This window comes from Cherax quadricarinatus, unplaced genomic scaffold (genome assembly GCF_038502225.1).
Source record: "Cherax quadricarinatus isolate ZL_2023a unplaced genomic scaffold, ASM3850222v1 Contig1393, whole genome shotgun sequence".
In the NCBI taxonomy this organism is placed as follows: domain Eukaryota; kingdom Metazoa; phylum Arthropoda; class Malacostraca; order Decapoda; family Parastacidae; genus Cherax; species Cherax quadricarinatus.
In genome coordinates, this window is record NW_027196419.1 from 273 (window position 1) to 72,361 (window position 72,089).

Below are 72,089 nucleotides of genomic sequence, written 5' to 3' on the forward strand. Positions count from 1 at the left end.
CAACAACATTGGAGAGTTACTTTCATGTCATTTGTCTATCACTTAATTTGCTTGCTACACTGTCGCTGGTTGGCGCTATAGCCTTTATCGATACCTGCTGCTTTAGTATCATAGAATCACTGAAGAAGGCACATTCTCCCCTCTCTTATTCCTTTATTTTGGTACGAGTTTCTTCTTGAATTCTATCGTGTTTCTTTCCTTCTTTACCAAAGGGCTGGCACTATGAGCTTTCTTTGGGCCCTTGGTGGCTTAGCAGTTGCAAGCACAAAAAAAATAGATTATGAAATGCATCGTATGAACCCATGGGGTGGTCACTCGCCCACAAGTCGTGCCACACTGACTCTGAATGTTGTGTGGGAGCCTTTGCATATGCCCAGCCACATTGATGCGTCCTGTATGACAGACGAATCGTGAGGCAAATCACGAACCGCGAGGCTTTATTTTGACGAAAAAAAAGTTGCCGAAAGTTGAAATTCACGAAGCATGAGGCTCCACTCTGTATGTACCGTATTTTCAAATTCAATTCAAAGTTTATTTTCTAAAAGGATTACAATGCTGAGTTTACAGAATTTGGGTATTGTGTAGTTTACATGTAGTAAAATAATTACAGAGTGTACCACTAGAACACCTAGCATGGCTAGGCATTTCGGGCAGACTTAGTTTAAATCTTAAATTTAAAATATTACCAAGTATGAGGTAAGTTGGTATTATGGCTAAGTGACTAAATACTAGTTTGTGAGTTTAGCAATGTGAATGCTTTTGTTTTGCCACAATACATAGTTTCAGTATTGGAGTATCACAGGCCAACTTATGACTAGTTAGGATTCATTATTTTAAGATTGAGATTGAGATTTCTTTTTATGGTCAAATGGGTGAGTGTAAGTGTGAACCACCAGGTGGTATTCGTGTAATTAGTTGACAGGGTGTATCAGGGAGATAAGATGTTTTCTAATGGTAGTTTTGAATGTGTCTGCAGTTCTAGAGTTTTCAGGTAGGGTGTTCCAGATTTTAGGGCCTTTGACATACATTGAATTTTTGTAAAGGTTTAGTCGGACACAGGGAATGTTGTAGAGATGTTTGTGTCTGGTGTTATGCCTGTGGGTTCTGTCACAACTATCAAGAAAGCATTTTAGGTCAAGGTTAATATTGGAATTTAAGGCCCTGTAGATGTAGATTGCACAGTAGTAAGTGTGGATCTACTGAACAGGGAGTAAGTTTAGATCTATGAAGAGTGGGGGGGGGGGGGTGTTGCCAGGGATGGGATTTAGTGATTATTCTTACTGCGGCTTTTTGTTGGGTTATTATTGGCTTTAGGCGTGTTGCTGCAGTTGATCCCCAAGCACAAATAGCATAGGTGAGGTATGGATAAATAAGCGAGTGGTATAGTGTGAGAAGGGCATTTTGCGGCACATAGTATCGTATCTTGGAGAGGATCCCAACCGTTTTGGTTATGTGTTGGATATGGGTGCTGAAATTCAGGTTGTTGTCGAGGTATAGGCCTAGGAATTTGCCCTCATTATGTCTGGCAATTAGAGTGTTGTTGATCTTAATTTGCGCAACTCCTGCTCTGCTACCAAACAATGTAGTAGGTTTTGTCAGTGTTAAGCGTAAGTTTATTGGCTGTCATCCAAGTCGATATTTTGATCAGCTCCTTGTTAACAATGGTATTGAGGGTGGCAAGATTAGGGTGAGAGATGACATAAGTCGTGTCGTCAGCAAAGAGAATGGGGTTCAGGTGTTGGGATACGTTTGGAAGAGCAGGGGACCAAGGACACTTCCCTGCGGAACTCCAGTATCAAGTGGCCATGTTGTTGATGCTGTGTCTTAAATGGTGACATACTGATACCTATTAGTAAGGTAAGATTTGAAATATGCAAGCACATGGCCCCTTATACCATAATGGTCAAGTTTGTGGAGTAGGATGCCGTGGTCTACTGTGTCAAAAGTCTTTGAAAAATCACCCTGCACCTTATATGCTCAAGGTAGGCTTGGGGTTACTGGCGTTTTCTAAATGGATGTGCCGTTCATTATAGTAATAAGGTTGCAATACTAGTGTACCTCATATGCTGAAAAATACAGTACATTAGAGAGAGGAAGTGCTGTTACTCAGCCAAGTGGAAACACTGAAATTTAAGATTAGATGGGTCTGTAGGCCAATTTCAATACTTCTCCATGTAGTTTTTATAACAGTGTTATATCCAGTGACACTTTACTTTTGAAGCAGACAAGTGTATTGTTGCCATTTCTTGACATTCTTGTGAAATGGCAATAATAGTTGCATAACACCAGCATGTAAATTAACAAAATTCTCTTTATTTATACCAATCTCTTGTAAATGAAATTTGATATCCACCTTAACTATGAGAACTTTTCAAATTCATTCAAATACATGAATTTGTACACCTCTTTAGAATGATCTTGTGAATTTTTTTTGTTGTTACAAGTTGTTACCTACATCATGCAGTACTATAGATTTATGTTAATAGAGCAGTTCTTTATGTCCTAATAAATGTCAGACAAAAATAGCTTTTCTTTAACCCTCTCACAAATTGCAACTCCTAAATTAATATCTTTTACTCTCATGTAGAGCATTGAAGTCAGAGTTGCTTAAATAGAGCTGCATAATTGTAGCATCCTCAGATATACTGTCAGTGGTAAAAATTTGGCCTTGACATAAGAGTATAGGTCTGTGTGGCAAGTGTGCACAGTATATTAAAAAAAAAACTGTCCATACTGTGCATGATAGGAACAGCTAACTTCTAACCTTGTGCTTGCTTTAAAAATGCAACTTCAATTGTTTTCTAGGGTGATTTTCATGTTTTTATTGGCTGTTTCTTAGTTGATAAACCGGAAGACATACTAGTGAAATAGAGATGATTTTGGTCAGTTTTTGATGAAATGACTTGAAATACTGTTTGTGTAAAATTAGCCAAATTACTTACTTCTGGATGTTCTATAAGGTAGTTCTGATAGCTGAATGGACAGCAGCTTGTGCTCAATCTACAGAATTGAAAGTTATTTATTATTTTTATTATCACACCGGCCGATTCCCACCAAGGCAGGGTGGCCCGAAAAAGAAAAACTTTCACCATCATTCACTCCATCACTGTCTTGCCAGAAGGGTGCTTTACACTACAGTTTTTAAACTGCAACATTAACACCCCTCCTTCAGAGTGCAGGCACTGTACTTCCCATCTCCAGGACTCAAGTCCGGCCTGCCGGTTTCCCTGAATCCCTTCATAAATGTTACTTTGCTCACACTCCAACAGCACGTCAAATATTAAAAACCATTTGTCTCCATTCACTCCTATCAAACACGCTCACGCATGCCTGCTGGAAGTCCAAGCCCCTCGCACACAAAACCTCCTTTACCCCCTCCCTCCAACCCTTCCTAGGCCGACCCCTACCCCGCCTTCCTTCCACTACAGACTGATACACTCTTGAAGTCATTCTGTTTCGCTCCATTCTCTCTACATGTCCGAACCACCTCAACAACCCTTCCTCAGCCCTCTGGACAACAGTTTTGGTAATCCCGCACCTCCTCCTAACTTCCAAACTACGAATTCTCTGCATTATATTCACACCACACATTGCCCTCAGACATGACATCTCCACTGCCTCCAGCCTTCTCCTCGCTGCAACATTCATCACCCACGCTTCACACCCATATAAGAGCGTTGGTAAAACTATACTCTCATACATTCCCCTCTTTGCCTCCAAGGACAAAGTTCTTTGTCTCCACAGACTCCTAAGTGCACCATTCACTCTTTTTCCCTCATCAATTCTATGATTCACCTCATCTTTCATAGACCCATCCGCTGACACGTCCACTCCCAAATATCGGAATACGTTCACCTCCTCCATACTCTCTCCCTCCAATCTGATATTCAATCTTTCATCACCTAATCTTTTTGTTATCCTCATAACCTTACTCTTTCCTGTATTCACCTTTAATTTTCTTCTTTTGCACACCCTACCAAATTCATCCACCAATCTCTGCAACTTCTCTTCAGAATCTCCCAAGAGCACAGTGTCATCAGCAAAGAGCAGCTGTGACAACTCCCACTTTGTGTGTGATTCTTTATCTTTTAACTCCACGCCTCTTGCCAAGACCCTCGCATTTACTTCTCTTACAACCCCATCTATAAATATATTAAACAACCAAGGTGACATCACACATCCTTGTCTAAGGCCTACTTTTACTGGGAAAAAATTTCCCTCTTTCCTACATACTCTAACTTGAGCCTCACTATCCTCGTAAAAACTCTTCACTGCTTTCAGTAACCTACCTCCTACACCATACACTTGCAACATCTGCCACATTGCCCCCCTATCCACCCTGTCATACGCCTTTTCCAAATCCATAAATGCCACAAAGACCTCTTTAGCCTTATCTAAATACTGTTCACTTATATGTTTCACTGTAAACACCTGGTCCACACACCCCCTACCTTTCCTAAAGCCTCCTTGTTCATCTGCTATCCTATTCTCCGTCTTACTCTTAATTCTTTCAATTATAACTCTACCATACACTTTACCAGGTACACTCAACAGACTTATCCCCCTATAATTTTTGCACTCTCTTTTATCCCCTTTGCCTTTATACAAAGGAACTATGCATGCTCTCTGCCAATCCCTAGGTACCTTACCCTCTTCCATACATTTATTAAATTGAAAGTATACTAGTCAAATAGCCAGAGTCAGTTTGAGTAATGGAATTGGCCTACAACATGGGTGAAATTGCAGTTGTGTAATGTGCTCCCCGACCTCCAAATTCATGCAAATTTCACAAAGCTGAAGTGCAGGTATCACTTCATGCAACTGTAATTTCACACACTTACAAACTGCCCATTTAACTATCAAAACTACCTGTAACTTCCCCAGAAGTTGACCCAAAACTAAGCTAACCACAGTAGAATCTGTACACCATTAGAGATGAGCCTTGATTATTTGATGTTTGAGTAAATTTAACTGTAAAACTAATCATGAATAAATGATGTTTCAAGTAACAATGCTTTTTTTTTTTTATTATTATTACTTGGTTAAGCCTTGTTCCCTTATGAATGTTTATTGTGACATTTTTGCAAATATCTGAATCTGAATTCCCAAGACCCTGTAAAACCCTTAAAGATTTACTGTTTCCCCATAAATATAATAACTCACACAATTAACGTTACAACTTTTCCTTCTTCAGGATTGAGACGAGTATCAGCGACAACTGTTGTTCATCTCCTGCAAGTTTAATGCTTCTCCAATGAAGATGTACAGTTGACCACTGTAGTTTAATTCCTGAAAACATTATTAAAAAAAAAATTAAATGTATGAAAAGTGATGTGACAGGCAGTACCACCACCTTCCAACATCAGTAAATTATTATAATCATAACCAAGCATTAAACACTGCCCAATATCAGTAAAAATACTATATTACCAGTTATGGGAAAAAGTTACATACTAAATTATATATCATCTGAGTGATGCTGGGCATTCATGTTTAAGCTAAGGGGAAGACAAGCCCAGGTTCATGGATCTAGAGTCCTTCACTATATACACATTTTATCCCACTTCTTCAATTTAACCCTCTTTCAATAATAATAATGGTACCATACACTTTACATGATACTGGATAACCAACAGGCTTATTCCCTTTTTTTTTTTTTTTATGCATGCTCTGCCAATCCTTAGGTACTTTCCACTTTCATGCTTGTATTGAATATGCTTAGCCATTCCAAAATTATATCCTCCACATGCTTTTAGCATCTCCTCTATCTCATGTCCTGGCCACTTCATTCCACACACATTTCCCTCACACTTGCCTCTGGCTCTTCCTTACTCCTACAAGCACAATACCCAAAAAACTTATCAATCCTATAGAGCATCTGAATATACAAGAGGCCCTGAAATAATTAACCATTACACACACATATTTGCATTGTGTCTCATGAACATACAAGATTATATGTTAATCATACAAACTTCTTCATACTTTCAAGTTAGTCAGGCCTGAATATATTTATCTTGTGGATTTCTTAAACATTCATAATCCTGAAATAATTCCTTCATAGCTTAAAAGGACTGGGCCACAGGGAAGCATTATGCACCTCCCTTTACCAAGTGCATTTTACGATATAGAGTGTTCATATTTGTTTGGCAGAGCCTTGTCAAGAACTATAGATATAATGTATACAATTTAATATTTTTTCCTCTGTTAGCTTTTACCCAAATACATTCATACTTTGTGTATGATCATTATATATACAGAGCTCATATATATTTGAAGATTGGTCAGGAACCAGAGGATATGTAGCTGAAAGCCATGAGTGAAAAGCACATTCTCCCAGCAGTGTCTGGCCACACACTGAGTTGTGATGGGTCAGACGAGTTGATTGGCTACACACACCACCCTTCAACACTCACTCCACCATTACTGAATTTAACCCTTCCACTGTTGTGACTTCCAGAATTAAGTGCTGACAGTGTTGCCATTTAAAAATAATAAAATCTGCAATGGCAGAGAATCTTTTTCTGATGGTAATGACACCAAAAATGTGAAATCTGATATAAAATTTATGGAATTAAGCAGGCACAGATTTGGTGGTCTGCACACATTTCATTCCTCAATTCAATCAAATTCTTAGCTATTTTGCTAGTATACTTCCCATTAATTTAAATGTTGTCTGAAATGCACTGCATAACCAGAGGCTTTCTGTTTAGTCTTTTAAACATATTTATTGCTTTATGAATTGTATACTGAACTGTATGAAAATAAAGATTTTTAATTTTTAATTCTGAATAACCAAACCTATGAGCATTAAAGAAAGTATATCAAAAAACATTACCAACATCTCAAGATGACCACCGGAAGCAAATTTCAGTCAGACTCAGTGACTAGGCATCAGTGAAAAAAGTATTGAAGCTGTCTGAAACACTGACTGACAGAGAATTTAACAATAGGCAAGACTAACTCATGTCCAAATATTTCTGCAAAAATTTGAAGCATCTACAAAAAGTACTGCTCTCAAAAGACAAACATCACAACTAAGAGGCTAAACAGGCCATGGCTGACTAGCATAGCTATGAAAAAATATAGACTAGGCTTAACATCCACAGAAATTAAAAAAAATAAATCAAAATAACTCTTACAATTCTAACAGATTTAATAAAGGGATATAAAAGTGACCTGCAAACTCTTTTACTGAATTCTAGTTAAGTGACTAAAACAAAAAAAAATACTAAATAAACCTAATGAGCCTCCCGTTGCAATCATAGCAACAATTTCTTCTCTACTATGGGATCAACCAGAGCCAGAAAAAAAAAAAATCCCTAACTCCCAAGCCCAAGTTTTTGAGATTTTCTTACAAATAATTACCCAAGCTCCCTATGTCTATCACCAACTATTCCCTCAGAAGTAAGCTTAATAAAAATAATCACTAAACAAATTAAGGTGAATAATACATAAATAAACATACATGGGGAATATTGGGTTAGAGTCATCATTCCTCTAAAAAAAAGTCAAGCAACAGTTTTAAATTTTGTCAAAAAAAGACATTTTTGACACCTAACATTGTAGATGTTGCTTGTTGATCTAATGTTATATACTCAAGTAAAAACTTCCTAAATAAACTTAATATGGCCTGAGGGATGCTGGTGTTTGATGCAGTATACAGTCTATTCCTCTCAGAAAAATGAGATGGTTAATGCAATCTAATTAGTATTAATATGTTATGGTGTGCCATAGCTCGATTGTTAGTGCACTCAGCTCACACACTGAGGCCCGAGGGTCGATCCCCTGTATAGGTGGAAACATTAGGTACCTGGGTGTTAGTTGACTGGTGTGGGTTGCATCCTGGTGACAAAACTGACCTAATTTGTCTGAAATGCTCTGCATAACTAGGGGTTTTCTATACGGTCAGCTAAGCCTGTATACCTTATACGTAATGTACATGTACTTGTAGAAATAATGATTATTATTTTATTATACAATCTTATTAGTATCAAATATACTAAAAATGTAACAAGAATGAGTTTTACTCTAACCTTAAAGTTTTTGTTTCCATTACTTGTTGATGTAAAAGTATTTGGAGATGGTTATGTCTGTGCAGCAGAAGGATGACCTTCACCTCCTTATCTCCTAACCTCTTCACCTTCTTTGGTGGGTTCTGTCCTGCCCATGAACTAGTAGCTTTCCTGCCATACTCCTTTGCTTTTCTTTTGTTCTTAATTATAGTGGAACCCCGGTTTTCGTCCTTAATCTGCTCCAGAAGGTCAGTCGAAATCTGAAATGGACAGAAACCAAAGTACAGTGGTACCCAAAGTTCCGGCCATAATTCGTTCCAGAAGGCTCTTTGAATGCCATTACCAAACAAATTTGTTCTGATAAGGAATAATGTAAATTAAATTAGTCCGTTTCAGACCCCCAAAAATACACTTACAAAAGCACTTACACTAATACACTTACATACTTAGAGTTGGGAGTTGTACAAAACTCGGGGTACCACTGTAATATTTCCCACAAGAAATAATGTAAGTCCAATAACATAATCTGTTCCAGACACCCAAAAATATTAACAAAAAATAAATTTTATAGAGAATAACTATAGCTTTACATACAGAAAACAATGAGAAATAAATATAAAGCACTAATTTTAATGGATAAATGAACATTTAAATCAGTTTCACCTTTACTAAAGACTCTTGTTGGCATATGTAAGATGGCGAGGAGCAGAGAGGGAGGAGAGTATTATTTGGAAGGGGAAACCTCCTCCATAATGACTTCAGGTATCAAAGCCCTATCCGGGGTTACCTCCCTTCTTTGTCTTTTACTGGCACTATGACCAGCTTGAGAGTCACTGGACCCCTGTCACACAAAAAATCTGTCCAGAGAGCTCTGTTTTTGGTATCTCTAAGATCTGCCTAAAATGGGACAAGGCATTGTCAATGAACATGTTGCAGACTCAGCCTGCAACAGTTTTGTTAGGGTGATAATTCTCCACAAAACTTTGCACTTCACTCCACTTTGCACATATGTTCTTAATCACTGAAGAAGGCACATTCTTCCCTCTCTCCCCCTCCTCCTCCTCTGAAGCAATTTCTTCAGCTGCGATCTGTTGCTGTTCCAGTTGAAGGTCTTGCAGCTCTTCAGTGATTAGCTCTTCCCTGTGGTCCTCCACCAACTCTTCCACATCCTGGCCACTCACATCCAACCCCACGGACTTCCCCAAGGACACAATACATTCCACAATAGGGGTAGGGTCGTCAGGGTCAGCCTCAAACCCTTCAAAACCCTTCTCGAGGACACATTCTGGCCACAATTTTCTCCAAGCAGAGTTCATCGTCCTTGAAGTCACTTCCTGCCAAGCCTTATCTATAAGGCTTATGCAATTGAGGATACTGAAGTGATCCCTCCAGATCTCTCTTAGGGTCAGTTCAGTGTCCAAGGTCACTTCAAAGCACTTTTGAAATATTGCTTTCGTGTAGAGTTTTTCGAAGTTTGACATGACCTGCTGGTCCACGGGCTGGATGAGAGGAATCGTATTAGGGGCCAAGAACTTCACTATGATGAAACTAAACTCCTCAAACAATTGGTTTTCCAAGTCTGGAGGATGAGCAGGAGCACTGTCCATTACCAGGAGGCACTCGAGTGGCAATTTTTTTTCTAGGAGGTATTCACACTTCATTGACCTGCTCAATGAAAATTAGCCTCGTGACCCATTCCTTATTTTTAGCCTTCCACATCACACACAGTTTACTCTTAATGACATTGTTTTTCTTGAACACTTGGGGATTTTCAGAGTGATACACTAGTAAAGGCTTCACTTTGAAATCCCCACTAGCATTACCACAGAACAAAAGAGTTAGCCTATCCTTCATAGGCTTATGTCCTGGCAGTGCCTTTTCCTCCTGCGTGATGTAGGTCCTCTTTGGCATTTTCTTCCAAAAGAGGCCTGTTTCATCACAACTGAACACTTGTTGGGGGAGGAAGCCTTCAGCCTCTATGTACTCCTTGAATTCATCAATGAATTCTTCAGCCATATGTTTGTCTGAACTTGCAGTCTCGCCATGCCTTACCACACCGTGTATGCCACTTTGCTTCTTGAATCAGTCGAACCAGCTTTTGCTGGCCTTAAATTCCCTAACAGCACCACTCATTCCAGGCATTTTCTTTATGAGATCTGCATGCAACTGCCTTGCCTTTTTGCAAGTTATCCCCTCCACAACACTATCTCCCACTAACTGTTTTTCTTTGATCCACACCAACAACAACTTCTCCACATCTTCGATTGTTTGTGATCTCTGTTTCTTTTTGCAACATCAGCTTCCTTGATTTCTACCTTCTTCGCCAGGATGGAACTGATTGTTGATTTGGACTTGCCATACATCCTGGTGAGCTCGGCCACACGTACGCCACTTTCTACAAGCTCTTTTTTGAATTCTATCATGTTTCTCACCTTCTTTACAAAAGGGCTGGCACTAGAAACTTTCTTTGGCCCCATGGTGGCTTATTTCGCAGTCGCACTCAATAAACAAGCACAAAAAACAATCGATTATTACGAAATGTTTCAGATGAATGCACAGAGTATTGCTCACCCGACAAGTGACAGAGGCAGACTGAGTCACATACGTGTGAGCAGCGCATCCCAGGCAGGTGGACGCTTCTGATACGAACGATTTCCGAGCAGAGGTATGAAACCCGGGGTAAAATTTTTCCGCAAAAAATGGTCGAAATCCAAATTGTACGATATCCCCACCAGACGAAATCCGGGGTTCCGCTGTACTACCACTATCTTGACTACTATCACATTTAACCATTAGTTTTTCCCTGGAGGGAAGTTCTGGAATTGTTAGGTCCACCTCATGAAGATACTGGTCACTATTTATGATAGTTACATGTACAGTGTTCTCCATCACCTATGACAGAACTGCCCTGCAAGAATGGGGTTCCTTTGAAAGGAAACTCACCAGAAAGCTGTTCTCACTTGCATAGTCAAACCACTTTGCCTGACCAACTATGATGTGAAGGTTAAGTGGATCACATGCAGGCTGCTAACCACCAAGAGCCTAACAATAAAATGGTATAAAATACCGACAGGTTGTTATGTAAGACACATATGCAACATATTGTTCCAGACTATGGAACAATACTCTTCTCCAGACTGAGGGACTGACCACCTCAAAACTTCAAGGGTGATGGACTGATTACATCGTCTTCAAGTCTCTTCTGCTTCTATCAACTTTGCTGTACTCGAAATAAAGATACCTAACTGTTGCATATGTGTCTTACCTAACAACCAAGAGCCTAGTTGACCAAGTGGTCCATTGTGACTTGACAATGGTCCACATCAATGTCAATCACATATCAACATCATAAATTGCCCATTTTTATAAGTATGCAATATTTGTCAATTAATCTAGTCACGAGGCAATAAAGTTTATTTTTCTATATACTAATCAGTATAGATAAAATTATCATATGTTTGAAAAACAGATGCAAGTAACTCATAAGACATGTATTAGGGCTAGGTTTCAAGTATCAAGAACTGAGTCAAGCAAGCTGTAGCCATTTATGCCTCCTTAGTTACTCATGTCCATGTTTCTACCATGTTTCTTACACTATGCAAAAATGCAATGCACATAAGGGCCTGAAGATCTGGAACTCTTTGCCCGATACAGCAAGAGGTCCCCTACCCACAAATCAATTTAGGACTATACTCAAAAATCATCTCATCTCTCAATAACAACCATATCCACACTATGCTAAACTCTAACCAAATTTAAAGCAACTCTCCCAAATATTTTATTATCCCTTAACTATTAAGCCATTATTACAAACTTAAAAATGTATGTTTGTATCATTAACCCTTTGACTGTCGCGGCCGTATATATACGTCTTACGAGGTACCGTGTTTGATGTATATACAGTGAACCCCCGCTTAACGATCACCTCCCAATGTGACCAATTATGTAAGTGTATTTATGTAAGTACGTTTGTACGTGTATGTTTGGGGGTCTGAAATGGACTAATCTACTTCACAATATTCCTTATGGGAACAAATTCGATCAGTACTGGCACCTGAACATGCTTCTGGAATGAAAAAGTATCGTTAACCGGGGGTCCACTGTATACTCATAAATTCTAGCGGCTTCAAATCAAGCAGGAGAAAGCAAGGAAGGTTCCTTGATGTTGGTGAGGGGCTCTTGATTTAGGGAATTGGATCTGTGCTCCAGTTCCCCGAATTAAGCCTGAATGCCTTCCACATCCCCCCCCCCAGGCGCTGTATAATCCTCCGGGTTTAGCGCTTCCCCCTTGATTATAATAATAATGGTAGGGCCACATGTGAGAGAATGGGTCTCTATGATTAGTGTGCACCATATAAAAAAAATCCTGGAGCACGCAGTGCATAATGAGAAAAAAAAAACTCCGACCGTTTTTTAATTAAAATGCCGACTTTGTGGTCTATTTTCGTATAGTATTTATGGTTGTATTCTCGTTTTCTTGGTCTCATTTGATAGAATGGAAAACATATTATAGAAATAGAGGTGATTTTGATTGATTTTACTATAAAAAGAACCTAGAAATGGAGCTCAAAGTAGGGAAAATGTTTGATTTTTGCCAATGTTCAAGAGTAAACAAATGATGCAATTGTCCAATAAATGTCCAACTACCCATTCTAATGTGCAGTCATGAATGGGTTGATGGTATTTATACAATTATTACAGTATTGCAGTAGTCTGCATAATAGTAAGTCTTCTATTTTTTGTTTCAATAAAAATTCAAAATAGAAAGCAAGAGTAATATCAGAGGGGCCTGGAGACATGACTGATGAGCAAAGAAAATGTTATTTTAGAGCCAGGAATGTCTGCATTGTTCATTCTGGACCTTATTTTGAAATTGTCATATTTTTTAGTTTTTGTGAAATTGGCCAAATTGCAAATTTCTGACCACATTATTAGGCAGTTGAAATCAGTAAATGGGCAGTTTCTTATACTCAATCGATAGAAAAAATGGAGTTCTAAAGAAATAGCTATGAGTTTGGGCGACTGGAACAATGGAATTAGCCGAAAATAGGGCTCAAAGTGGGCGAAATCGCCGATTTGAAAACAGCGCCGAGGTCGCTAACTTCGCGAGAGCATAATTCCGTCAGTTTTCCATCAAATTTCGTTTTTTTGGTGTCATTACAATCGGGAAAAGATTCTCTATCATTTCATAAGAAAAAATAATTTTTTTTTTTTAAATTTTGCGACACCAGGAGACACCTCAGGATTGGGGGTTGCGACAGTCAAAGGGTTAATTGTACTACAGTACCTCATATTAATAACAGAGTAAACAAACTTAATTACAAACTTAATAATGTATGTTTATATCATAAACTGTACTACCTCATATTAATAACAGAGTAGAATATAATTATAAATATTTATATTCTACCACTCTTCACCTGTCTAGACTTAAGTAGTCTATGAATATTAGGTAAAGTCTGCCTGAAATGCCTCGTCATGACAGTGGCTTTCTTTATACCAATCAAATTATGAAATGTAAACACACATTGTAACCTTAGCAAAGAAATAAAATTTTATTTTTATTATTTTTATATTAACTGTAATTTTACCAATAATCACCTGGTACATACAAGAATAAATGTCACTATTGTGGCTGCCTGTTTTGGAGTTTTAGGACAAAACAGCTAGTAGTTTTGCTGTTTGATGCACTACCATTCCCAAATATATGAAAGTTTAGTATTCAAAGTTATTCTATTCTATGAATTCCCTCAAGGAAGGTATCTTAATACGGGAACGGAGCTCCTGATCCAATAAATCACCAAAGCTCTTAATTGAACAAATTGCACCCATCCTCACTTTCCCTGGATCCACCCTCACTGCACCCCATTTCCCCTTAAGTGCTGTATCACCCCTATTAATAATACGCTCCAAGGAATTAATAAAATCCTCAGGTCACCTGTGTAAATCTTAGCTCAATCTGACCTATAGGTCAAGAGTTATGATCTAGGACTAGGTCATTTTGAGTTCACAGGATATTAAGAGTTTCTTCAAAACATAACTTACAAGAACAAAAGTATCATATTACCAAAAATAGCCATAATTCTAATAATAATCATATTTTAAAAATAATGTTTGAGAGTAATGTGAATATTGTGCAATGAATTAGGAGCGTATAAATAAGAAGACGGTGTGGGCTTACCAGAAGTATAAATCAGAGGGCTGAATTTAGAAAAGATGGAGCAGAATAAAATGAGTAAGAGGGTGCATAAATCTGTGGTAGAATGAAGGAGGGCAGAATGAAGATTTTCAGTGCTAGGCTTGAGCACCCAGCAGGCATGCAAGAGTGACAGAGTGAAGACTGATTTTTTTTAACCCTTTCAAGGTCCGTCCCGTAGATCTACGGCTTTATGGTGAGTGTCCAAACCGTAGATCTACGCCATGAGCTCAGCTCACTCTGATAAACTGTGAGTGGTACATTTGGGCCTAGATATGAGAGAATACATCTTTGTGGTATGTGTGCACCACATAAAACAGATCCTGCAGCACACTATGTATAATGAGAGAAAAAAACTGAAATCATGATTTTTCGATTAAAACAGCAACTTTGCAGTGTTTTTTCGTATGTTTTTTATAGTTGTATTTGCGATTTCTTGGTCTCATTTGATAGAATGGAAGACATATTACAGAAAAAGAGATGATTTTGAATGGTTTTAGCACTGGAAATGGCTTGAAACTGAGCTCAAAGTAGCGGAAATGTTAAATTTTTGCCGATATTCAAGAGTGAACAAACGACCTCACACGTCTAATACACGTCAGCTGGTGGGTCTAATATACATTCACAAATATGGTGATGATATTTATACAATTACAGTATTGCATAACAGTAAATCTTCTATTTTTTGGTGTGAATAAAAATTCATTATGTGAATAAAAAATCAAAATGGAATTTATTTGTAAAGTCTCAAAACATAACTAATGAACAGAGGAAATGGTAGTTTAGTGCCAGGAATGCCTACATTGTTTATTCTGGACCCTATTTTGAAATTGGAATATTTTGAACTTTGTGTTAAATTGGCCAAATTAACAATTTCCGATCACTTTATTTTGTAGTTGAAACAGTTGACTTGGCGATTTCTTGTGCTCAATCGATAGAATAGAAGTAATACTAGTCAGTTAAAAATAGGAGAGGAGAGTTATTAAATGGAGAGTTAGAGGTATTGGGAAGATGGAAGGAATATTTTGAGGAATTGTTAAATGTTGATGAAGATAGGGAAGCTGTGATTTCGTGTATAGGGCAAGGAGGAATAACATCTTGTAGGAGTGAGGAAGAGCCAGTTGTGAGTGTGGGGGAAGTTCGTGAGGCAGTAGGTAAAATGAAAGGGGGTAAGGCAGCCGGGATTGATGGGATAAAGATAGAAATGTTAAAAGCAGGTGGGGATATAGTTTTGGAGTGGTTGGTGCAATTATTTAATAAATGTATGGAAGAGGGTAAGGTACCTAGGGATTGGCAGAGAGCATGCATAGTTCCTTTGTATAAAGGCAAAGGGGATAAAAGAGAGTGCAAAAATTATAGGGGGATAAGTCTGTTGAGTGTACCTGGTAAAGTGTATGGTAGAGTTATAATTGAAAGAATTAAGAGTAAGACGGAGAATAGGATAGCAGATGAACAAGGAGGCTTTAGGAAAGGTAGGGGGTGTGTGGACCAGGTGTTTACAGTGAAACATATAAGTGAACAGTATTTAGATAAGGCTAAAGAGGTCTTTGTGGCATTTATGGATTTGGAAAAGGCGTATGACAGGGTGGATAGGGGGGCAATGTGGCAGATGTTGCAAGTGTATGGTGTAGGAGGTAGGTTACTGAAAGCAGTGAAGAGTTTTTACGAGGATAGTGAGGCTCAAGTTAGAGTATGTAGGAAAGAGGGAAATTTTTTCCCAGTAAAAGTAGGCCTTAGACAAGGATGTGTGATGTCACCGTGGTTGTTTAATATATTTATAGATGGGGTTGTAAGAGAAGTAAATGCGAGGGTCTTGGCAAGAGGCGTGGAGTTAAAAGATAAAGAATCACACACAAAGTGGGAGTTGTCACAGCTGCTCTTTGCTGATGACACTGTGCTCTTGGGAGATTCTGAAGAGAAGTTGCAGAGATTGGTGGATGAATTTGGTAGGGTGTGCAAAAGAAGAAAATTAAAGGTGAATACAGGAAAGAGTAAGGTTATGAGGATAACAAAAAGATTAGGTGATGAAAGATTGAATATCAGATTGGAGGGAGAGAGTATGGAGGAGGTGAACGTATTCAGATATTTGGGAGTGGACGTGTCAGCGGATGGGTCTATGAAAGATGAGGTGAATCATAGAATTGATGAGGGAAAAAGAGTGAGTGGTGCACTTAGGAGTCTGTGGAGACAAAGAACTTTGTCCTTGGAGGCAAAGAGGGGAATGTATGAGAGTATAGTTTTACCAACGCTCTTATATGGGTGTGAAGCGTGGGTGATGAATGTTGCAGCGAGGAGAAGGCTGGAGGCAGTGGAGATGTCATGTCTGAGGGCAATGTGTGGTGTGAATATAATGCAGAGAATTCGTAGTTTGGAAGTTAGGAGGAGGTGCGGGATTACCAAAACTGTTGTCCAGAGGGCTGAGGAAGGGTTGTTGAGGTGGTTCGGACATGTAGAGAGAATGGAGCGAAACAGAATGACTTCAAGAGTGTATCAGTCTGTAGTGGAAGGAAGGCGGGGTAGGGGTCGGCCTAGGAAGGGTTGGAGGGAGGGGGTAAAGGAGGTTTTGTGTGCGAGGGGCTTGGACTTCCAGCAGGCATGCGTGAGCGTGTTTGATAGGAGTGAATGGAGACAAATGGTTTTTAATACTTGACGTGCTGTTGGAGTGTGAGCAAAGTAACATTTATGAAGGGATTCAGGGAAACCGGCAGGCCGGACTTGAGTCCTGGAGATGGGAAGTACAGTGCCTGCACTCTGAAGGAGGGGTGTTAATGTTGCAGTTTAAAAACTGTAGTGTAAAGCACCCTTCTGGCAAGACAGTGATGGAGTGAATGATGGTGAAAGTTTTTCTTTTTCGGGCCACCCTGCCTTGGTGGGAATCGGCCGGTGTGATAATAAAAAAAAAATAAATAAACTAGTGAAATAGCTAAGAATTTGGTTGATTGGAATAATGTAATTGGCCTAAAATGGGAGTCAAAGTCGGCAAAATCGCCGATTCGTAAATATCGCTGACACATCAAAATTCGCGAGAGCATAATTTCATCAATTTTCCACCAAATTTCTTACTTTTTGTTTTATTACCTTCACAAAAAGATTCTCTACGATTTCATAAGAAAAAATAACAAATTTTTTTTTTGAAAATTCTTGGACACTGGTGCGTGACTCCAGATTTGGGCCTTGGACCCTGAAAGGGTTAAGGGCCTGATGTGCACTTGGAGTGTGAACATATTAACATTTATGAAGGGATTCAGGAAAATCAGTCAGCTTGATTTGAGTCCTACAGTGCTTGCACTCTGAAGGCTGAGTGGGGATGTTATAATTCAGAGATTCATTTTAATTATGTCTGCACACATCCAGCAACAAGAGCTATCGAAAGTGTAATGGTGAATGTCCTTCCCTCTTGAGGACACTTTACCCTGGTGGTAAACACTTCTAGCATGACAGCTGTTGAATAAGTGATGGTGAAAGGATTTCATTTGTTCCTGGGTCACCCTACCTTGGTGGGAGTCTGTCAATGAGGTAAAAAAAAGAAAAATTCTCTTACCTTAAACTGATCTCGTCAATCCAAGTCCTTAGCTTGCACGACATTGTTGACCTAAATTGGGCCTCAAACATCCACAAGTGACCCGTATGAGAACGCCTTGGCTGTTGGGTAAAGTTACACTTTATATATATGTATATTCTGTATAGACTGATAAGTACAAAAATATACAGCTGACAGTCAGTTAACACAATTACACTCCTGAAAATGGAGTGTAATAAAAAATCATGTAAAATGAACTGAAGAATACATATATGGGGGAAAATAGTTAGTCTTTAAACATGCCCCCCCCCCCAATTGCTTTTAGGTCTCAAAATTTTAAAAAAACAATTGTAATAACATAATTGTAAGTCAATTTAGTAATGTGTTATAGCTAATACAATACTTATAGCCACAAAGGTTACATAAATAAAAAAAAAATTAACACGCCAGCCGCCCCCCACTGTGGTAGGGTGACCTGAAAAAGAAACACTTTCTCCATCACTAACTTGTAAGTGGCATGCTGATACTACAGGTCAGATGCCCTTTCAAACTGCAATATCTCCACCCCTCCTCTGGAGTGCAGGCATTGTACTTCCCACCTCTAGTACTCAAAGTCTGGCTAGCTGGTTTTCCTGAATCTCTTCATCAATGTTACCTTGATCATGCTCCAACAGCACATCAAGTCATGAAAGCCATTTGCCTCCATTCACTCCTATTTAACCCCTTGACTGTCGCAACCCCCAATCCTGAGGTGTCTCCTGGTGTCGCAAAATTTTAAAAAAAAAAACAAAAAAAAAAAAGTATTTTTTCTTATGAAATGATAGAGAATCTTTTCCCGATTGTAATGACACCAAAAAAACGAAATTTGATGGAAAACTGACGGAATTACGCTCTCGCAAAGTTAGCGACCTCAGCGATATTTACAAATTGGCGATTTCGCCCACTTTGAGCCCTATTTTCGGCTAATTCCATTGTTCCAGTCGACCAAACTCATCGCTATTTCTTTAGAATTCCATTTTTTCTATCGATTGAGTACAAGAAACTGCCCATTTACCGATTTTAACTACCCAATAACGTGGTCAGAAATTTGCAATTTGGCCAATTTCACAAAAATTAAAAAATATGACAATTTCAAAATATGGTCCAGAATGAACAATGCAGACATTCCTGGCTCTAAAATAATATTTTCTTTGTTCGTCAGTCATGTCTCCAGGCCCCTCTGATATTACTCTTGCTTTTTATTTTCAATTTTTATTCCAACAAAAAATAGAAGACTTACTATTATGCAGACTACTGCAATACTGTAATAATTGTATAAATAACATCAACCCATTCATGGCTGCATATTAGAATGGCTAGTTGGACATTTATTGGACAATGACATCATTTGTTTACTTTTGAACATTGGCAAAAATCAAACATTTCCCCTAATTTGAGCTCCATTTCCAGGTTCTTTTTATAGTAAAATCAATCAAAATCACCTCTATTTCTAGAATATGTTTTCCATTCTATCAAATGAAACCAAGAAAACGAGAATACAACCATAAATACTATACGAAAATAGACCACAAATTCAGCATTTTAATTAAAAAAAATGGTCAGAGTTTTTTTTTTCTCATTATTCACTGCGTGCTCCAGGATTTTTTTATATGGTGCACACTGACCACACAGACCCATTCTCTCACATGTGGGCCTACCAGCTTTCCCCTGCTTGATTTGAAGCCGCTAGAATTTATGAGTATATATACGTCAAACACGGTACCTCGTATGACATATATATACGGCTGCGACAGTCAAAGGGTTAACATGTTCACACAAGACTGTTGGATGTATACAAAACCTTTCACATCCCTCTCCCTTCAATTTTTCCTAGAATAATCCCTACCTCACGACCTTCCACTACAGATTTATACACCCTCCAAGTCATCCTACTTTGCTCCATCCACACTAAACGTCCAAATCACCTCAATAACCACCCCCTATCCCTCTGGATAATACTTTTAGTAACCCCACACCTTCTAAACTCCAAACTATGCATTTTCTGCATAATATTTACAGCACATATTGCCCTCAGACACATCTCCACTGCTTCCATCCTCCTCCTTGCTGCAACATTTAAAACTCATGCTTCACACCTATATAAGAGTGCTGGTACCACTATACTCATACATTAACCTTTTTGCCTCCATGGATAATGTTCTTACCTTAAATTCTGGTTGCTGGTGTATGTCAGTTATTTTAAAAGGAGTGGAGAGGTGAAAAAAGAGTGAAAAAAGTCTGCAACTTTATCAATAATATGGAATGTTAACTATTTTTCTTCAACTTCTCCTTCCTCACCTTTGTCTGTTATCTGTTTCCTTTGAATCTGGGCAGTGATCTCTGCCAACAACTCCTCTGGACTTCTTTCTTCCTAATCATCCAATATTTCATTCACATCATCTTTCTGCATATCATCAAAACCTCACCTAGCAATCTCCTTGCCAGAGGAACTATTTCCTGGGCCTGGTTCTCAACTGAGGGAGTTTTGGAGCAGCAAATACACATGGGCTTACACTTAAAATCACTAGATGCATTAGCATGAAGTAGCAAGCTGAAGCGATTCCTTACTGCTTTAAATCCCTGTGCACTTTCCTCTTGCTGGCTGATGTATGTTTGTGCTGTCATCTTCCAATAAGGACTTCTTATCCCAGCATTAAACACTTGCTGTGGCTTATAATCACCCTGAGAAATAACTTCCTGTAATTCAGCAGGGTAAATTCCCTGCAGTCATGTGGTCAGCATGACCAATGTCACCAGAAATTTTAATATGTAACCATCTGCACCGTTTGAACTTGTGGAACTAGCCTGTCCTAAGCAAGTATTCTTGTTCAGACCTTCCTTCTTCAACACACACTGTTTTATAGTACTCTAAGGCTTATTCCCTTTAAGATAAAATTAAGCAGTGCACCTTTCTCAGTTATTTGCTCAATCCACTCACTCAGTAACTCTTCTTCTTATTTAGCTGTTGTGACCTGTGTCACTTTTCGGGAGGTCACAACCTGGATTACTAATAGCACAAGCTCATAGCCTCGCCTCATTCTTGGTGATTGTGCAAACTAATGCCTCATTTACACCATATGCTTGCATGGTCTCCACCACACCTTCACCACTTTTAAGTTTATCTAGGATCCCAGTTTTTTTCGTAACACCAAGACTTTCACACTTGAGTTCCTTACAGTGTACCCCTGAATTTTGTGAGTCTCAAGTTTCGTGAATTTCAAGTATTGGCAACTTTTTTCGTCAAAACTTAGCCTCAAGTTTCATGATTTGCCTCAAAATTCGGCTGTCGTACAGGACATGTCTGAGCGGCCTCCCAGCGGCCCCCCACACACAAAGGCTCCCACACAGCATTCAGAGTCAGAGTGGCAGTGTTTCTGGGTGAGTGACCATCACCCCATGCATTCATATGATACATTTCATAATAATTCATTCTTTTTTGTGCTTTCAATTGCTAAATAAGCCACCATGGGCCCAAAGAAAGCTTCTAGTGCCAGCCCTATGGTAAAGAAAAAGTTTGTAGAAAAATATGAAAGTGGTGGTAGAGGGTGGTAGTGCTTGTGATGGTGGTAGAGGGTGGTAGTGCTTGTGGTGGTGGTAGAGGGTGGTAGTGCTTGTGGTGGTGGTAGAGGGTGGTAGTGCTTGTGGTGGTGGTAGAGGGTGGTAGTGCTTGTGGTGGTGGTAGAGGGTGGTAGTGCTTGTGGTGGTGGTAGAGGGTGGTAGTGCTTGTGGTGGTGGTAGAGGGTGGTAGTGCTTGTGGTGGTGGTAGAGGGTGGTAGTGATGGTGGTAGAGGGTGGTAGAGATGGTGGTAGAGGGTGGTAGCAGTTGTGATAGTGGCAGAGGGTGGTAGTGATGGTGGTAAAGGGTATTAGTGGTAGTGATGGTGGTAGTGGTTGTGATGGTGGTAGAGGGTGGTAGTGATGGTAGAGGGTGGTAGTGATGGTAGAGGGTGGTAGTGATGGTAGAGGGTGGTAGTGATTGTGGTAGAAGGTAGAGCTACAAGAGCTCTCTGGACAGTATTTTTGTGTGAAAGGGTCTAGCAACTCTCAAGCTGGTCCTAGTGCCATTAAAAAACAACAAAAGTCTTCAACAAAGGTAAGTGTGATGTTGTTATTGTTTTATGCTTGATTTCTCATTCTTTTCTGTATGCAAATCTATATTTAATCTAAAAAAAATAATTTTTGTTAATACTTTTGGGTGTCTGGAACGGATTAATTGGATTTACATTATTTCTTATGGAGAAAATGGTTTCGAAATTCGTGAATTTTGACTTTCGGCAGACACTCTGGAACAGATTAATCACGAAATTTGAGGGTCCACTGTATTTGCATTTCCAAGATCACTCACATTTCTTTTTGGTGCCATAGTTTCTATTCAGAGATGATAAAGGGTGGTGAAAAAATAAAAAATTGATTCGCTAACACAGCCAGAGTATGGTACTGTACTGAATACAAACAAATGGAACACTGAGGCATGGGATTTTGTATGCATTACACAGGCCTCCCCCATAAGACAATGGACTTACTGGTAGGTTTATTGAGGGACAGAAAGAAAAGAACCCATTGTGTACCACATTTTCTCCTGCACATACTCTGTTATGTAAATTGGTTAATATGGTGTGTTCACCAAAAATATGCCGCAACATTAATACAAGAAAGTTAACAGATTGTGTGTTAGCCAGCAGTCTACTGTATATACAGCAGAGTGCAAAATCAAAAGTGTTAAAAAGATTGCCAACTCAAATATACAAGACAGTAAAGTAAATGAAGGAAATGCATAAATACGTACAGATTAATTAGCCCACCTTCTGTAGCACTTCATTTCTTGCACTGCAGACCTATTCCATGGGCTGTCATCCCCTTTTTCTCACTCGGCCTCTTTGGCTCCATGGCTACTGGCATCCAGCTAACGCGATGTACATAAACGGTGTACGTCTCCTCCCTCATTATGACCTTTTCTTTTAAAAAAAGATTACGTCAAAAAATAGATTGCAAAATGAAAAATATATATAAATTGGAAACTGAAGAAAAATACAGTTGACTCCCATTTAATGACCTAGATAGGGATTGGAGGAAAAACTTATTATATGAAAAGTAAGTTTAATGAATTACATTTTCCCACTGAAGCCCGTGTTATAACTTACGATAAACAAGTCACATTGTTTTTCTTCATGAGGAATGCTTACCAAAAAAATATGAGCTTGCCACATATACATATACCACAGGACAATACAGTACATACAGTATTTTGAAAAATTCTCAGATAATTGGCCCTTTTAAGTTGGTGGTAGAAATACCCCTCACATGTCATAATTATCTTATTACAGGAGGGCCCTACTTTACAGTATTTCCCTAATGCAGCAGTTTTCAGTTATACTCATTTTTCATTCAGTCAGACTTCTTACAATATATTCACCATTCACTATAAACTAAGGACAAAAATATTTTAAAGTAATGGGCACTGTATATGCATTTTTTAGGCTTAGCTCTATTGCTCACTTAACCCTTTGAGGGTCGACAGGCCCTCTCCGAAACTCGTTCTCAGGGTCGGCCAAATTTAAAAAAAAAAAAAAATTATTTTCTCTTATGAAAAGATAGAGAATCTTTTCCCGATCATAAAGACACCAAAAGTTTGAAATTTGATAGAAAACTTACGGAATTATGCTCTCGCAAAGTTAGCGGTCTCGGCGATGTTTACGCATCGGCGATTTTGCCCACTTTGAGCCCCATTTTCGGCCAATTTCACTGTACTAGTCGACAAAAAACATGAATATTTCGCTAGAACTCCATTTTTTCTATCGAATGGGTGCAAGAAACCACCCATTTATGAAATTCAACTATCCAGTACAGTGGTCAGAATTTAGCAATTTTGCCAATTTCACACAAATTTCAAAAGATGCCAATTTCCGAATAGGGTCCAGAATAAACAAGAAAGACATTCCTGGCACTAAAATGACATTTTCTCTAGTCATTAGTCACGTCTCAAGGCCCCTCTTATATTCTTTTGCTTTCCACTTTGAATTTTTATTCTCACAAAAAATATAATATTTACTGTTATGCAGACTACTGCATTAGTGTAAAAAATGGTATAAATATTATTGGTGCACTTGTGAAAGAATATTAGACTCACCAGTTGACGTGTATTGCACGCTTGGCACGATTTGTTTACTTTTGAAGTTTGGTAAAAATCGAACATTTCTGCTACTTTGAGCTCAATTTCAAGGCACCTTTCATTGTAAAACCAGTCAAAATCATCTCAATTTCTGTAATATGTCTTCCATTCTATAAAATGAGACCAAGAAAACTAGAATACAACAATAAATACCATACGAAAATACACTGCAAAGTCGCTGATTTATTCCAAAAAAATGGTCAAAGTTTTTTTTTCTCATTATGCACTGTGTGCTGCAGGATTTTTTTTAGACTGTGCACACTGACCACATAGACCCATTCTTTCATATGAAGGCCTACCAGCTTTCTCCCACTAGATTTGAGGCCGCTAGAATTTATGGGTACTAGTTCGTCAAAAACCCCTACGCGTAAGACGTACTAGTACGACCAAAACCCTCAAAGGGTTAATATATGATAGCGTAAACTTATCAGGATTTTACATGCATCTGAAAGTGAAAAAAGACTGTTTCACTTTACAGCAATTTTCACTTTACAGCAGTAGCCCGGATCCTAACCTGTTGTATAAGCAGGGCCCTCCTGTATACAGTAAAGAGATTTTGTTTAAAAATTGTGTGAAACTGTGAATATCACTAGCATTTGGTCATCATCCTGGGAAGCAGTCATAATCAGGAAAAAGGAGATTGGCCACCAAGGAGCAGGAGGTAGTTGTTAAGCAGGAGAAATGGTCCTAGGTTTTTCTGGCCATTAAGCAAAATTACATCAAGTGATCTGTCATTAAGCCTACTGTATTCTGACATACAGACCAAACAAATAATGTATATAAACTACAGTTTTAGGACATAAGCATATAGCCTGTGATTACTCAATCTTACATTTGTGTACGTACAAGACATGATTAATCAGTCTGTTTTCCTTTCTTTAGTTTAGTTTTTATCAATCTGTTTTGTTTTCCTGCAAAATCAGTATGTGTGAACACGGCAAAGATATGTTTTGATGCATGTGAAAGGGTAAACAGCAGTGTAAGCTGTAAGAAAGTAAAAATAAGTATGTACCAAATACAAATAAAAGTTTCTAAGATTTACCTGTCACCTACCATCCTCAAGAGAAAAGAGACCAGCAATCGTGCTGAAGTGTAAAATATTTAACAGGCTTCTGTTTTACACTCAAAGGTAAAGAATGAAACCTTAGATGTAGTTTTGGTTCATCCTGGACCATTAGCAGGTCATAACCAAGTGAGAAATTATGAGGAAAATCAAACGATGAATCAGAAAGAGGGAACGGGAAGAGAATGTGAAGATAAGTCAGGTGGTAAAAAAAAAAAAAAAAAAAAAAAAAATCAAGTGGTTGGTGGCGGTGGTAGTACTTCTACTACAGTACTTTACCATTACTACCACCATTACTACTACTAAACTTCTGGCCATTTTTCTTGGTTACCTGACCTGCCTTTACACTTTCCTGACCCTCCCTTTTTCTCACCAGTCTTTTTGTTTTCTTTTTTTTTAAGTTGCTTTAAACAACTTCCCAAAAGTTTGGATTATGTACTTGTGACTTGTATGAACCATGGTATTGTAACTTCTTCCAATGCTGCAGTTTTGGCCAGAATGCTTGCTCACTGCCAGTGAAGAACATTTAACAAGCTTCTTTTTTCACACTCATATGGCAGGAAGGAAAAAGAGGTGGCACTTTTTCTGGAGGGAAAGAAAGTACTTTGCCCTGATTTTCTTTTTTTTTGGGGGGGGGGGGGAATGTATTCCCAGATCTCCATATAAGCAAATTATAAAGCATAAAATAGCACAAAAGCTGCACAGCTCTAAAGAGGGCCATCTCATAGACTGGAACAAAGTAGATTTACAGGCAATCCAATGCTGATAGGGACCACTGTATTGAAGCATCCTTAATTAATATCACTTACACTATAGAACAAAGAGCTTGCTAGTGCTGTACCCTAGCACATGACACTACTCCACGTTGAGACCCCCCAAGGAAGGTTCCTTGATGCTGGTGATTGGCTTTTGATCTAGCGAATTGGATCGGTGCTCCAGTTCCCTGAATTGAGCCTAAATGCCTTCCATCCCCCCCCCCACAGGCAATGTATAATCCTACGGCTTTAGCGCTCCCCATGATTATTATAATCCATGCCAATCTAGAGGTAGATACACACAGATCTAAATGGATTGTGAAAACGAGCAATTGCATTAGTTTTATAACCTGCATGAACTGTATCACTGTAGGCAACAAGAGCATTTCACCCCTCCATGGAAGATGTGTTCATTTAATATCACATACCTGCAAGTCCCTCCCAAGAATCTCATTGCTAGTAATCCCTTCCTTAAATCACTTGTTAAAGCAACGGCTCAAGAAGAAATTTCTCGTCTAGCTGGTAGTAATAAGTTATCACAAGTTATATACACTGATGGATCTAAACAGGAGTCTTCTGGCAGGGCTGCATCTGCTCTTGTTACCACCTCCCTAGTTAAGAACGATAATAAATTTGTAGAGTTAGGCATAAGAATTAATAACTGGGCGTCTACATTGCATATTGAATTGTTTGCAATCCTAATGGCACTAAAGCTAAATTATGACACTGAGCTTGACTCTATCCTCATTACTGATTCTGTCATCACTGAAAGCTCTTGACTCATATAATGACTCCAACAACATGCTCATTGGAGAAGCCAGGTACAGATACTCAAAAATCAGAGACAAAGGAATTTATGTACAATTGTTATGGATCCCATCACACATTGGATTATTCCTTCATGATAAAGTTGATATGTTAGCCAAGACGAGTACCCAGAAGGAGAATGTAGAATATAACTTTGATATATCTGTGTCTAGCATTAGGAATAATATTAGGAGAGAAGTACATAACGAAAATGAGTGCTATAGGAATGCAGTTAGAAGCCTGAGTAGATCTATAACCCACTATAATAACATGAACGTAGATAAGTATGTTTATGGAGCAACTTGCAATGTGAACAGCCTGACTGATGTTGTAGTGGCCAGGCTTAGGCTTGGTTACAAGTACTTCTGGCAGTTTGGGAGACACACAGATGATGATCAAACTAAATGTAAATTATGTGATCAGGCATATGGTCACTGTCTTGAGCACTATGTGCTTAATTGTCCACTTATTGAGGAATACAGAGATAGACAGTATAATAACCTATGTGACATGTCAAGTTATCCTATTAATGAAAATAAGATACCAGATATATTAAGCAAATTTCCTAAATTTGCTTGAACTGTAACAGATAAATGACCTGTAGATATGTAGATATAAACCCATATGTACACCTGTTAACCCTTTTGGGGCCTAGTTCCTAGGCCTTTTGTGTATCCATATACACTCTTGCGCTACCATCCACAGGATGGATATGGATTACACAATAAGCTAGCCACTTCGGTGGCAAAATCTAAAAATCTAATCTAATCCATTATTATAATAATCCATGCTGATACCTTGCTACCAGGTGACTTGGCTCTTACATGACCTGACACCTGCACCTGATCTTCAGCAGTAACCTGTTTTCTCTTTCGTCAGTCCCAAAAGAAAATTACTTAAAAATATTACATAAAACTCACCAGATGTTGTTATTGTTGGGTTGAAAGGTTGTGAGGTCCTCGAGGCTGAGGTCACCCTTATCTCTTGCTTTATTTTAAAATCCTTTTATATAAACAATTTGTATTGTTTAATCTACGAGTTAAATATGAAAAACATAAAACATAATATATTATTCGAGTAAGTATGTGTATTATTCATTATTTCAAGTTATTATAGGGTGCTGTTGGTTTTAAAGGGCTACAAGGACATGTGCCGTACGGACCCTGATCCCAGAAGTCTGGTGAAGATTTTGCCCAAATCTTAGCGAGCAATGGAGAGGAAATAAATGTCTTTCGCGAAAGAGGAAATAAAATATTGTCAGTTAAGTCAAATGGATCTCCTTGGCTAAACTCCAATGAAGGCAGACACCCCTCCCCCCACACACACCACAACCTTTTTCGGGTTATCCTAGGTAATTTACACTATGTTAATTGTACTTAAGTGTAAGTAAGTTTATTCAGGTGTAGGTATACATAACTACAACTACATAAATTATCTTAACAGCATATGTGTGGATTACCTAGGACAACCCAAAAAGTCAGACTTATTTCTATTGGGGTCCTTGTACCTGTGCCTAATAGACTTACTAATCTTATTAAAAAACAGACTTTCCTTAGGTCTATAATATTTTGAGGTGCCGCCTGAGCGGTACTTTATTATGCATCCCATGTTCACCATATGAGGGGCTGTTAAAAAAAGGGGGGGGATTTAAAGAGGTCGCAATAGGCCCTAAGTATATAATAATAATAATAATAATAATAATAATAATAATAATAATAATAATAATAATAATAATAATAATAATAATAATAATAATAATAATAATAATATCTTTATTTACTACAAGTGCATGTACAAGGTATACAGATCATAGCTGACATCAATGACATACTACTGTACAGAAAGCCGCTTGTTATGCAGAGCATTTCGGGCAAATTAGGTCAATTTTGTCCCAGGATGCGACCCACACCAGTCCACTAACGCCCAGGTATCTATTATTACTGATGGGTGAACATAGACAACCGGTGTAAAGAAACTGTGAAAATTTGTGTGGACTGCCTCCAAGTGAGTCGCCTACCCTGGCAAACTTTGTTGACACCGAGCTCTGAGGTGGGTACCTCAGCCTCACAAGTGGCTTATAGGACAGATTTTCACAAATGATTGATGTTGCAAGAAACTCGCCTGCATGCACGTATAAAGGACTAACTTACTTGGTGTTGCAGCATATATCCTGATCTTCAACTTCCCTAAGCTTAGCCTTAGCCCCTCAGGACTTCCCCTCAGAAACCACGTGCAACTGGGAGCCTTAATTCCTGCAATATTCAATAGTTATTAGTGTCCTGCCTGCACCTCAGAAATTCCTATATCCAAGAGGGTATGTATCCCCTAGTACAACTATGCAGACACGGACACTAGCTTCCTGATTGCCTTGAGACACTGGTACTTACTGGGCATACACTGCCTGCTGCACACTGGGCCCACAGATAAAACTCACTCACAATCTCCCCAGACACTGGCCAGAAATCTACGAGATAAATTAGAGGTCTTGTCTTACTGTATGGGCCTGACGGAGGTCTTCTACGGTACATCGAGGTGCCTCTACCAGATTTCCCCAGGTCTCAAATGTGAAGACACGTGGGGGGCACCGTCTGCTGATCACGGCATGTCTTGTCCAGTTGGTGTCTGTCTTAAGAAGAACGCTATTGTGTCTTTGAGACCCGCGCCTCGTCATTCAAGCTAGGGCTGCCAGTTCTCCCTAGCTAACTTAACCTAGTGTTTGCCTACATTATCGGCCTATTACTACCTATGTTAAGGTCTTAGGTCTACATTATTATTATCTACAGTTGCCTCAATAATCCTAATATTAGTGTACTACCAGTAAAACTACCTACTCCTTCCCTGAAGGGTAAATCTATAAATTAAATAAGCTTACCAACAATCCCCGCCAACTAGAGAGAATGCTGTTTGTTTGGGAGGGTTTAAGGGCCACCCAGCTCAGCCGTTCCATACGGCCATGCGTATCTGTCCTGTGGAACTTTAGGGACCAAATAAATTTCCACATCCTCCCGCCGGCGAAGGTAGGCGCTAAGTCTAAATCAAGTTCACCTTCCGCGAGCCCCCACAGCGGACCCTGGACACGAGTGCCGTCCGGCCACTCTCGTCGAGCAGACTCCGGTCTAACTTCAACCGTCCAGTTTCCCCTGTGTGGACCTCTGGGGGTGTAAACTTGTTGGTTCCGGTGGTCTTAGCACCCTTTGCTTTAACTTTAACGTCTTTCGTATGTCTAGCCTTGACTGAGCGGCTCCGTACTTTCCCACCCAGTGGCCCACATGCCTTGGTAGCCTTTCCTCCCACTGTTACGAGGTTCCCTGGATTTAAAGGCAATCTATCTCCCTCTTTATGTACCCTGTAAAAGTGTTTTCCCAAGGTGGCCGAGTGTTCGTCACTCCCTACCTGGTTCAGCTTCCCTGGCGGTTCATCGTGTATACTGGTATTCATTATCACTACTCCCCCAGCTATCATGGGGACAGCTTCTCCTCTATCTGGCGTGGCAGGGAATTCAGGTGGAATCCTGCCGCCTATGATGTATCCTACTGGGGATCTGTATAAACCAATTCCTTCCTTAAACGTCCATCGTGTAGACAGGAAGTCATCTATATGATTGGCTCCCACCAGGATACCTACATTTCTGACTGTGTCAGTGGTAATTCCCTGGTCTGCCAGCTTCACGTCAAGGTCTTTCAATCGCTTAGCTGCTGCAGCAAGACCTCTCGCTGTAATTGCCCTGGGTAATGTCTCTACCACCAAGGCTGTAATGTCTCTGCGATGTCCACCTAATTTGACTGTGACATCCACCACATCATAAGATTTGGGTGGGACCTGACTTATAGCCCCTCCCAACATCATACTAACTTTCTTTGTGGCCTTCAACTTTAATTTAGCCACCAACTTCTTTGTTATCAAGGATACTTGTGCTCCTGGGTCAAAGAATAATCGGGTTGTTTCGGACCTGTGCCCACTCACAACCTTTGCCATGACTGTAGGTAGGGCAGCACCTCCGTGATTCTCACTCGGATTAGAGACTTTACTCCCACTAATCACGCTGGCTACCATTTCAGGCTCGGACTCACTTTCTATCTCTACCTGAGAGATATCCCTACTAGCCTGGGGTTCCCTTAAATTATTGGGACATAGTGCAGTATGGTGCTTACCTTTGCAACAGACTCGACACTCACTGAGCTGGGTGCCACAGTCTCTCGCAAAGTGTTCCCCACAACACTTGAAGCAGAGTCTCAACTCCCTTAGTCTCTGTTGCCTACTGCTCAGTGTTATATACTCCGAGCAACTCGTGCTAGCATGTTCGCCTTCGCAGAACACACATATTCTGGCATGAGGGCCTCTGAGGTTCTGCTTAGAGGTTCTTACCTTAGACACTTCTTTACCATAGTACACTCCAAAGTTAGTCGTACGAGCTTTAGACTGATCTCTCGAGATCTTTGAGTGACTGTCTGGGTTTTTATGTGGCGATGGTGGTGACTTTTCTCTCACACCTATACTCAAATGAGAAACAAAATCTCCCAACCCCTCAACGATCTGTTTTATCGTGAACCTATTTGTCCGATATTTTAAGTGCAACTCATGTACTGCAGTGCTAGCTAGTTTCCTCTGAATCACCTGGCCAAGGACCCGTTCTGAATCATCCTCATCATGCAAATCTCTGAAACTGTTTGTCAAGCTCATAATTTCAATACGGAACTTCTCTAGGCTTTGACGGTCATGTCGGCAAGCCTCTAGATCCAACAACCGATAAAGTATAGCTACCTTTATCTCTTCAGTGTTGCCAAACATGTCTTCTAATTGGTCTTTGGCATGTTGGTAATTAGTGTTAGTAATCTGGTAGTGCCGGACCAGGTCTACCCTTGAGCTGCGGCAAATACTGCAATTTGACGGCATCTGACAAATCGTTCCTGTCATCTATCTGGGCTTTAAACTGATCCCAGAAAGCAATGTACTCAGTTAGGGTTCCGTCAAATGTCGGTAAATTCAACTGGGGCAACCTGGGCAACATATTGACAGGTGTGTGGCTGTTTGGGGTACCTGCGGTGTTCGACACCACCCTTGGAATACTAGCCTTTAATGTACTTAACTTATCTTTGTACATATTCATCTCCTGATGACAATCTACATCATCCTTAGTGAATTCGTCCAGAGCCTGCTGAAGACTACCCTGGGATTCATTATCCTCAATAGCCTGTAGCTCATATGCTGAGAATGCTTGTTCATAGGCTTCCCATTTTTCCCCCAAACTCTTCAAGCAGTCTTGCAAATCATCGCAGTCTACGTTACTGCGTTGGCAAGTAGCCTTGCACCTGTTACGTGTTCTGTTCAGATGCCCTTTGTATGCCGCTACTGATCGTTTTAATTTTGTTAACACTGAACCAGACTCTCCTGAACCCCCATCTGCCATTGTCGAAGTTTAATGAGGAGTGTGACACTAATTGTACTTTACCCAGTCCACCCCACAGCACGTCACGGTGTTAGGTAGGAATGAACGAGTCTCAAGGCTTCTCAACAAGCTTAACAATTCCCTTTGTTATATTGACTACTCTGACTTAAAATGTACACTGTTAGCTCTCAAATCCCAATCAAAATGTGTATCGATGTGAAAGCTTAACCTAGCACTTTCCTGTACAATGCCAGCAAATAATTACAGGACTTACCCTAGTCTCAGGTACAATTCACAAATCCCACATTAAAATGAATCAAAGACAATGAAAATCACACAATAAAAAGTGCAGTATACAAATTAAAATCATTTGGTTAACACAAATAAATTCAACAAATCAACTTGTGAAACAGTAAATGAATAATGTATGTAAACAGCTTGGCCTAACTGCCCAGTTTACTCTGTCTAGCGTGGATGGTTGGATAAGGTAAATCCTAACCTAGCTAGTGTGCTATAGCTTAAACCTGGCTTTATAACTCCCTGTAAATAATAACTAGGTTAAATCTGGCCTAGCTACTATAACTGTTGTAAATATTGCACAAGCCTAGCCTAACTGTGGCTACCTTGCAAATCCACTGTAAGTAATTAACACACAAGTCTCCTACTCTGGATTACTTGTAATCACTGTAAATAATTAAATTCACAAGCTTCTCTAGCCTACCTGGCCTGCCTGTAAATTACTGCAAATAACAACTTCTGTGTATAGTCAGCCTGGCCTAGCTCTGTGTAACTTTGGGCCTAGGAGTGCTAAGTTAACCTAACTCTGTTAAACTGGTTCCTAACTGTGGCCTAGCTATGATAGCTTAACCTAGCTATTCCACATCCGGTTTGAAGGACCACTTTTTGTGAAAATTTGTGTGGACTGCCTCCAAGTGAGTCGCCTACCCTGGCAAACTCTGTTGACACCGAGCTCTGAGGTGGGTACCTCAGCCTCAGAAGTGGCTTATAGGACAGATTTTCACAAATGATTGATGTTGCAAGAAACTCGCCTGCATGCACGTATAAAGGACTAACTTACTTGGTGTTGCAGCATATATCCTGATCTTCAACTTCCCTAAGCTTAGCCTTAGCCCCTCTGGACTTCCCCTCAGAAACCACGTGCAACCGGGAGCCTTAATTCCTGCAATATTCAATCGTTATTAGTGTCCTGCCTGCACCTCAGAAATCCCTATATCCAAGAGGGTATGTATCCCCTAGTACAACTATGCAGACACGGACACTAGCTTCCAGACTGCCCTGAGACACTGGTACTTACTGGGCATGCACTGCCTGTTGCACACTGGGCCCACAGATCAAACTCACTCACAATCTCCCCAGACACTGGCCAGAAATCTACGAGATAAAGTGGAGGTCTTGTCTTACTGTATGGGCCTGACGGAGGTCATCTACAATACATTGAGGTGCCTCTATCAGATTTCCCCAGGTCTCAAATGTGAAGACACGTGGGGGGCGCCGTCTGCTGATCACGGCATGTCTTGTCCAGTTGGTGTCTGTCTTAAAAAGAACGCTATTGTGTCTTTGAGACCCGCACCTCGTCATTCAAGCTAGGGCTGCCAGTTCTCCCTAGCTAACTTAACCTAGTGTTTGCCTACATTATCGGCCTATTACTACCTATGTTAAGGTCTTAGGTCTACAATATTATTATCTACAGTTGCCTCAATAATCCTAATATTAGTGTATTACCAGTAAAACTACCTACTCCTTCCCTGAAGGGTAAATCTATAAATTAAATAAGCTCACCAACAATCCCCGCCAACTAGAGAGAATGCTGTTTGTTTGGGAGGGTTTAAGGGCCACCCAGCTCAGCCGTCCCATTACGGCTATGCTGGGACCCCTTCGTACGTCGTATCTGTCCTGTGGAACTTTAGGGACCAAATAAATTTCCACAGAAACACTCCCAATGTTTCTACCCTCGTAAAAAAGAAAGGAACCAAAGTATGGTGTCCCAGACACCTGCCCAGAGGGGCATGTGTACTGCGACTGAGGACATGCCCTCCTGGGAGGAAAACAGGGAAAGTTTATTATTGATGAATCGTGGAATGAGTGGGGGATTGAACTCATGGGTTAGTACGTTTATTTAGGTACTACGCATAAATACAGTTAAACAAATTATCATACATAGTAACATATGCAATAGGATAACAGTAAACAGGTAATATCACAATATGCAAAGTATAGGTAGGACAAGTCCTCGATTATCTCACCCGCATTATATTGGGAAGGATGTAATTTCAGACGTGACTGTGAAGTGTTATTTTAGCCCTTAAAGCCTTGTAATTTCACTTTTTTCACAATGGCTGTTGTGCATAATGTTATATGTGTTAATAACCTAGATAACCCATAGGCCAGATAAAGTGATTTATTTCCACTCGTTCCGTGATTTGTTTGTATTCCTGTCATTACATCTCTGTCAGGACAGAGTGAGACGCTTTTAAACGTATTAATTATCGAATTGGAATATTTCATATTTCGGAATTGCTATAAATATCAATTTATACAAATAATTTGTATTAAATAATATTGTGTGTGTACTCACCTAATTGTGGTTGCAGGGGTCGAGACTCAGCTCCTGGCCCCGTCTCTTCACTGATAGCTACTAGGTCCTCTCTCTGCTTCCTGAGCTTTGAATATATATATATATATATATATATATATATATATATATATATATATATATATATATATATATATATATATATATATATATATATATATATATATATATATATATATATTATATATATATATATATATATATATATATATATATATATATATATATATATATATATATATATATATATTATGGAAAATTTTCTAGGGTGCTTACTTGTATGTACCTCAACATTATATACATACCAGTAATCTCATTGGGAGACAATCATATTGTTTACCGTAGTCACCCCGTGTAGACATGTGAGAAAACTTAACCACCCCTGGTCGCACCAAGTGGTCCCCTCGACCTCACAATCTTATCCATATCTATCCGAGACCAGTATGGATTGGGTAGCACCCACAAGTACGGTGCTACTAATTAATTGTGGACTGTATAGATTATATTAGTTTAGCTGAATGAAGGGGAGGGGAGTAGGATACACCTGGATACATCCATCAAGGAAAACATTTGTACATAATCCCACCACTTACCAGATGTTCTCTGGTGATCACTTGAGGTAGCAGGATCACTCGTAACCTATCTAATTATAACATACCACTACTGGCCAGTCTAAGGTTGCTATAACTAGAAGGGTTACTTAACTGTGGGTGATTGATATTCCTCATTTCTTGATTCACCATCTCATTTTCGATGTCCTGCTACACCGACACGATTCTCATTCCAGCAGGACGAGGTATCCGCTGGTTTGTCCTGCTTTAGACGTCGTGACTCAAGGAGTTTCCCTTTCCTCGTCTCGTTAACAACGAGGTCTAGCGTGTTCACTCGGAGCAAACGACTTATTTCACTTCACATATTCTCTTAACTCAATGTTATTATCACTGATTACATTACCATTCACAAGACGATTTAACGTCTCATAACTATTACACAAATTAGAGGTCACTCCATTGAGATCTGAGGCCGATGAGCGAGGATTAACACACGGGTATGTCCCCTGGACACTCACCCTGGCCGTGCACCTGCCACCCGCTCCTACTCTTAACACCCATTTTACCACTCTATTACCGTGGTCCCGTAAATCACGTTCCTTCACTCTCCACCAGGAACAGTTACGACACTTCTTATTATGAAATGAGGCCTATATTAATCCTTAGGCCGCCGTGAATGCCAATTTCGTGGTACCATGCCTTTTCCGCTTCCTCTCCACCTTCAAAACAAACCCGCCACTCCCCCCGCACATCCGCGCATGCGCAAAGGGAACTCTTGGTTCTACTCTTATTTTCAAATACATTTTTGACCCATATAGACACATTAAACACCTATTAGGCACTATAGTTTCGGAAAATTAAAAAATTTTCCACACTGCGGCCGGGCGGAGGTCGTTGCTAGACGACTTACATAATGTGGAGTACAATTTTTTCCATCTTCACTGGCCACCCATATTTATTGAACTCTCAAAATGGACTAATTGGTGTTCCATTCTCTCAGGGGCATAAGCCTATGCTCCCTGGATTAATTTATTGGGCATACTGGAATTTTGAGACTTTAACAATAACAAGTCTCTCAGTATCCCAAGTCAGCCCCAGCACATTACTGCATATAGGCACCAACTCCATGGCCATCTATATTTATTGATCCCTCAAATGGACTAATTAGTGTTCCATTCTCTCAGGGGCATAAGCCTATGCTCCCTGGATTAATTTATTGGGCATACTGGAATTTTGAGACTTTAACAATAACAAGTCTCTCAGTATCCCTAGTCAGCCCCAGCACATTACTGCATATAGGCACCAACTCCATGGCCATCTATATTTATTGATCCCTCAAAATGGACTAATTAGTGTTCCATTCTCTCAGGGGCATAAGCCTATGCTCCCTGGATTAAGTTATTGGGCATACTGGAATTTTGAGACTTTACCAATAACAAGTCTCTCTCAGTATCCCAAGTCAGTCCCAGCACCCTACTGCATATAGGCACCAACTCCATGGCCATCCATATTTATTGAACCCTCAAAATGGACTAATTAGTGTTCCATTCTCTCAGGGGCATAAGCCTATGCTCCCTGGATTAATTTATTGGGCATACTGGAATTTTGAGACTTTAACAATAACAAGTCTCTCAGTATCCCAAGTCAGTCCCAGCACATTTCTTCATCATTTCATTAACCCCTTCACATATCCTCATTAGTTCCTCTTCAGTTGACGTCACACCCGGAAATTGTCCACATAAGATTATTTACCCAATTACTTCGCTCAGTGGACCGCCTGTGCACTTAAGGTGTGCATTTATCGTCGCCTGAAGTAAGAACAATTTATTATTTAACTGCTTATTAATTATATCATTATAAGCAGTCAACAATTTTGGTGTCTTGCTCAGTTCGCAGAGCTGGGCCCTTTAACTGTCCATACGCCATCCTATAATTAGTAGGTAATTCTGGACGGTCAAGCTTCCACGGAAGTCGCACCCAGTAATGTCCAGATTCACATTTAACATCCTTCAGGTATTGTTCCTGAGTAAAGGAATCATTTGGACTTTCCTCATTTACATTAATCCCTATGCTGTCCAGCTCCCACAAATTAGACTGGTTCAACATCATTCTCGATAGAAGAATACTTGTACTGGGTTGACCTTTCATGGGTAAGACACCGTGACCGTATTCACTACTTCCTCTAGTCATTATTACTAGGCGGTAGTCTGCCATATATTACATGGCCCGTACCAGTGTTGAGGAGAGTGACACCGTATGGTTTTGGGTTTATGCCCTTTATCCTGAATTTTTACATCCAACACCGGCAAGGCTACCTCAGCTAGGCCATCATTATTGCCATTAGCTGCAACCTTTACATCAGTCACTGTAGTGTCAGGGTTATTAACATTATCATTATTGTCACCATTATTATAAGAATCACATACAACCCTGCACATAACTGTATGGTGCTTTCCCTTGTTGCATTGATAGCAACTGTTCAATTTGGTATGACAATCCTTTACATTATGATTGTCTAGACATCTGATAAATCTGTCAAGTTCTTTCATTCTTTCCACTTTAATATCCCATGAATTACAGGCATTACAATTTTTAGTGAAATGAGTACCCTGGCAGAAGAGGCAGTCTCTCTTTTCCTTGCCTGACCTCTTATTAACTGGGTTACACTTACCGAGGTACTTATTCCTCTTACCTTGATGTGAGGAACCACTATTACTGATTCCTGACTTGATATGTGCCTATTTAACTCTTAACTATGATTATTACCACTGGGATTAATTTTCCCTTTTGAGACTTGACAGATACTTCAGCGTCATTATGTGTTATATCCTTAGAACTGTTTGGCTGGCTGGTCTGCAATTGAACAATTAATTCCTGCCGACCTAGTCTGATTTCCTCCAGACCGTACTATGGAGGTTTTGGCAAACCCACCCTTTGCATTAATAGGTTGATCAACTGCCTGGCTTACACCCTTTAATTTATTCAAAGCCTTACTTTTACAAGACAGTTTTTCTTCCAATTCGTAATGTTGATTAATTAAAACATTCATTTCCATTCCATCTGCACAATTCTCCAGCAGATCTCTTTCACAGTCTTTAAACCACAATTTGTACCAATCAAATCTACTCTCTAAAGCATCTAAATATAACTTTAATTCATTAGGGTTCACGGTTCTTTGATTCACTAAATCAAATGCCTTCGTCACATGGCTTTTAATAGCCTGTAATGATGCTTTCATTACTCTAAAATTCACGGACTTGTCAGCCACATTAACTCCATTAGATCCAGTCATGGTTAGAGAATTATTAATCACTGATTATACAACTTAAGTAGGCGCCTGATAAGAGTAATTCTTGCACTTTACTCTTGTATAAATCCTAGCCACACATGTGCTAGCAATTAATTGGGCTAATTGTCATCCATCACACGATCGATTAAACTTGTGCACCCTACACCCACTTCCTTCAATCAGTCACTTAATTATTAAGTAATTAATTCAATTAATTTTTTCACTGATTGCACCCGGTTCTCGAAGGACCAACGGGCAGATATGGAAAATTTTCTAGGGTGCTTACTTGTATGTACCTCAACATTATATACATACCAGTAATCTCATTGGGAGACAATCATATTGTTTACCGTAGTCACCCCGTGTAGACATGTGAGAAAACTTAACCACCCCTGGTCGCACCAAGTGGTCCCCTCGACCTCACAATCTTATCCATATCTATCCGAGACCAGTATGGATTGGGTAGCACCCACAAGTACGGTGCTACTAATTAATTGTGGACTGTATAGATTATATTAGTTTAGCTGAATGAAGGGGAGAGGAGTAGGATACACCTGGATACATCCATCAAGGAAAACATTTGTACATAATCCCACCACTTACCAGATGTTCTCTGGTGATCACTTGAGGTAGCAGGATCACTCGTAACCTATCTAATTATAACATACCACTACTGGCCAGTCTAAGGTTGCTATAACTAGAAGGGTTACTTAACTGTGGGTGATTGATATTCCTCATTTCTTGATTCACCATCTCATTTTCGATGTCCTGCTACACCGACACGATTCTCATTCCAGCAGGACGAGGTATCCGCTGGTTTGTCCTGCTTTAGACGTCGTGACTCAAGGAGTTTCCCTTTCCTCGTCTCGTTAACAACGAGGTCTAGCGTGTTCACTCGGAGCAAACGACTTATTTCACTTCACATATTCTCTTAACTCAATGTTATTATCACTGATTACATTACCATTCACAAGACGATTTAACGTCTCATAACTATTACACAAATTAGAGGTCACTCCATTGAGATCTGAGGCCGATGAGCGAGGATTAACACACGGGTATGTCCCCTGGACACTCACCCTGGCCGTGCACCTGCCACCCGCTCCTACTCTTAACACCCATTTTACCACTCTATTACCGTGGTCCCGTAAATCACGTTCCTTCACTCTCCACCAGGAACAGTTACGACACTTCTTATTATGAAATGAGGCCTATATTAATCCTTAGGCCGCCGTGAATGCCAATTTCGTGGTACCATGCCTTTTCCGCTTCCTCTCCACCTTCAAAACAAACCCGCCACTCCCCCCGCACATCCGCGCATGCGCAAAGGGAACTCTTGGTTCTACTCTTATTTTCAAATACATTTTTGACCCATATAGACACATTAAACACCTATTAGGCACTATAGTTTCGGAAAATTAAAAAATTTTCCACATATATATATATATATATATATATATATATGTATATATATATATATCATTAACAACACTGCACTACCCAAGGACTCGAACCCATGCTGCTTTAGCCTGCCTCATGGTGGGCGAAAACGCATGACGCCCTAAGGATCGTATGGTCCAGTGGATTAGAGCGTCATGCGTTTTCGCCCACCATGAGGCAGGCCAAAGCAGCATGAGTCCTTGGGTAGTGCAGTGTTGTTAATGATATATATATATATATATATATATATATATATATATATATATATATATATATATATATATATATATATATATATCAACGGAAGTCCTTGCTGATAGCTTGTTGTTCTGGGAACACGTTGGTGGTAACGATAGTGTGAAACACACATCCTTGGAGTAATGTCGTTCGCTGGCGATCCTGTTTTCTCTGCCTGTACAACTGGTATGTGTTACCTGGTTCATACCAGCTGTGTTGCATGAGAGCTTATTGATGGTATTCTAGTACTGGTGTTTCTGTGTGTAATTGTTTTCTTTTTTTATTATTTCTTGTTTATAGTTACAGGTACATAGTTATGCCCGTGGCATCCTTTCTTCATTCATTTTTTTTTTTTGCCATATTATAATTTCCAATGGATCTAACTCATACTACTTCCTGTTTTAATTTATTCTGTTGGTCTACCATTCTGTTAAAAAAAAAAAACATTCTCGTGTCCCTTCTGCTCTACTTTTTTCCATAGTTTATAAATGTGGTTTCTTCTTGTTGATGTTTCGGGTATTAAAAAAAAAAGTTTATTTATCTACTCTTTCATGTCCTTTTAACTTCATATGTAATCATCATATCTCCTCCCCCACCCCCACCTACTCTTTTCATGGGCACCTTTCGTAATAACCTGTCACCATAACTCACATTTTTCCAGCTCTTGGTAACCACTTTGTAGTTCCTATGTGGACTTTTTATATATAAACTTCAAGTTTTCCTTGAAGCTTGAGACTCGCTATACTACTACCGGATATTTCACTTGTGTAGGTTTTCCCATTTCTCCCTATATCTTTGTATCTGTCTATATATGTGCGTGTGCGTGTGTGTATACCTGGATGAATATACATGGAGGGGTTTTCGGGGGGTCAAAGCCCCCGCAGCCTGGTCCGTGACCAGGCCGCTCGTGTGCGAAACTTATTTTATGGATTGCCATTGTACCACATTAGGTTCTCACAATTTCATGATCTTCCTGTGATAATTTTTAATAATTGCTCAGATCCCTCTATCTGTTTGATACTTTCAGTGCATTGTTACACTGACCTAATTCTTCATATGGCCTATATCACTCTCTTGCTTTTCTGTTATATGGCAGTAGCACGTTAAATTATATAATCCATCTGTCACTCCATTTATTTATCCTTTAGTGAGTTAAAGTCATTTTTATTGTCTGATATACACCTTAGATTTTTAAAGCATCATCCACAAACATATTCACAGATTTTCACTCCTCCTGGTAAGTCGTTTATTGAAATTAATACATTATTGATAGTGCCGGATGAAGGGAGGTCCGAGGCTATTCCACTTACGAGGATCCTTCCAGTCTTCCAGCCTCACCGCTACAGGAAGATGGAAGACTCTTTTACACAATTCAGTGAAGCCGAGGATGATGACGGGTGTTTAAAATTCCGCAATTCACAGTTCATCCTCTTAAGGACATAAGATGTTATTGTTAAATACAGTAATGATTGAAAAAGCATTATTATTTATTATTATAAAAGATTCGCCGGTATTCTCCCGGCCCGGGCCTTTTCCAAGTGGTGGCCCGGCCTTGGCTCCCTGTCTGGGGAGTGTCTGAGACCTAAGTCTCCCATGGGAGGAGGCACAAGTACTCCCTCATCTTTGGGGCCAACTGTCCCCAGGCCTAGCCACAAGCTAGGCCTCTCTGGTCTGCCATCCCCGCCTCAAGGGGCCGAATGGGAATGGCAGTCTTGTGAGCTACAAGCTCGGGCTCAGGCACCTACCCTACCCTAGAAGGGCTGGGCATGGTGTCGATGTTGAAAAAGCATAAATGTTAAAATTAACATTGTGAAAAACTTTTACAATGACCGAGCTTCGTAAATATTTTGTGGAATGAAGAATTTTTAGGAAAATGAAATTGCAGGTTTACTGTTATATTCTTTAAAGTACATATATTCTTTTAAAATACATATTAAGAAATAAAGAAAATACAATCATTCTATACACTAAGAATAAAAAACCTTTTCCTAGCCTTCATCATAGCTAAATCATCCAAAAGTTCATCAGAATTTGTCTAAGTTAGTCATTCTCACTGCATAGAATGATCAGTTCGGAAAAACCTATCCTGAGATATTATGGTCCTTAATTGAACTCTACAAACATACACAAGTACTCAATAACAGTTTTGATTTCTGAACGGCCTTGTGAAAATGACCAAAAATGCAGCATAAACACAAATTTCCCTTTCTTCCATTCCATTGTTAGCTTGAAGCCTGGTGGTATCACCCTTCTTATTAACATCAGAGTACAAATGACTGAGAGACTTAGTCAACTTATCTATTTCACTGCTTTCCTGGAAGGACAAAATCAATACAGAAATCAATGCTAGTGTCGAGTTATTGGCTTAAGAGAGTATTAGTCTAAAACGGAGTGCAAGGAACATTACAGAAGGGTTGTTCAGAGACTACAGTGCGTTGTTAGCATGTGTAACAAAGGCCTATGACCTTGGCCTACACACCTTGGCTGGAGGCCTCCTAGATTTTGAGGCCCTAAGCTTCAGCTTGCCAAGCTTACAGGTAAATTCGGCACTGATTGTTGAGGTAAGCATGGATCCTTGTGGTACCTCACTATTGTCTCCCCACGAGGATCAAGAGGTCTCATCCATTGTAATAATTTGCCTTTTTTTTTACTCTTTCTATATTTTACAGCTTCCAAGGCAGTAACTCAGTTACTTATAAAATGCTTTCTTAAAAAAGTAGTTAAATGTAATCAGCTCATCAGTTTCTTTCTTGAACATTTTCCGTGACAGTTGTAATAGATCAATTAACATTTCCGTGCGGATACACATACAGGCAGGTATACATACATGTATTTGGCATATATATATATATATATATATATATATATATATATATATATATATATATATATATATATATATATATATATATATATATATATTACATACGTATAGGCATAAATACTCATAAACAAATTGATAAAGCTGGAGTATATCAACCGGAGTATGACGCAAGTTTTGTAACCCCGTATCTCAACAGGATATCTCGAAATTTGAGGAAGTGTTGTAAACAAGAAGACATATATATGTGTGTGTGTGTGTATATATATATATATATATATATATATATATATATATATATATATATATATATATATATATATATATATATATATATATATATATATATATATTGCTTTAGTTTGCTCTAAATTCTTTGATCCTAGTAATGTTTAATGTCTAGCCTCTACCATGCGTATCTTATCCTAACACTGATTATTTCAGGAAATAGCTGTAATTTTTATAGTATCATGAGCAAGCACTAAACTCGCAAGTCATTATAGCGCCTGGAGAAGGGAAGGTGCTTGAGGAGCAACCCCGAAGAGATTAGATCCAGTTCCTTGGATCAGGAGTTGCTAAGTTGCTCATAATGTAGCCTACGTTATGTGCAACTTACCAGATCCTATTTACAGCCTACTTATTTTTATTATTATCACACTGGCCGATTCCCACCAAGGCAGGGTGGCTCGAAAAAGAAAAACTTTCACCATCATTCACTCCATCACTGTCTTGCCAGAAGGGTGCTTTACACTACAGTTTTTAAACTGCAACATTAACACCCCTCCTTCAGAGTGCAGGCACTGTACTTCCCATCTCCAGGACTCAAGTCCGGCCTGCCGCTTTCCCTGAACCCCTTCATAAATGTTACTTTGCTCACACTCCAACAGCACGTCAAGTATTAAAAACCATTTGTCTCCATTTACTCCTATCAAACACGCTCACGCATGCCTGCTGGAAGTCCAAGCCCCTCGCACACAAAACCTCCTTTACCCCCTCCCTCCAACCTTTCCTAGGCCGACCCCTACCCCGCCTTCCTTCCACTACAGACTGATACACTCTTGAAGTCATTCTGTTTCGCTCCATTCTCTCTACATGTCCGAACCATCTCAACAACCCTTCCTCAGCCCTCTGGACAACAGTTTTGGTAATCCCGCACCTCCTCCTAATTTCCAAACTACGAATTCTCTGCATTATATTCACACCACACATTACCCTCAGACATGACATCTCCACTGCCTCCAGCCTTCTCCTCGCTGCAACATTCATCACCCATGCTTCACACCCATATAAGAGCGTTGGTAAAACTATACTCTCATACATTCCCCTCTTTGCCTCCAAGGACAAAGTTCTTTGTCTCCACAGACTCCTAAGTGCACCACTCACCCTTTTCCCCTCATCAATTCTATGATTCACCTCATCTTTCATAGACCCATCCGCTGACACGTCCACTCCCAAATATCTGAATACATTCACCTCCTCCGTACCCTCTCCCTCCAATCTGATATGTAATCTTTCATCACCTAATCTTTTTGTTATCCTCATAACCTTACTCTTTCCTGTATTCACTTTTAATTTTTTTCTTTTGCATTCCCTACCAAATTCATCCACCAATCTCTGCAACTTCTCTTCAGAATCTCCAAAGAGCACAGTGTCATCAGCAAAGAGCAACTGTGACAACTCCCACTTTATGTGTGATTATCTTTTAACTCCACGCCTCTTGCCAAGACCCTCGCATTTACTTCTCTTACAACCCCATCTATAAATATATTAAACAACCACGGTGACATCACACATCCTTGTCTAAGGCCTACTTTTACTGGGAAATAATTTCCCTCTTTCCTACATACTCTAACTTGAGCCTCACTATCCTCGTAAAAACTCTTTACTGCTTTCAGTAACCTACCTCCTACACCATACACCTGCAACATCTGCCACATTGCCCCCCTATCCACTCTGTCATACGCCTTTTCCAAATCCATAAATGCCACAAAGACCTCTTTAGCCTTATCTAAATACTGTTCACTTATGTGTTTCACTGTAAACGCCTACTGTAGGCTGTAAATAGGATCTGACTGCCTCTTGCTGATCAGTAGGCCTTCAAACTCACATGGTTTTTATTTTCCCATTTTTGCTTAGGCCAGTTGACCTATCTCATGTGGGTCAGTAGGCCTACTTCGACCTATGGTAGGTCTGATGTTTAGTGCCTTGGGTGGGTTACTTCTACCCCACATGGACTATAGGCCTACTGCCTCGCAAAGGTGCGTAGGCCTACTACCTCGCATGTGTCTGTTGGCTTACTGTCTTACGAAAGTCAGTAAACCCATTTCTACCATGAGTAGGTCTATAGGCCAACGGCATTTGTATGTGTTGGTAGCTCTACTTCTACCTCGTGTGAGACTGTAGGTATATTGCCTCACCCTGGTCAGTAGGCCTGGTGGCAAAAGCTCTCGCTTTGCACGGTGAGGATCCGGGTTCGATTCCCAGCAAGAGTAGAAACATTGGGTGTTTCCTTACACCGGTTGTCCCTGTTCACCCATCAGTAATAATAGGTATCTGGATGTTAGTCGACCGGTGTGGGTCGCATCCTGAGACAAAGCTGACCTAATTTGCCGGAAATGCTCTGCATAGCAAGCGGCTTTCTGTGTAGCAGTATGTCACCGATGTCAAATAGGCCTGTATACCTCGTACATGTACTTGTAGAAATAAAGATATTATTATATTATTATTCTCTTCTGGTGCTCAGATGGTCGTGAGTTGGAGTGTGCATGTGTGGTTGTAGGCGCCGCCCTGGTGGTGCTGGTGATCATCTGCGCCTGTGTCTGCCTCAGGAGACAAGCGTCAGGTACTCTCGCTCCCAGGCCTCAGGTACACTATAAGCACCAACCACCAGGTGAGTCGTCTTTTCTAATCTACAAAGATTAAATGCATTTACAATGTGTACCTACCTTAGTCTACAACACTATAATAATTACATAGTGGGAAAAAGCGAGATAAGTTTCACTGTCATGTTCCTTCACAGGGATGAATTTCATGCATCTTTAGAAATTTACGAAGGGGTAAATTTAGGTGATTGCCAGATTTTTTTTCCTTCCTTTCAAGTTTCATTTTTCCTTTACCACTTGCACAAGGCCTCATCCAGCCTGCTTCAAATTTTCACAACTGGTATAGGGTAACTAGGACAAGATTCTTGGAACAATTGGCATATGCAGGTTCCCTATGACCAAAGTTGTAGAACTAGTACCAAGATTCCTGGAATTGCTCTGACAGCTTCCATAAACCTTTGCTGATTGGCTTCCAAACTTCCATAGAGATGCAGCCTAATTAAACAATGGCGGAGAGTGAAATTCAGATGTGTAGAAGCACATCTGACATTTTTATGTGTAAAATTATATAAAAATTTAATTCCTGTTAAATCCCATTATATTTGAGTAACTTTTGTGAATGGTTTCAATATTTATTGGCTAATGAGTGGACAAATTTGTCTATTAATTTTAAAACTTTAAATTGTCATTACTATTAGTATTATTAGTAGTAGAAGTAGTAGTAATAATAGTAATGTTATCAGTAATATTGCTACAGTGGAACCTCAAATTTCGAACTTAATCCGTTCCAGGATCTAGTTTTAAATTCGAAAAGTCTGAAAATCGAAGCAATATTTCCCATAAGAAATAATGGAAATACAATTAATCCGTTCCAGAAACCCAAAAATATTCACAAAAAAATACATTTTATAGAGATTAATTACAGTTTTACATACACACAACAAATACTATAGTGTTCAATTATGTATATAAATATAAAATAACATTTTTACTTACCTTTATTGAAGATTGGTGATGGCATCTGGAAGATAGGGAGGAGGAGAGAGGGAGTTGGGGGTTAGTGTTTGGAAGGAGAATCCCCCTCCATGAGGACTTCAGGTAAAGCCCTCTCTGGGGTTACTTCTCTTCTCTGTCTTTTAATGCCACTAGGACCAGCTTGAGAGTTACTGGACCCCTGTCTCACAAAATAACTGTCCATAGTCCTCTGTTTCTGGTGCCTCTTTAAGATTTCCCTAAAATGGGACATGGTTCTGTCACTGAACCTGTTACAAAGATGGCTTGTTTCAGCTTGCTCAGGGTGGTACTTCTCCACAAACATTTGGACATCATTCCACTTGGACATCATTCCACTTCTGTATTATTTCCTTCTTCACATCTATGGTGTTTCTCACTTTCTTTACCACAGGGCTACCACTAGCAAGTTTCCTTGGGCCCATGGTAGCTTATTTCACAGTCCCACAAGCACTAAACACAATGAAATAATCATAAAATGTTTGAATGAGAGCGCAGGTTCACTCAAGCGTAAACAAAGCCAGACTGGCTCATGGCGCCTGCGTGGGGACGTGGACAGAGTGGGCTGGCGGACAGGTCCGGTACCCGGTGGTCCGAAAATAGGGGCACGTTCGATAATAGGGACAGAGTTGGTTCGAAAAAAGGGTTCTATTTTTGAAACATTCGATATGTGATACTTTTGAATTTTGAGGTTCCACTGTATTAGCAATATTTGTGGAAAATTACCTGCAGGAGGTTTATAGGGTATTACCTGAATTATTACCTGCAAGTAATTTGGGTGAGGTAAGTGGGACTTAGTCACAGTAGAATACCAAACTGTCACCCCCTCGATGCCCACTCCCTATCACTATCACAAAAAAAGCTTGACCTGACATTAAATTAATAATTACAATAATAGCAGCAATTAGGTATCTGGGTGTTAGCCGACTGGACTGTTATGGGTGGAATGTTGGGAGTTGACAATATACCTCACATAAGGCCGGGCTTTGAAGTGAACTCAGGTAAGATACCAACTCGTAGCCTGTAAAGGAGCCGAGGTAGAACAACAGCCTATCTTATCCTGTAAATTACACAGTTTTTTACAGCAATAATCCCCTTCCCCTCATACTGTTTCAAACTCATTTTCTTTACCCTTCGTCAGAAACTCAGAGTCCGGGTCCTGCCTCCACTGACCTCAGCTCTGCTCATGTGAGTGACGATTACAAATCGGGTTCTGAAGGAGACCCCTCTCAGTCTACACAACCCCGCTTCTCCACACACGAGAGTGAGAATAGCTTGTACTTGGAGTTCACTAACAAGCCTCGGTAGGAGAGATCTCAGGTCTGATGAGAGAGTGAGACAAGGGGAAAACAGTATCATAGGAAATTACAAAAAATGGAAAAATCGGTGATAAGGACGCCATAATAAGAAAACTAAATCAGTGAATAGGAACTGATAAGAAAGAAAATTAGATCGGTGAAAATGAACACTAGTTCATTGCATGGAAAATCGCAAGGAAAGTGAGGGAGGTACATACAAAGTCACATGGAAGAAACATGATTTGTATATTGAAAACGACAAGAAAACGAGATACCGTTGTCACGAGTTAAAAGAAAGAAAACGAAATATGTGTTTAAATATTCATAAGAAGAAAAACGAGGTCAGTGCGTAATAAAATGCATGAAAAACTAGTACTGTTCAAGAAAATTTTATGTAGACAATATAAACAGAGTGCTGATGGATCTGCCTGACTGCCTGTATGTTCAACTTCTATAATGAAAAATCAATTTCAGTTACATGAGCTTTCCTGCGTTCATGCACTCATTTTCAAAGGAACTACAAAAATGTGGTGGTAGATGGTAAGTTTATTTAGGCACAGGTACACATATGTACAATTATCATACATAGTCTAAATTACCAAGGATAACCCCCAAAAAAGTCAGACAAAGTGACTTACTTCCACTGGGGTCCTTGTCAAGAATAATTTGTCATGGAGCAAAACTTATTGACATGACGACCCGCCTAAATGACAGCGGGCATCCAGGACATATACACCGATAGGCGTATTTCTGACAGTGTGTGTATATATGTTGAGATTTTTACTGCCTGTTTTAGGGGTTAAAATATGCTTGTCTGGTGGTGAAGGTTGCGTGCAGCCTTAATGACCTTAGTATAATCGATAGGCTTTAAACTCCATTAACTAAGAAGCATACCCATGCTGTGAATGTACCTCATTCAAAAAACGTATACTGTCTTCCAGAGAAAAAGTATAGGCATTGTGCACTGCTTGAACGACCATGTAAGTTATCTTACTGTAGGGCTTATTGTAGAGTCTGTGGTCACGTGGCTTTATCAGTTCCGCCATGTTGACGGGCGAACACATTTTTCGAGTAATATATAATTTGTTTCACGGGAGGATTGGTAAACCCATAGGGGGACCTTTAGCGCCTTGGGGGATAATGGAAAGCAACCGAAGTCAAGGAAAAGGAGGGCAGCTCCAGTTCCTTGGATCAAGAGCCTGTAACTAACTGGCCAGCTTTTGCTCCAAGGAATTGGACTCAACCTCTCTTTTGATTGAGCCTGATATCTTTCTATTCCCTCAGGCACTGCCCAACCCCTACGTATTTAGCTCTTCCCCTATATAATAATTATAATTATAATATAATTATTATTATTATAATTATTACTATATCAGCAGACAGTTTGATTATCTTTGGTTGCCTGTACTCATTATTGCCTGTCCTAATTATTTGATGTAAAAGTTCCGACTTCTGAAAGTAACGTGGTTATATATGAGGCCAGACACAGGCACAAATTATTAATAAAAAATTCCTTCTCACGTAGGCCTCAGGAAGCTAACTCACATGCACACACACACACACACACACACACACACACACACACACACACACACACCAGGCTCCGAGAATCTTAGTGCTTTTAGGGCGTGTTTTAGCAGCTAGAAGCAACCAGTGTTAGTGACAAAGTCAGTGAACAACCCTACAAGTGATAACCAGTGTATTAGCAAACATAAATAAAGTGAAGGCGAGAGAAAGCCTGAAATTATACAACAAAATTTCAAAGCGCCAGTCGTTGAGGCCTAGTTGGCACCTGTTGCCACATTGTTACACATATACAAAGTACAAATCGAGTGACTAAAGAGAAAAGACCAAATAGAATTAAGAGAGGGTGGCTAACGACAAAATGTGATGTAGCACACAGAGTGAACAAGCTAGCCAGAAAGGGGATATATATATATATACATACATATACATAAATATATATAAGCAGAGGTGGTGGCAGCAGTAGGCCTGAGGGAGTAGCGCCGCCATAACAGGCTGGGTGTCATCACAAATAAGTAGTGTACTTACCCAAAGTGAAGTGTAAATTATAAAAGTAGCAGTATACAAGTGATAAGTGTGGTAAATGAGGACTCAAAAGACGGAAGGGCGAGGTGCACGAGTCATCGTACAGCGAGCATCGTACAGCGAGCATCGTACATCAGGCATCTGGATGGACGTCCCCTCTGACCAGTAACGTACAAATCACCTGTTTTGTGGTTGGGGGAAGTCTGAGTGATAGAGCCGGCCCAGCGGTCACTGGTAACTCGCTATCTAAACCCTGCTCCAGAGCGATTATCATACACACAACACTTAGCAGTAGTAGGAAGATAAACTTTGTAGGAGTAAGGATTAAGCAGGAGGATTAAGTCGTGGCTAATGGGACTACATCCCTGACAACAGTTTCGAGAGATAATGTTCTAGGACACAAAGACAGTACAATCTGAGAAGCAAGTATTGGGTACACATGTAGTAAAAGGTAGTACATAACTAGGTGAAAGAATGACTTGTTAACACACGCTAGTATTATAATTATTAGAACTACTCTCAGTGTTAATGGTATCTCATTAGTATTACGGATACACAGAAGTGAATTGTATTTCTGGGACATATAAACAACTGACGTGCTCACACACACACACGCGTGCACACACATACACACTCGGGGCCAGGAGCTGGGTCTCGACCCCTGAAACCACAACTAGGTGAGTACACACAGCTGATCCTTGGAATTTGACCGCCTCCCCCACAGACCTCTTACCTTTCCCCTCCCTCGCGTTTCTCCCTCTCAATACCCTCTTTCCCTCCTTTCTCCCTCTCTCTCTCTTTCTCTCCCTCTCCCTCTCTTTCTCCCTCTCTCTACCCTTTCTCTCCCCCTCACATTTCTCTCTCTCCCCCTTGGTCTTATCCCTCACCCCCATACTCTCTCCTCTCTCTCCCTCTTTCTACCCTTTCTCTCTCCTCTCTCTCCCTCTTTCTACCCTTTCTCTCTCTCCCCCACACCCTCTCCCTCCTCTACACATGTAGTAAAAGGTAGTACATAACTGGGTGAAAGAATGACTTGTTAACACACGCTAGTATTATAATTATTAGAACTACTCTCAGTGTTAATGGTATCTCATTAGTATTACGGATACACAGAAGTGAATTGTATTTCTGGGACATATAAACAACTGACGTGCTCACACACACACACACGAGCGCACACACATACACACTCGGGGCCAGGAGCTGGGTCTCGACCCCTGAAACCACAACTAGGTGAGTACACACAGCTGATCCTTGGAATTTGACTGCCTCCCCCACAGACCTCTTACCTTTTCCCTCCCTCGCGTTTCTCTCTCTCATAGCCTTCTTCCCTCCTTTCTCCCTCTCTCTCTCTTTCTCTCCCTCTCCCTCTCCCTCTCTTTCTCCCTCTCTCTACCCTTTCTCTCCCCCCTCACATTTCTCTCCCTCCCCCTTGGTCTTATCCCTCACCCCCATACTCTCTCCTCTCTCTCCCTCTTTCTACCCTTTCTCTCTCCTCTCTCTCCCTCTTTCTACCCTCTCTCTCTCTCTCCCCCACACCCTCTCCCTCCTCTAGCCTTCTGTCTGTGGTAATAAAAAGTAAAAAAAAAAAAAAAAAAAAATGGGTGGCCTTAGAGGACGGAAACCCAGAGATCTGGTGGACGAACCAGGGAGGAAAGACTGGGAGCTAGAGCTCCAAAAAAGGGAGGAAGAGTGGGGAAGGAAGATAGTAGAGCTTGGTAAGAAAATGGAGGAGCGGATAGCTGAAGAGTGCAGGAAGTGGGAAGTACAGGTCTTAGCAGCAGAAGCTAGGATACAGTGCTTAGAAGAGAAACTGCAAAGCCTGAAACAGATTAGAGAGACAAATGACAATTCAGGTGTGACATCAGGAAATTCAAAGTCAGGCGCAGACAAGGGGATGGTAAGCAACAACGGAGACATGCCGAACATGAAGGCCCTATCAGACCCACGTGGGGCCAGGGAAAAGACGACGAGCACACTAAGATCAAACGACAGGTCCGAAGACAATGAAGGTATGCTATATGCAGAGATTCTAACAGCCAACTGCAGCAGCAAGGGACAGCTGGTCAGGAAAGACAGTCCACTGAGAATAGAAGTTTCAGATATGACAGGGACTGAAGGCAAGAACATGTCAATGGAAGGAAATAAAATGCCTCAGAGGACGCAGATGGAGACTCAGTGGGAGGAGGAAAGGGCGAGGTCAGTTTTTGTGTACGGGCTCCAAGAAGCCAAGGGGGCCAACTTTGAAGAAATAAAACATGAGGAGAAAAAAATGATTGAAGGCATCATGAAAACAATAGGGGAGGGCAATATGACCCAGGTGACAAATTTTCAGAGAATTGGGTGGTTTGCAAGTGGAAGGATACGGCCTGTCAGAGTAACTTTCAAGGAAGAATCAGTTCGAACCAGGATTCTGCAAGAGAAAGCAAGACTGAGGGACAAAGAGGGGTACCAGAGAGTATACCTCGACCGCGACAGAACACAAGAAGAAAGGACTACACTGAAAGAGAGGGTACAGAGACGCAAGGAGGAACGAGAAGCAATGAAAATGAGCAGGACCCAGACACAGGAGGAAGGGCAAACACACCCCACAGAATCTCCCACCAAAAGACTCCACCCGCGACATTCCCAACGCAACTGAGCAACCTATACTACAACCCACTCACTGTTCCCTCTGCCACCAATCCCCATATCACAAACCTCACCCCAACAGCTGTCCCTTATGGGCATTCTGACCCCACCCCCATCAACACAAACCCCACCTACACCACAGCCCCATATAGGCCCCCACCAAGGCTCTCGCTCCCCCAACCCCAATATTCTTGCATGACCACAATGATAGAAAAGAAACTAAAGGTTTGGTACACAAACGCGGATGGAATAATGAATAAACATGAGGAGTGGAATGAAAGAATCAGTGAAAAATCCCCAGACATCATAGCAGTCACAGAAACAAAACTCGCTGAGACAATAACAGACACAATCTTCCCAACAGGATATCAGATCCTGAGGAAAGATAGAAGGAGTAGAGGGGGAGGAGGGGTTGCACTGCTCATAAAACACCGATGGGGATTTGAGGAAATGGAAGGCATGGACATGATTACCTGGAGTTTACCTGGAGAGAGTTCCGGGGGTCAACGCCCCCGCGGCCCGGTCTGAGACCAGGCCTCCTGGTGGATCAGAGCCTGATCAGCCAGGCTGTTGCTGCTGGCTGCACGCAAACCAACATACGAGCCACAGCCCGGCTGATCCGGAACTGACTTTAGGTGCTTGTCCAGTGCCAGCTTGAAGACTGCCAGGGGTCTGTTGGTAATCCCCCTTATGTGTGCTGGGAGGCAGTTGAACAGTCTCGGGCCCCTGACACTTATTGTATGGTCTCTTAACGTGCTAGTGACACCCCTGCTTTTCATTGGGGGGATGGTGCATCGTCTGCCAAGTCTTTTGCTTTCGTAGTGGGTGATTTTCGTGTGCAAGTTCGGTACTAGTCCCTCTAGGATTTTCCAGGTGTATATAATCATGTATCTCTCCCTCCTGCGTTCCAGGGAATACAGGTTTAGGAACCTCAAGCGCTCCCAATAATTGAGGTGTTTTATCTCCGTTATGCGCGCCGTGAAAGTTCTCTGTACATTTTCTAGGTCGGCAATTTCACCTGCCTTGAAAGGTGCTGTTAGTGTGCAGCAATATTCCAGCCTAGATAGAACAAGTGACCTGAAGAGTGTCATCATGGGCTTGGCCTCCCTAGTTTTGAAGGTTCTCATTATCCATCCTGTCATTTTTCTAGCAGATGCGATTGATACAGTGTTATGGTCCTTGAAGGTGAGATCCTCCGACATGATCACTCCCAGGTCTTTGACGTTGGTGTTTCGCTCTATTTTGTGGCCAGAATTTGTTTTGTACTCTGATGAAGATTTAATTTCCTCATGTTTACCATATCTGAGTAATTGAAATTTCTCATCGTTGAACTTCATATTGTTTTCTGCAGCCCACTGAAAGATTTGGTTGATGTCTGCCTGGAGCTTTGCAGTGTCTGCAATGGAAGACACTGTCATGCAGATTCGGGTGTCATCTGCAAGGGAAGACACGGTGCTGTGGCTGACATCCTTGTCTATGTCGGATATAAGGATGAGGAACAAGATGGGAGCGAGTACTGTGCCTTGTGGAACAGAGCTTTTCACCGTAGCTGCCTCGGACTTTACTCTGTTGACGACTACTCTCTGTGTTCTGTTAGTGAGGAAATTATAGATCCATCGACCGACTTTTCCTGTTATTCCTTTAGCACGCATTTTGTGCGCTATTACGCCATGGTCACACTTGTCGAAGGCTTTTGCAAAGTCTGTATATATTACATCTGCATTCTTTTTGTCTTCTAGTGCATTTAGGACCTTGTCGTAGTGGTCCAATAGTTGAGACAGACAGGAGCGACCTGTTCTAAACCCATGTTGCCCTGGGTTGTGTAACTGATGGGTTTCTAGATGCGTGGTGATCTTGCTTCTTAGGTCCCTTTCAAAGATTTTTATGATATGGGATGTTAGTGCTATTGGTCTGTAGTTCTTTGCTGTTGCTTTACTGCCCCCTTTGTGGAGTGGGGCTATGTCTGTTGTTTTTAGTAACTGTGGGACGACCCCCGTGTCCATGCTCCCTCTCCATAGGATGGAAAAGGCTCGTGATAGGGGCTTCTTGCAGTTCTTGATGAACACAGAGTTCCATGAGTCTGGCCCTGGGGCAGAGTGCATGGGCATGTCATTTATCGCCTGTTCGAAGTCATTTGGCGTCAGGATAACATCGGATAGGCTTGTGTTAATCAAATTTTGTGGCTCTCTCATAAAAAATTCATTTTGATCTTCGACTCTCAGTCTGGTTAGCGGCTTGCTAAAAACTGAGTCATATTGGGACTTGAGTAGCTCACTCATTTCCTTGTTGTCATCTGTGTAGGACCCATCTTGTTTAAGTAGGGGCCCAATACTGGACGTTGTTCTCGATTTTGATTTGGCATAGGAGAAGAAATACTTTGGGTTTCTTTCGATTTCATTTATGGCTTTTAGTTCTTCCCGCGATTCCTGACTCCTAAAGGATTCTTTTAGCTTAAGTTCGATGCTTGCTATTTCTCTGACCAGTGTCTCCCTACGCATTTCAGATATATTGACCTCTTTTAGCCGCTCTGTTATTCTTTTCCGTCGCCTGTAAAGGGAGCGCCTGTCTCTTTCTGTTTTACATCTACTCCTCCTTTTTCTTAGAGGAATAAGCCTTGTGCATACATCGAGTGCTACCGAGTTAATCTGTTCTAGGCATAAGTTGGGGTCTGTGTTGCTTAGTATATCTTCCCAGCTTATATCGGTTAGGACTTGGTTTACTTGGTCCCACTTTATGTTTTTGTTATTGAAGTTGAATTTGGTGAATGCTCCCTCGTGACTAATCTCATTATGTCGGTCTGGGGCTCCGCGCATACATGACTGAACCTCAATTATGTTGTGATCTGAGTATATTGTTTTTGATATGGTGATATTTCTTATCAGATCATCATTGTTAGTGAAGATGAGGTCTAGTGTATTCTCCAGTCTAGTAGGCTCTATTATTTGCTGGTTTAAATTGAATTTTGTGCAGAGATTTAAAAGCTCGCGTGAGTGTGAGTTTTCATCAGAGCTGCCTCCTGGTGTTATTACTGCAACAATATTATTTGCTATATTCCTCCATTTTAGGTGCCTTAAGTTGAAATCCCCCAGGAGCAAGATGTTGGGTGCAGGAGCTGGAAGGTTTTCCAGACAGTGGTCAATTTTTAACAGCTGTTCCTGGAATTGCTGGGATGTTGCATCCGGAGGCTTGTAGACTATCACAATGACTAGGTTTTGGTTCTCGACCTTTACTGCTAAAACTTCCACTACATCATTTGAGGCATTTAGCAGTTCTGTGCAAACAAGTGACTCTGCAATGTACAGGCCAACCCCCCCCTTTTGCCTGTTCACTCTGTCACATCTGTATAGGTTGTAACCTGGGATCCATATTTCGTTGTCCAAGTGATCCTTTATGTGGGTCTCAGTGAAAGCCGCGAACATTGCCTTTGCCTCTGCAAGCAGTCCACGGATGAAAGGTATTTTGTTGTTTGTTGCTGGCTTTAGACCCTGTATATTTGCAAAGAAGAATGTTATCGGACTGGTGGTATTGTTGGTACTGGGGGGGGATTTTTTTTCCGGCATTAGTATCTGTATCTGTCGGTTTGGAGTGGAGGCCATCGACTGTGGTTCCACTCCAGGAATGACTGGATTTGGTGTACGATTTCTGCCATTTCCTGCCAGTTTTTTTTCCTTCCTGGCACTAAAAAACCTCTCCCTCTTGAGTGGCTGTGGCTACCCAGGTTTTCCCATGGCCTGGATGTTTTGTATCTTTTTGTCCCCTTTAGATGGTATGCCTGGCAATTTAAGTTATAGCACAGTCTTTCCTGTACTGAAGAGGTACACAGTTCAGGGTGAAAAAGCTTACAGGAAGGGAGTTTGCATTTTCCTGTTGTCATATGGGCATGGCATTTCCTAGGGTGGTCATAGTTGCACGTCCCATCTGTTTTTCCAGATTTCCCATGCCAGCAGATACCGAGTGCATAGTATGTGCACAGGCTTGGTTTCCGTTTGCCTTGGGTTTCTGTGTCTGTATTCCCTGTTGGTGCATGTTTCCCTGTCTTACTTCTATCCTCCCTAGCACCAACAATGGAGCTCCCACCATTTGTTTTTGGTAATATATCCTCACTATTGCTAGTGGAGTCCTCTTGTTTGCTATTTCCTGCTGTATTTCTAGTTTGCAATATTGGTTTTATCTTATCTTTGACTACACTTGTTTCCCTACTATGGCTCCTGTCCCCTATGCGGTCATTCATATGTATTCCTTCCTGCGTATAATTCCCGACTACCTGGACAAAATCTCCAGCTTCACCATTACTGTCTCCCAGGACAGCATCTCCAGCTTCCCCATTACTGTCTCCCAGGACAGCATCTCCAGCTTCACCATTACTGTCTCCCAGGACAGCACCTCCAGCTTCACCATTACTGTCTCCCAGGACAGCACCTCCAGCTTCCCCATTACTGTCTCCCAGGACAGCACTATCAGCCCCCCATTTACTGACTACCAGGACATCATCTCCAGCCTTACAGTTTCTGACTACATGGCCAGTATCAAGGGCAGTACCATTCAGCCCGGACTTTTTATGTTCCCATCTGTTGTAGAAAGCTTCCAGGTTTTCTATGAAAGCAGCTTTGATGTTGACCTCTTTTAATACCCTTGTGATTTTAGTCCACAGATTTATCTCATTTGGGCATACCCAAAAACACTTCCCTGTTTTAATACTGCTTGTAGCTAGTTCTTGGATATCTGCACAAGGGGCGTGACACCAATTTCCACAGAAATGACAATTTATGCATGTGGAAGCCCGTTTGTTTGACTGACCACAGACTACACACAGCTTCATAATGATTTGAATGGTTGATTTACTGCAATTCTACTAGCAACCTCTTGAATATTCTATTAATAACCTGCTAGGTTATTGTAGGTACAATTCAGTCCGGAGAACATAAAGTAGTCATTGGAGTGATGTATAACCCACCACAGAACTGCAGGAGGCCAAGAGAGGAGTACGAAGAAAACAACAGGGTGATGGTGGACACACTGGCTGAGGTGGCAAGAAGAGCTCACTCGAGCAGAGCAAAGTTACTGGTAATGGGCGATTTCAACCACAGGGAGATCGACTGGGAAAACCTGGAGCCACATGGGGGTCCCGAAACATGGAGAGCCAAGATGATGGATGTGGTACTTGAAAACCTCATGCATCAACATGTCAGGGACACAACCAGAGAGAGAGGGGAGGATGAGCCAGCAAGACTGGATCTTGTGTTCACCCTGAGCAGTTCAGACATTGAGGACATCACTTATAAGAGGCCCCTTGGAGCTAGCGATCATGTGGTTCTGAGTTTTGACTATATAGTAGAGTTACAAGTGGAGAAGGTAACAGGAACTGAAGGGGACAGGCCAAACTATAAAAGGGGGAACTACACAGGTATGAGAAACTTCCTGCAGGAGGTTCAGTGGGACAGAGAAATGGTAGGAAAATCAGTAAACGAGATGATGGAATATGTGGCAACAAAGTGCAAGGAGGCAGAGGAAAGTTTTGTTCCCAAGGGAAACGGAAATAATAGGAAGACCAAAACGAGTCCTTGGTTTACCCGAAGGTGTAGGGAGGCAAAAACTAAGTGCAACAGAGAATGGAAAAGGTACAGGAGGCATAGGACCCAGGAAAACAAGGAGATTAGTAGAAGAGCCAGAAACGAGTATGCACAGATAAGGAGGGAGGCCCAGCGACAGTATGAAAACGACATAGCATCGAAAGTCAAATCTGACCCGAAACTGCTGTATAACCACATTAGGAGGAAGACAACAGTCAAGGACCAGGTGATAAGGCTGAGGAAAGAAGGTGGAGAACTCACAAGAAACGATCAAGAGGTATGTGAGGAGCTCAACACGAGATTTAAGGAAGTATTTACAGTAGAGACAGGAAGGACTCTGGGGGGACAGACCAGATGGGGACACCAGCAAGGAATACACCAACAAGTGTTGGACGACATACATACAGATGAGGAGGAGGTGAAGAAACTGCTAAGGGACATCGATACCTCAAAGGCAATGGGACCAGACAACATCTCCCCGTGGGTCCTTAGAGAGGGAGCAGATATGTTGTGCGTGCCACTTACCACAATCTTCAACACATCCCTGGAAACTGGGCAACTACCTGAGGTATGGAAGACGGCAAATGTAGTTCCCATTTTTAAAAAAGGAGACAGAAAAGAGGCACTAAACTATAGACCTGTGTCATTGACGTGTATAGTATGCAAAATTATGGAGAAGATTATCAGGAGGAGAGTGGTGGAGCACCTGGAACGGAACAGGAGTATAAATGCCAACCAGCACGGATTCACGGAAGGCAAATCCTGTGTCACAAACCTTCTGGAGTTTTATGATAAAATAACAGAAGTAAGACAAGAGAGAGAGGGGTGGGTTGATTGCATCTTCTTGGACTGCAAGAAGGCCTTTGACACAGTTCCTCACAAGAGATTAGTGCAGAAGCTAGAGCATCAGGCGCATATAACAGGAAGGGCACTGCAATGGATCAGAGAATACCTGACAGGGAGGCAACAACGAGTCATGGTACGTAATGATGTATCACAGTGGGCACCTGTGACGAGCGGGGTCCCACAGGGGTCGGTCCTAGGACCAGTGCTATTTTTGGTATATGTGAACGACATGACGGAAGGGTTAGACTCAGAAGTGTCCCTGTTTGCAGATGATGTGAAGTTAATGAGGAGAATTAAATCTGATGAGGACCAGGCAGGACTTCAAAGAGACCTGGACAGACTGGACACCTGGTCCAGCAAATGGCTTCTCGAATTTAATCCTGCCAAATGCAAAGTCATGAAGATGGGGGAGGGGCACAGAAGACCACAGACAGAGTATAGGCTAGGTGGCCAAAGACTGCAAACCTCACTCAAGGAGAAAGATCTTGGGGTGAGTATAACACCGAGCATGTCTCCGGAAGCACACATCAATCAGATAACTGCTGCAGCATATGGGCGCCTGGCAAACCTGAGAACAGCATTCCGATACCTTAGTAAGGAATCATTCAAGACACTGTACACCGTGTATGTCAGGCCCATACTGGAGTATGCAGCACCTGTTTGGAACCCACACTTGATAAAGCACGTCAAGAAACTAGAGAAAGTACAAAGGTTTGCGACAAGGTTAGTTACAGAGCTAAGGGGAATGTCCTATGAAGAAAGATTAAGGGAAATCGGCCTGACCACACTGGAGGACAGGAGGGTCAGGGGAGACATGATAACGACATATAAAATACTGCGTGGAATAGACAAGGTGGACAAAGACAGGATGTTCCAGGGAGGGGACACAGAAACAAGAGGCCACAATTGGAAGTTGAAGACACAAATGAGTCAGAGAGATAGTAGGAAGTATTTCTTCAGTCATAGAGTTGTAAGGCAGTGGAATAGCCTAGAAAATGACGTAGTGGAGGCAGGAACCATACACAGTTTTAAGACGAGGTTTGATAAAGCTCATGGAGCGGGGAGAGAGAGGGCCTAGTAGCAACCGGTGAAGAGGCGGGGCCAGGAGCTAGGACTCGACCCCTGCAACCACAAATAGGTGAGTACAAATAGGTGAGTACACACACACACACACACACACACACACACACACACACGCACAAACACACACATATATACATATAAATATTAGCATTAACAGAACTGCGGCTAGCCAGGACTCGATTCTGCGTCACCATGCCCAGCCCTTTGAGAACAGAACAGTGTACGCATCACTCTATCCACAGGATAAACAATTCCCAAGTTTTCAGGTTATAAACTAAAAAAAAAGTAGAAGAGGAATAAAAAAATTTCAGCCAATCATTAAAGGTGTCCTTTCGGATATATCTATATCTTCGATCAAGTAACTTGTGCTACATTTTATGACATTTTACAAGATTAAAGCAAAAATTATGTTCACGAAATAGACTTATTGCGCAGAATAGTTTTCAGGTTATTATCCTCCTTCACACAGGATAGATATAATTTATTACACAAGATGGGCATTATGATATATCCTATCACACAGGATAGTTTTCGAAAAAAATAATGAAATCTGACAGTCTGAGCCTAGATGCTCCAGTAAGGCAATGAAAATATTATCAAACATTTCACATGGGATCAGAAGCTACGACAGATTTAGAGGTTTCCTCTTAACAGTGCTGGAGTTACTTTTAAATAGGGGCTGTCATTATGGTTGGCATATTACACAATCATATGAGGAAAGGTTGAGGACATCGCGCAAAAAAAATATAGCATACGTATGTCATTCTGTGACTATGACTTTTCCTGCGTACCACGGGTGTTTGTATGCATGAGAATTGGCTAGTATATTAAAAGCTGCATGTAAGGATATACACCACCAGCCAAGGATACCTCAATCCCTAACAGAAGGATTAAAGTAAATTGTTAGCAGTTATGCAATGAGTGATGCGCCTCTCTCGGTATATATAATCTCGACGCGTGGAGAAGGTTGTCGTGGGACGCAGTTTGCATTAATGGTATTGGTCAGGGAATGTATTGAGAGCTCCATCCTAGATTATATTTCTGTTCTTCCCTAACTACGCCACCAATTGAACATAGAGCATTTCATTTCATCCTGGAACATAATCAAGTCGGTTTCCAATCCCAATTTGTGATATTGTTAAATGTACCAACCATAGTACTGTGATTTTTTTTTAAGTGTATTCACGTGTGCGTATGGCATCCTACACTGTAGCACTAAACAACTTGTACACAAAGGGGATAAACACGATATTTTGTTATTAAACAAAGTTGGGTACATCATCAGTGTGTTGTTATTCTACTCTTACTTGATAGTTACATAGTAAGAGCAAAATCTAGCTATGTTCCTCTGTTATATTTCAACACACAGGATGGGTGTCGTCACTCAAGTAATAAAATCTTCTGGGAGACTTCCGTTGGTAAGGATGTCGCCAAGCATTCAACTATGGATTCAGTAGCTACCAGATCATCAAAGATTTCGTTCCAGTAGACCTATTCCAGCAAGATTGCTCCAGGAGGACTGGAGTCAGCGTTGCTTGGGAATTTCAGGACTACCCTTGGCGGGGAGGCGTGGTGAGCTTCTCATATTCGTCTCTTTGCTTAAGGTCTTCCTCGAGGGCGTCCAGTAGACCTTCCTGAAATATCTCCTCCCTCGCCGCTTGTATCACCAGCCGCGCCTGTGGAAAGACGCTCTGTCTGTCCTTCAGATGGAAATATTTTCATCTTATTTAGATAAGCCCTTTCAGATCAGAAGACAATATTAATATTACAGCTGTGCTACTTTTCCCTTCTCCATAATATTTCTATATAAGGATATTTGTGAACATTATTCACTATAGTAATTAAGTTGTAAACAATGCAAGGTTAAATTCTTGTATAGTGGAAGTGCTCAGAAAATTATGAATTTCATGATTTTTTCTAACCTTTTCCTCCGTGAGCCATTATTCGATCGACACCCTTCTAGGGTAGGGTAGGTGCCTGAGTCCGAGCCTTTAGCTCATAAGACTGTCATTCCCATTTGCCCCCTTGGGGCGGGGATGGCAGGCCAGAGAGGCCTAGCTTGTGGCTAGGCCTGGGGACAGTTGGTCCCAAAGATGAGGAGGTACTTGTGCCTCCTCCCATGGGAGACTTAGGTCTCAGACACTCCCTAAAGAGGGAGCCAAGGCCGGGCCACCACTTGGAAAAGGCCCGGGCCGGGAGAATACCGGCTAATCTTTAATAATAATAATAAGCCATTATTCCTTCTGTCTCTTCTATTTTGTCCCTTTATTAGAGTAAGATTATTTTGAAAAGGGTGTGTGATTAAGTGATTTGTGGACAGTGATGAACAGTGCATTCATTAACCCATGGTGCGAATGGAGTTAATTGCTCTGTTTAATTATATCAATTTTAATTAAGCCACCGGTGTATTTAGGGCGATACCGAGTGTCGGTCTGACAATTCCCTAACTACCCCTCTCCCTCCATTTCTCCCTTAATCTCTTCCTCTCTCCCTCCTCTTCCTCCCTCCCTCCTATAGCTACCTGCAGCATCTTGAGTGCGGTGTTACTGGAGAGGGCTTTCTTCTGTAGGTCCTTGTGATAGTTGAAGGCTAGCACGTCCCACGGGACCTCTGACAGTATCTTCTCCTCCTTCATGCCTTCTACCCGGTTATCTTCCTGCCGGAGACCAACACGTTAGTACTATGTGTTAATGAGAGCAAAAATACAAGACACGTCCCTCTCTCTCTCTCTCTCTCTCTCTCTCTCTTTCTTTCTCTCTCTCTTTCTCTATCTCTCTCTCTACACACACACACTCGTTTTTGGCCTTAACATCTAACACGCCACACCAAGAACTCTCACCTTTTATTAACCCCCTCCCCTCTCATCCTCCACTGCCATCTCGCAACCTTCCCTTCCCTCACCACTCATCCACCCTCTCTTACCTCTCACCCACGCCCTCTCACCTCTAGCACGTGGGAGAGCAGCGCCGCACGGGCCACTGGATCCAGGAAGAGCCTATCTTCCTTTTTCTTAAGTTGGAGGTACTCTTCGTGAGGGAGAGTGCGGCTGATATCGAAGAGAAGCGACCACACACTGAGGTTGACCTGACGCTGCACCTCAGGCATCACGAACACCTCCTCCACCAGACCCGCCACTGTCTTGTCTCTCTCCGCCTGTAGAAGACAACTAGGTTAACGCGGTTAGGAAGATCAATCCTTAAACACTGTTATAATAAATAAATTCTTCCTGCCGAAGCACACACTGCCGGGAGGAAGCAGAGGCAGAATCGTTGAAGTAAAGGAAAAAATTATAAGATATGCTTTTTACCCTTAAAGTAGTAACATCCCTGAAAAAGTCAGAGTAATGGTGCATTGTTCTGTTGCATCGTCCCTACTGGACAGACTAGAGACATATAGGAACTTGAAGTATTATCACTTTTTGTTATTTGCTCTCTATGGTCACACGGGAAATATTGCATAAAAGTTTAGTATGACAGTCGGAAGTAACGTGGACAGAACTGTATTAGTTGACCTTTTTTAAATAAACCGACATCGTACTAGTTGACTTCTGATCTGAACTCAATACTTTTTGGCTTCTCAAAATGCAGTTGATCCCTAATCTGTGCTGTCATTGTCATTATTAATTCCTATTCTGACCTGACCTTGAAAAAAAATTGACTCCAATAGCCTAGCCCAAGGGTACTGAACTTTTTTTTACGATTACAGACCCTCAATGGATTACCAAGTATGTCCCCATACCACCTTCACCAGACTGTCGAAGTCATCATCCCCACCACCAGTCCTATTAGGTACCAGCTTGATTTCAAAAGATGTCAATAGCTTGATTTTACTATACACATGGATAACTACGAACAGAACAGTTTATTCTATTCTAATAACTTTTTTTTAAACTGTTCAGATGTGTAGGGTGCTGTATGACCCTTGTAGGTTTAGCGCTTCTTTTTGATTATAATAAGAATAAGAGATATGCCTGGCGGCGCATGCGGAAAGTACAGCTGAGGCTTGGGAAGGGAGCCTTCTTATAAATGGTGTTAGATTATAGATACTTCACTAATATTGGACAGATGACACAGAGATCGAGTCCCTGGCTTAGCTTGTTATTAAATTAGATTACCCCTTACCTGGACTTAGTTCGTGTTAGCTAGTCCTTGAATTGCACTCATTTCTAGCTCCAAGGTGACCAATATACGCCTCTTATGGTAAACTCCTTTTATTTTTTTAAAAACTACTGACCCCTGACCTCGATTCACCTTGTATTTCCTCTCCTCGATGACTGTGGAGCAGAGAGCGACAACCTCCTCCTGTGTGGTGTCGTCAATCAAATCGTTCAGAAGTGCAGTCTGCAACGACTTGTCGCTGTTGAGTGTCTGAACAAGAGTTGAAAAAATTAAAATCTGTACTATTGTGAAATAACAGAACTCGAACCGAGGTCCTTGCAGTAGTATGCACAACGCTTTACCACTGAGCCACGAAGCTTACAATTTAAATTATTATTATTATTATTATTATTATTATTATTATTATTATTATTATTATTATTATTATTATTATTATTATTATTATTATTATTATTATTATTATTATAATGAATAACAAAAAAAGGCACAATAGTGACTGGAACGATACACAAATAATGAAGCGTTAAGCCAGTAGAAATCATACACCTCCCAAGGAATGATAAATATTTAGGTCTGATCCCAGGACAGCAGTTCTAACACCTTGGATCAAGAATCAACATTAGTGTCATTGATATTAGTGAATGTGTTGGCTGTGTTCCTAATGTTCTTGCTGTAAGTGCTAGCCTCCGTTCGTGACTAACCTCAGTAAGATGATTAGTGGTTAATGGGGATGTAAGTATTCGTGTCTAACTACAATAAGATGGTTAATGGGGGTGTAAGTGCTAGCCCCTGTTCGTGACTACAATACGATCGCTAGTCGAGGAATGTCTGTCATGTTTCCACTTAGCTCCTTTAACAGTCTCGCCCAGGATGCGACCCACACCAGTCGGCCGACACCCAGGTACCTACTTAATGCTAGGTGAATACATATATGGTAAAGGAAACATGGCTCTGCATCCATAAACCAATCAGGCACCTCACACCATTATTATTATAAACAAAATTAAGCGCACCTCATATCATCCGTGGGTCAAAATACATGAAAGAATTTTAAGGTGATAAAGTTACGTTCAGTCTTAAGGTGATAAAGTTACGTGCAGTCTTAAGGTGATAAAGTTACGTGCAGTCTTAAGGTGATAAAGTTATGTGCAGTCTTAAGGTGATAAAGTTACGTGCAGTCTTAAGGTGATAAAGTTACGTTCAGTCTTAAGGTGATACAGTTACGTGCAGTCTTAAGGTGATAAGTTACGTGCAGTCTTAAGGTGATAAAGTTACGTGCAGTCTTAAGGTGATAAAGTTACGTGCAGTCTTAAGGTGATAAAGTTACGTGCAGTCTTAAGGTGATAAAGTTACGTGCAGTCTTAAGGTGATAAGTTACGTGCAGTCTTAAGGTGATAAAGTTACGTGCAGTCTTAAGGTGATAAAGTTACGTGCAGTCTTAAGGTGATAAGTTACGTGCAGTCTTAAGGTGATAAAGTTACGTGCAGTCTTAAGGTGATCAAGTTACGTGCAGTCTTAAGGTGATAAGTTACGTGCAGTCTTAAGGTAATAAAGTTACGTGCAGTCTTAAGGTGATAAAGTTACGTGCAGTCTTAAGGTGATAAAGTTACGTGCAGTCTTAAGGTGATAAAGTTACGTGCAGTCTTAAGGTGATAAAGTTACGTGCAGTCTTAATGACCTTCGTGTTGTCAACAAGCTTTAAATACCATTAACCATCCACGAGAATTTAAATAATATTTAAATGGAAGATAATTCAATTAAGATACGCAAGAGTTGAAAAAAATTATTTTGAGGGGAAAGATTCCAATGGAAATTAGTCACACTGTTTAACTATTATGTTATTAAATCTATATGTGTACTTCCTTCAAGGGAGGTTCTTGATCCAAGGAGCAATTTCCTCCCCTTTCTTTGATCTCTGTTGATTGCCTACCATTCTCCCAGGCGCTGGATAATTCCCTACGGGTTTAATGCTCCGCCCTAAAACGATTGCACTTTGTAGTAATGTTGGTAAAATTACTGGCAATATATTAGGTAAGAAGACACAAGTACAACTAATACCACATTTTATTGTTGCAACGTTTCTCTTGACGAAGCTCCTGAGGGCGTAACGTTGCCACAATAAAATGTCGCATTAGTTGCCATTGTGTCCTGTTACCTAGCTCCATTTTGTCTTTTTTTCTCCCGTTACTTGTGGGTAACATTTACCTTCGTCCCCTGATAAGCTTCAAGCTTTATTAACCAACCAAACAAGACAGCGAGTTAGTGTAACTAAAGGTCAGTGTTTTCTTTCGTATCTACGTCAAGTCCAGGAAATTTTCCTATGATGAAATAAAGACACATGTGCAACATCTGGGTATATCTTTATTGTAGACGTTTCGCCATCCAGTGGCTTTATCAATACAAATTCCAGGACATAACTGAAGACAGTTATGTCAGACACTGCAACATCATGGAATCTTGATTCTGAGGACATGTACATAACCTTCACGACTACGACAACTACTACTACAACTAACCCATCTCTTTGGTAAGGACCTACTTCCACTGGGGAATCCCGCCTACCAGTGACTATGCCCTCGTCTGCTACACCTGACGTTAGTATATAAGCGCCAGGCTCCTTGCTTCTGCCTCAGAATCTCCACGACTACGGTGCTCTTCGCACCTACTCCAAGGTTGAGGGACTGATTACCTCATCTTCTGTACATAGTTCTACTGTCTTCAGTTATGTCCTGGAATTTGTATTGATAAAGCCACTGGATGGCGAAACGTCTACAATAAAGATACCCAGATGTTGCACATGTGTCTTTATTTCATCTTGTCGGTATTATATACCATTCTTGCACAAATTTTCCTATGCTGCTACAATGATGGAATCACAGTGGATATTGTTTTATAAAGGTAATTTTCTGTAAAGAGAAAATGTAATCTTAATTAAATGGGGATATAAAACTTATTTTACTGATTCCAAATTATTAAGTAAACTCCCTCAGACGTTGACATCTTCACCAGGCTGATATCTTCACCACTTGGGCTGACATCTTCACCATTTAAGGATGGCATCTTCACCACTAAGGCTGACATCACCACTAAGGTTAACATCACCACTAAGATTGATATCTTCACCCCAAACATACACTGACATCTTGACCTAAAATATGCACAAAGTTTATACTAACCTCGAGAAGCGCTCTTAGTTTCCTTCTCTCGTCTGCTCTCCACGGGACCTCAGCCAGAGCAGGGAGGACCACTTCCCCGGAGACATAGTAGGGCAGCGGGTGATCGTCTTCGTCAAGCAGCGGCAGAAGTGTTACCCTGAAGATTTTGAAATTAGTCAAACTGTATAGGTCAACATTGTGCAGCTTCCCTGTTCTATGTGATGGTTACGTCTTGGATACAAACGCTGGCTTAAGTTTTCTCTGTTATATTCCGTAGCAGAGAATGGGTTTCATCCATGAAATGGTACAATCTGTCAACGTGAGCTGCGAGACTTCAATGGAGTGATGAGAATATCATCAAGCATTCCATTATAGCTCCCATAGTAGCAATGGGAGCTGCAGAAATTTGACTCCAACAGAGATGGAAATAAGATTACTTGGGAATTACCATATCTCAGGATGGCCTATTTCCCAGAATGGAGCACTATGGGAAAGGGGATCATACAGAATTCTTAAACAACGCTTGTCTTGAGGAAATGGTATGGTGATGCCAACAAGATGTGGAAAAAGACACTTACGTACATAAGTGTCTTTTTCCACAACGCTTGTCTTACCTATTTAAGCTGATGCCTATGTGAGGTGTATTTTTTCCTAGTGGAAATTATTACTTGTAAGCGGGATCGAGTGAGATTTCCTTTTGGGATCATGCCTCTGGGAAAAAACTAGCAGCATATTATTCCTTCCAGGAAAAAACTAGGGAGGAGTTATAACCAATGAACCCTCTCTGTGGGAAGATCAAAATCAGACTAGACTTCTGTGGAAAGAGAAATCGGTGTGAATCTTAACTGTGGAACAGGAGAGTTTGAAGTGAGTTATACTTAAATGCTTCTCAGTACGTGATTGCAATATCGCTATATCCAGATAATGAAAAGAATGCAGTATCTTAAAAAAATAAAAGTCCTGAATTCATGTAATACTGTATTGGGAACAACTGAGGGGCCCGCTGAAGGTGACCCTGTGATCGATGCTAAATTACCGTCATAACCTACTTCTCTCTGGTGTAAGGGAGGGAGCGGTATATGTCGTGCAGCCTGGAGTAGTTGGCCCCCCGTAGGTCCCGTGGAGAAGGTTCCTGCAGGTAGTCGTCTTGGCGAAGCGTGTCGAGTCTGAGGAGACGGTGGAGAGAGGGTGTGGACGAGATCTTGTGGCATAAAATCGTCTCAGTAGTAGTTAGTGTAGTTCTCTTGTGATGTTTTTAACATTATAATTTTATATGTATCTCACCTAAAACATTACTTTGACCTTATCATCTAAAAATAGCTAATCAATAGATTTTAAATAAACTTCCAAAATTGCTTAGAACTTTGATTTTTATTTGTTATTAAGTTTAAAAGAATGTTACTACACAGCATATATACACTGTGAGATCAACAACTCTCAGTGTACACACTCTGTTTTAAAGATAAATAAGTTATAATACTAACAAAGTGATGAATAAGTTATTTGCAGCAGCTGGGCATCTTCACTTGAGAGACGTTTCGCCCACCAGAGGGTTTTATCAATCAAATACAGACATGAGAAAGGAAACTTTGACAGGGAAGCCAGGGAGGTGGACGTAGATTGATAAGATACATTGATAAAGCTTCCTTAATGGGCGAAACGTCTATCAAATATTGAAAGCAAGAGAAGGGTCGTCTGGAAAAGATCCGTGGTAGGGAGAGACTTCCTAGCGAATCTTTTACGTCCAAATAACCTTAATTTTTAAAGATGTGGACCGGTAAGCAAGCGGAAGATCTCGGCCACATAACCAGAAGCTCCAATGGCGGGTCATCATATGACTAAGACCCGCGTCAGGAAACTCTTGCCCTGTTTCCTGACGAATTTTACCTAACCTAAATCTAACCAGTACACAAATAACCTGCACATAGGAGAGAGGAGCTTATGACGACGTTTCGGTCCGACTTGGACCATTTACAAGTATACACGAGGATAATTGTGTGGGGGTTATTTGTCTATTGTTCCAGTCATGGTTTTGTACCTTTTTATTCTTTAGAGACACCCAGTTGTTGCATACGTCACTTATCCTCCAACCTGTTGGTATTATATGCCTTTATTCTAATAATAATTGTCAGACACAGCAACATCATGGAATCTTACAACCAATGATATCTTGATTCTCCCAAGTATGGCTAACAACTTTCAAAATTGACAGAGCATCCTAGAAGATCGTCTATTCCGCTTCCTTACATTTCAGACCTCACCTGCTTCCACCAGTGGACTTTGCCTACGCTTATGTGACCAGTGATGCTACTGCTGTTACGCTCTTCCACTACTTTGATCTCATCGGATCCCCTATAATCTCTCCTGTGTTTCTGTTTTAGACTGATACAGCCCCTGGTGAGTGAAATGTCTCCCAGATAAGATGTCCAGGTGTTGCATATGTCTCTTATTCTTCACTTTGTATTATATTAAAATTCTGGATCTGATGCAATGATTTTTACCTGGGAAGTCGACCAGTGTTGGTGTAACTGAGCGTCATGTGAGCGCGTCAAACAGGGGTTCGGTACTACCAAAATGAAGTTCAGTACCGCCAACAAAGAGTTCGGTACCCCCAGGGAGGGGTTTGACACTACCAAGGAGGAGTTCAGTACCTCCAGGTAAGGGTTCAGTACTGCTAGGAAGGAGTTCTATATCGCCAGGGAGGGGGTTCAGTACCGCTGTGTCCTGCCTCACTGCTTCATGCGACCCTGACAATCAGGTTGACAACCTATCCTCATTTTACATTCTTCGTTTTCTCACTCGAATGCCAGCGTCATTTTCCGAAAGTTTTCCTGCAATTAGAAAAAAAGTCCTTCATTTTAGGTTAGGTTAATTGAGGTTAGGTTACATAAACTAATGTAGACGTAAATTTAGCCACTCAAAAAGTGCTTCGAGTCGTGAGGATCATCTAGCGCCTGGGAGACGAGGGATGGGATGGTCAGGTTTAATCCAAGGAAGAGGAAGGAGGGGTAACTTGAGTTCCTTGTATCGCAAGCCCTTGGATGGCATATCTGGGGAAAAAACAACAACGTTCAAATCTGCCATAGTGTGTGTGTGTGTGTGTGTGTGTGTGTGTGTGTGTGTGTGTGTGTGTGTGTGTGTGTGTGTGTGTGTGTGTGTGTGTGTGTGTGTGTGTGCGTGTATGTGTGTGATACAGTGCGTGGTCTGAGGATGAGTTGAATCCATAAATAACTTTTCTTTGATCTATGAATTAGCAGTTTCCGTCTGTGTATCATCGTCATCGTTTTGCTACAGATTCCATCTTCACGACAGCGACACCCACAAAACACGTGAGAGCTTTACCAGGCACTATTTTTCTGGGAAGCTTAGTAGGCAAGTCTTAATCTCTGTGATGTTTTAGAGAGTTCCCAACGACTCGAGGCCAACGTGTATTGTCTGGCCAGTTTCTTTTTACAGTGAGTGAGCAACGGGAGCACGAGGGGCACCTATATCTTTTGTAAACACCGATAATTAAGTACACAGTCTCCACGGGGAAGTGGAGAAGAAGCCTTCCTCCATAAGCCTTACATGTTATAAGAGGCGACTAGAATGCCGGAAGCAACTGGCTAGTAACCCCTTCTCCTGTATAAATCACTACATGTAAAAAGAAGAAAACTCTGTTTCTTCTTTTTTCGGGTCACCCTACCTTGGTGGAAGACGGTCATTGTGTTAAAAAAAAGGTACACAGTGCTACTTTAGTGTGCGGTCTACCGCAATATTCGTAGTCTACGCTGAGAACTGTCTTTTAACGTACGGTCTAGCTAACCTAACCTAACCCGGTTAGGTTAGGTGAGGTTAAGTGTAAAAGTGCTGGTAGACTACACGCTAAAGTAGCACCGATATCTTTTACTTCAGGCGTGGGGAATGTCCGGCCCGTGGGCCGTATAAGGCACACGAAATCATTTAGTCTGGCCCTGCCAAGGCATCCGCAAGATTTAATTAAATGTTTAACGAAATATAGCAGGCTAAATTTTAAGTTGGTAATCTTGTATGGCCCACGTATGATGTTATAAGTATCAAAATGGCCCCTCGCAAGAAAAGGTTCCCCACCCTTGTTTTACTCACTACGTCCAGCAGGTATATGTTTTACAAACTGTATTATAGTGTTGTCTAATATAACACATTTTACCCTTTGGATGCAAACCACTAACAACCGGCTAACACAGAGTTACCGATAAATTAAAATTTACCGTTCGCGGTTCGTGCCCCCGTCCACTCTTCTGTTTATCCATGGGTACCTATATTCGCTGTTATGTGGACAGGGGCAGCATTAAATTTATCCATATTTTTCTCCGCGAGAGGTAATCGAACCAGGAAGCTTGCTAGTGTGAGTGGAAGGCTTCTCACCAGCGAGCTACGTTGCGTCCCTCCTCGATCATCCCACTACATTCAGGAGGGAGGGGACCGTGGGGGAAGGCGGGTTGTCATGAGGCTAGGGAAGGACTCTTGATCCAAGGAATAAGAGCTTCTTTAATTTTCATGGGTCAAACCTGGTTTCTTCCCATTTCACAGGCGATTCATGACCCTTTTGGATTTAGCGTTTCCCATGTATATAAAGTGACAAT

The 72,089-nt window shown here is 40.9% G+C and overlaps 2 protein-coding genes and 1 long non-coding RNA gene across 6 annotated transcripts; 1 reads left to right on the forward strand and 2 right to left on the reverse strand.

The window, feature by feature from the left end:
- Window positions 1–4,732: 4,732 nt before the first annotated feature.
- LOC138851645 (uncharacterized) lies at window positions 4,733–27,534 on the reverse strand. 4 transcript variants are annotated; one of them, XR_011391324.1, is made up of 5 exons: window positions 27,485–27,534; window positions 22,573–22,725; window positions 17,753–17,853; window positions 8,037–8,275; window positions 4,733–5,289 (listed from the first exon to the last, which is right to left on the reverse strand). It is a non-coding gene; the product is annotated as an uncharacterized lncRNA (long non-coding RNA). The 4 variants fall into 4 exon arrangements; XR_011391325.1 differs by lacking the exon at window positions 27,485–27,534 and adding an exon at window positions 26,186–27,478; XR_011391326.1 differs by lacking the exon at window positions 27,485–27,534 and adding an exon at window positions 27,362–27,473.
- Window positions 27,535–40,173: 12,639 nt separating this feature from the next.
- LOC128696127 (uncharacterized) lies at window positions 40,174–50,683 on the forward strand. Its single transcript, XM_053787215.2, has 3 exons — window positions 40,174–40,267; window positions 45,646–45,792; window positions 47,877–50,683. The coding sequence occupies exons 1-3, from the start codon at window positions 40,225–40,227 to the stop codon at window positions 48,041–48,043; spliced, it is 357 nt and encodes a 118-aa protein (XP_053643190.1). The 5' UTR covers window positions 40,174–40,224; the 3' UTR covers window positions 48,044–50,683.
- An 11,079-nt stretch (window positions 50,684–61,762) lies between these two features.
- On the reverse strand, window positions 61,763–70,310 carry LOC128696178 (uncharacterized). The gene is made up of 7 exons (XM_070080978.1): window positions 69,987–70,310; window positions 68,535–68,651; window positions 67,507–67,642; window positions 64,463–64,579; window positions 63,156–63,365; window positions 62,734–62,868; window positions 61,763–61,888 (listed from the first exon to the last, which is right to left on the reverse strand). The coding sequence occupies exons 1-7, from the start codon at window positions 70,022–70,024 to the stop codon at window positions 61,763–61,765; spliced, it is 879 nt and encodes a 292-aa protein (XP_069937079.1). The 5' UTR covers window positions 70,025–70,310.
- Window positions 70,311–72,089: the final 1,779 nt, after the last annotated feature.

What these genes read in the sequence shown, in the direction of transcription:
- LOC128696127 (XM_053787215.2), top strand. Translation starts at nt 40,225, where the DNA reads ATGTCGTTCGCTGGCGATCCTGTTTTCTCTGCCTGTACAACTG. An exon ending in TTTCTCTGCCTGTACAACTG is followed by an intron (nt 40,268 to 45,645) that starts GTATGTGTTACC and finishes TCTGGTGCTCAG; the next exon opens with ATGGTCGTGAGTTGGAGTGT. An exon ending in CTATAAGCACCAACCACCAG is followed by an intron (nt 45,793 to 47,876) that starts GTGAGTCGTCTT and finishes ACCCTTCGTCAG; the next exon opens with AAACTCAGAGTCCGGGTCCT.
- LOC128696178 (XM_070080978.1), bottom strand. Translation starts at nt 70,024, where the DNA reads ATGACGCTCAGTTACACCAACACTGGTCGACTTCCCAG. An exon ending in TCGAGGAGAGGAAATACAAG is followed by an intron (nt 63,366 to 64,462) that starts GTGAATCGAGGT and finishes TGTCTTCTACAG; the next exon opens with GCGGAGAGAGACAAGACAGT. An exon ending in TGCTCTCCCACGTGCTAGAG is followed by an intron (nt 62,869 to 63,155) that starts GTGAGAGGGCGT and finishes GGTCTCCGGCAG; the next exon opens with GAAGATAACCGGGTAGAAGG.